At 34.5% G+C, this 72,089-nt stretch overlaps 1 pseudogene; it reads left to right on the forward strand.

The window, feature by feature from the left end:
• Positions 1-6,157: 6,157 nt before the first annotated feature.
• LOC113254965 (vesicle transport through interaction with t-SNAREs homolog 1B-like) lies at positions 6,158-48,122 on the forward strand (annotated as a pseudogene).
• Positions 48,123-72,089: the final 23,967 nt, after the last annotated feature.

The following is a 72,089-nucleotide window of genomic DNA, read 5'->3' on the forward strand; positions in this document are numbered from 1 at the left end:
GTTTGTAATGTTTCATTAATGTAATGTTTCACTGTGTAACTATATGATAGTGTATTTTACATTTTCATATTGCTTATTTACATTATTTCCAAATGTTTATTATTGTAGATTTCATCAAGCTATGAATATCTTAATTCATACAGTTTGTCTCATATTTTTATTTAATTAGAATTGGTCTTCAAAAGGGATTGACCATGAATATAGGCATTTTTGAGGCTTTGAAGCCAGTTTACTGTCTTTACAGATAGGTTCTACCAATATACACTGAAATTTACAATCTGTAAGTATACCCATATCATATACCCATATCACCATAACCTTGCCAGCATTTGATTAGCTATCATTATTTTAAATAATGATACCCTTCCTCTTCTCATCTTTCCTAATGTGTTTATCACTTTAAAAGTTTAACTTGCTCTCACTTGAGAAAATAAATAGGGAATTAAAACAGAATTTGTTAGCCAAAGCCCAAGAGATGTTTACTACACTATGTGAATCCAAAGGAGGTTTTATTTTTTTAATCTTTAAAAAAATACAACTTGGTTTAAATATATTTAATAAAGCCTTTGTGACAAATTAACAATTTCACACTTTTTAGAGGTTTGCATTATCTAAAATTTATAAATAATAACAGTTCTAGTAATAAATTCCCATGTTCCTAATGAAGAAAAATAGAAACACAAATACGGTACATATTTTTCTTTATACTCCTAGAACAGAGGGAAGCTTATTTGGGAATGACTGAAAAGTATAAACTAGGAAGGTAACCTTTGGATGTTGAATAATAGAGTGAGGCACAGTTTATGAAGTTGTATTACCCAAGCCCTTTAATAGGGAGAATTTGTCAATTCCATTTAGCTATTTGATAAGGGTTGAAGAGTTAGGGAAAACAGAGCTGAATCCACTCCTCATATACACCCCAAACAAATTACAGGATCATTTATGGAGTGGATAGTCATATAACAATCCTTATTTATCACATATAATCATAAGACCACAACCATAAGGAAACTGTCAGCTCAGAATTTTATATTCCAAATAACATTCAAGATAAAAAGTGAAATAAATAAATTCACTTTCTGGATAAAAAATATAAAATTATTCTGTGTCAGCAGAATTGCCAAAGGGAAGCCATTCAAGTTAATGAGACAAGGTACCAGTTAGAAACTCCAAGCCCTAGGGAAACCAATAAAGAAGTGGAGTATCAGAAATGGTAAATAACTGGATAAATTGCAAAAGATTATTTTTGGCCTTTTCCCTCTTAGCTTGCTATAAATCATATGGCTATTTAAAGTAAAATTTAGGGAACAGTCTTAGAATTTCTTAATGCATTTAGATTTAATACATGTAATAACTATAATATAAAAGACCGAGAATGAAAATGAACCTATGAATTTGCAAGATTTCATATATTAAAAGATTTACTATAGTTAAATTGTCAACACTACCCAAATTCTAACAAGAATTCAGCAAGCTTTATTTGCTTGAAGAAATTTACAGGTTGATTCTAATAAAACATATAGAAATGCAAAAAAAAAGACTCTAGAAAAATAAAAATACCATTTTTTAAAATAAAAGAACAGCATTGAAAGAATTAAACTACCTTAGCATTACTCCCAAACTACACTAATGAAAAGAGTGACATTGACATTAAGGGTAGAAACAGAGATCAATGGAACAGAATGGGAAGTCCAGAAATCTGCATATTGATCAATTCAATTTTAACAAGTGTGCCCAAACAATTCAAAGGGAGAAACATACATGTTTCAACTGATGACATTGAAACAGTTGCATAGCCATAGGACAAAAATGTGAACCTGACCTGTGCCTCAAACTATTTTTTAAAAATTAAGGAAAAAAAAAAGTAGTGATCTAACTGTAAGAGTCAAACTGTAAAATTACCAGAAGAAAATTAGAACGAAACATGGTTGTCCTTGGTTTAGGTAATGTTATCTTAGATAGGATATTAAAAATAAGCATGAACCATGTAAGAATTACAAAGATACTCGGATGCAATCAAGATTAAAACTTCTGCTCTTTGAAAAAAAAAAAACTGTTAGAAAAATGAAAACCCAAGCAACGGAATGGGAGAAATTATTCGCAAAACCTGTATCTAATACAGGGCTTGTATCCAAAAGTATCAAGAGTTCTTACAACTCAATAATGAGAAGCCAAAAGAATGAGTTTCAATGAGCTTAATATTTTATAGGCTCTATATTGGAAAACTTATACAAAGGTACACGTGAAAAGATATTCAAAATCATTAGCTGCTTAGGCAAATGCAAACAAAATCCACAATGAGATACAACTACACTCTCATTAGACTATCTAAAATTAGAAATACTGTGTCTACCAGTACCAAGTATTTACCAAGTGTTTAAAAGACGTGGATCAATTAGACCTGTCATATATCATTTGTATATCATTGTTATATAAATGAAATAAAAACATATGCAACACAAAAATGGTTAAGCAAATATTCTACATTATTCATAATAACCAAAACCTGGAAGTAAACCAAATGCCTATTAATCATAGAAGAATACTAAAACTGTCTTATATCACTATTATACTACTCATCAACAAAAAAGGAATAGATTAATGATACCACCGACAACATGAATGCACCTCAAAAGCATTATGCTAAGTGAAATAAGCCAGACACAAAATACCACTCTATGTATGAATCATTTTCTTAAAAGTCAAATCTATACTTCAAGTAAGTAAACCATTGGTTGCATGACATCAGGGCATGAGTAGGAAGGGATTGATTACCTAGGGGCAAGAGGGAACTCTTGGGAGGTAGAATCCTTTGTCTTGATTTTGATGTTAGCTATACAACAATAAAGATTTATCAAGACACATTGAACTCTGAACTTAAAAGCATTGAACTTTATTTAATGTAAATTATATCCTAAGTTGATTAACCAGGAAATAAATCAATATTGTAGGGATTTTCTCATCAGTAATATACATTTCACCCAAACTAATGGGTATCCCCAACCTCTTCCTCAGACCCATAAACTCTAGAAGTGAGGCTCAGGAATCAGTATGTTTAAAAACCCCATGGACTCCCACTGCTATTTAAAATATGTGACTAGTGTCTTCCATATATATTTCTTTTTTTTTCACATGTTAATAGAATGTTCATGCCAAGGAAACTTAACACCACTTTAGGTTTCTAATTTTTGTCTTTGGTGAACCAGCAAGTAGAGTAACACTCTTAGTCATAGCTCAACCATGATCTATTAGACTGTAAGCTCTCTTTTAGTGAGAATAATTCCTGTTTTGCTCACTTGTGTGTCTCCAGTGTCCACTGGAATGCTTGGCACGTGGAAGGTTCTTAATAATTTCTTTTTCTTTTTCAAATTTTTATTTTAATTCCCATTAGTTAACATATGGTATAATATTAGTTTTGTGAGTAGGATTTAGTGATTCATAACTTCATATAGCACCCCAGGCTCATCACAACCTGTGCCCTCCTTAATACCCATCACCCGTTTAACCCATTCCCCCACCCACCACCCCTTCAGCAATCCTCAGTTCGTTCTCCATAGTTAAGAGTCTGTTTTATGGCTTGCCCCTCTCTCTTCCCCACCATGTTCATCTATTTCATTTCTTAAATTCCACATATGAGTGAGATCATATGGTATTTGTCTTTCTCTGACTGACTTATTTCCCTTAGCATAATACGCTCTAGCTCCATCAAAAATCATTGCCGATCGTAAGATTTCATTCTTTTTTATCACTGAGTAGTATTCCATTGTATATATATATATATATATATATATATATATATATATATATATATATATATATATATATATATATATACACACCACATCTTCTTTCTCCATTCATCAGTTGATGGACATTTGGGTTCTTTCCATAATTTGGCTATTGCTGATAATGCTGATATAAACATCTGGGTACATGTGCTCCTTCAAATCAGTATTTTTGTATCCTTTGGTAAATACCTGGTAGTGCAGTGGCTGGATCAAAGGGTAGTTCTACTTTTAACTTTTTGAGGAACCTCCATACTATTTTCCAAAATGACTGCATAAGTCTACATTCCCACCAATGGCATAAGAGGGTTCCCCTTTCTCCACATCTTCTCCAACATCTGTTGTTTCCTGTGTTGTTAATTTTAGCCACTCTGACTGGTGTGAGGTGATAATTCATTGTAGTTTTGATTTGTATTTCCCTGATGATGAGTGATGCTGAGCATTTTTTCATGTGTCTGTTAGCAATCTGGATGTCTTCTTTGGAAAAATGTCTATTCATGTCTTCTGCCCATTTCTTAACTGGATTATTTGGTTTTTTGGGGTGTTGAGTTTGATAAATTCCTTAAAGATTTTGAATACTAACCCTTTATCAGATATGCCATTTGCAAATGTCTTCTCCCATTCTGAAGGTTGCCTTTTAGTTTTGTTGATTATTTCCTTCACTGTGCAGAAGCTTTTATCTTGCCCTCCCAGGGCTCTTGGGTGTCTCAGTTGGTCAAGTGTCTGCCTTCCATTTAGGTTGTGATCCCAGGGGTCCTGGGATCTAGTCCACATTGGGCTCCCTGCTCAGCAGAGGAGTCTGTTTCTCCCTCTCCCTCCCCTGATTGGACTCTGTCTGTCTCTCTCTGTCTCTCTCAAACAAATAAATAAAGTCTTAAAAACAAAACAAAACAAAAAACTTCTGCCCACTTCCCTCTCTTCTTCCTCTGGAGCTCCTATGATACAAATGTTATTGTGTTTTATAAGAGTCACTGAGTTCCCTGAGTCCACATTTGTGATCCAATATTTTTCTTTCTCTGGTCTTTTCAGCTTCATTATTTTCCATAATTTTATCTTCTATATCACTTCTTCATTCCTCTACTTCTTCCATCTGTGTGGTCATTACATCCAGTTGTTTTTGTATCTCAGTTATAGCATTTTTTATTTTGGCCTGACTATGTTGTAGGTCTTTTATCTCTGCAGTAAGGGACTCCCTGGTGTCTTCTATGCTCTGCTCAAGTCCAGCTAGTATCTTTATGATTGAAGTTTTCACATTCTGGATCAGTCATATGACTTATATCTGTACCTATTAGATCACTGGTTATGAATTTTTCTTATTCTTTTGGGATGAATTCTTCAGTCTTAGCATTTAGTCTCGGTCTCTGTCTTCTTCTCTGTGTTAGGAAAGCCTGCTGTTTACTCTTCCGAGGGTAATGGCTTTATTAAGAGGAGGTCATAGGGGTGCCTGGGTGGCTCAGTCAGTTAAGTGTGTGACTCTTGGTTTTGGCTCAGGTCATGATCTCAGGATCACGAGATTGAGCCCCATGTTGGGCTCTGCACTTAGTGTGGAGTCTGCTTGAGATTCTCTCCCTTTCCCTCTCCTTCCCCCTCTTCTCCTCTTCCTGCTCATGCACACGGGCACTCTCTCTCTAAAATAAATAAATACAATCCTTAAAAAGGAAAAAACAAAGATGAAAAGGTCATATACTGTCCAGGCCCGGTGCTTTAGGGAGTGTTTCTGGTGTATGCTGTTTGTACTCTGTTGCTGTGTTTTGTCTGCTCTTTCCCTCAGGTTTTTGGCAATCTTTCCTGTGGAGATTCTTCTTGCCTGAAGTGGGAATGTTTGGACCTTGTCCAGAGTGTGGCTAGTTTTAACTAAGTGTGCTCTGGTCTGCTTGTTAAAAGAGGCTTGATCTTATTTCCCCTGGAGCTGAAGCTTTGCAGCACTCTATGGTTAGTAGACTTGGTGCATGTGGGGAGTTTGTGTTGGTCTTCTGGAGTAGGGGCCTGCACTCTGACTCTCAGGAACACTTGCCCCAGTAAAGAAGCACCTGCAGAGCGCAAAGGGGGTGGGAGGCTGGTGTAAGTGGTTTAGGTTTCCACTTTTGGTGCTGTGCTACTCACTGAAGTCAGTCCATGCTGATGGGCTGGGGGAGGAAAATGGTTCCCACCCTCTCCCTCATCCCCAGAGAGGAGAGTTTACAACCACCACTATCTGGAAGCCCTCACAGAAGAGGAAATTATTTCCCCTCATATGTCTGAGGTGTCCCTCAGATCCCTGCCTTCACCCCGTCTGTGTCTGGGCCATCTGCTCACTCAGCAGTGCAGTGCACCTGTGTTTTAGCTGAGGCAGACTGACTGAGTATCAAAACCCCAAAGTTAAGGGACCTGGCATGGAGGAGATTTGTGCTGGTCCTCTGCGGGAGGATCTTACAACTCTGAGGCTGGTGCAGGTTTGTCCCAGAAGGGCAGTGGCATCAATGTGCAGGAACATGGAGTTTAGAATAAAGCACAGCAAAAAGCTGGAGTCTAGGTTAGCTGCCCTCAGCAGGTGTCTCTGCCCCTATGCTAAGGGACTGGGCAGTGGAATGGCACCCATCGACTCTTTTGTCCCTGGAAAGGCAATGTCACCTCTCCCAGCTGCACTCCAAGGCGGGAGAACCATCTCTCTCAGTGCATCCCAGGGGATCCTCAGACCCAGCACCTGCTCCCACTCCTCTGCCCTCCTTTTCCATAGGAGCTCCACAGTGCCCGCAGGGCTCAACACCAACTGTACCATGGACCTCCAAAACTACAGTCTCTGAGTTCTGCTGGTCGTAAAAACTCACGATAATCAGCCCCTCTCATTTTCTCAGTAGATGGCTTTGAGAAAGTGTTTTCCTTGTATGATCCCCTATGAACTGCACTCTCTCTCTCTCTTCTCTCTGTGATCAGGGCTCCCTTCCCTCTGCAGCATCCATGATCCTTTTCTCTCCTAAATCATGTCTCTGCACCTCCTAACTTCCACAGTGTGGGCTCTTCTCTTCCACTAGTTGTGTAGTTTGTTCTCTCAGTCCTCAGATTGATTTCTTTGGTGTTCAGAATGACGATATTTATCTAGCAGGGATGAGGCAAGCGTAGGGTCCCCCTACTACTCTGCCATCTTCACTCCCCCTCCTTCCATATATACTTCTGCTCTTTGGAAGACACTATATGGGAAACAAAAAGACAAGTTTGAGAGTTAAGGACTTGGAGAAATATTTGCAAATTATTGGTCTGATTAAGAATTTTTATTCACTTTATACATATTGTAAAAAATTCTTCAAAACTCAATTATAAGATAACAAAATACCCAAATATTTTTAAAAGCACAAAGATTTGAATAGGCACTTTACCAAAGGAGATACATAAATGGCAAATAACCATAGGAAAAGATACCTAATATCATGAGTTATTAGCAAAATACAAATTAAACCAAATTAAGAAAACAGTATACACTTACACACCAATTAGAATAACTTTAGCTAAAATATGAACTTTTAGTAGTCATGTGGAGGAACTGGAACTCTAAAACCTGGTCATGACAATGTAAAATGTTATTACTTTGGAATCCCCAGTTTCTTAAAATGTAAACAGACACCTCTCGCATGATCCTGTCATTGCATTCCTAAGCATTTATCCAAGGGAAAAGAAAGTGTGAGTCTACACAGAGATGTCTACACAATGTGCATAGCATCTTTATTTGTAATAACCAAAATTGTTTATCTACAGGTTAGTGGATAAGCAAACTGTCCTATGGCAACGTAGTGTTATACTACTCAGCAATACACAAATGCACTATTGATATATAGTACAATATTGATGAGTCTCAAACTAATTATGCTGAGTGGAAAAAGCCAGACAAAAATAAGTCTATACTGTATTGTTTTAATTATATAAAGTTCTAGAAAATGCGAACTAAACCATAGGGACAGACCACAGATCAGTGGTGTCTCAGGCAGGGGTTCCAGGAGTGGTAAAAAGGAGGCATGATAAAATGGCACAAAGAAAATTCGAAGGTGATGCATATGCTTGGTATCTTCATTATGGTGATAGTTTCATTGGTGTGTCACATGTCAAAACATCAAATTGTACACTTTAGATATGTGCAGGTCTTGCATGCCAAGCATACCTCAATTATAGAATTAAGTTAAATTTAAAAATGCAGAAAGAAAAACCTCCCTTTTCTGATTATTTGACTGATTGAGAAACCAATAACTCAGTAGTCCAATCTGCGGGATTTCACTTTTAAGAAGTAATGACTATTTCAGAATGTTTTCTTTCCTCTACATTTTTCCCAGCATGTCACTTGTATTTAATTATTTTAATAGCTATGAATTTGTCTGAAATTGCTTTGGAAAGGAAATAAATTGGTTTCAAAAGCAACCAGTGATTCATTATCAGGTGGTGACTTAGTAGCTGATAATTCTTTTAAAATGCTGGCTGAAATAGTGATGTCAAGTTATTAAAGTTTGCGCTTTTAAAATGTTAACCTTTATAATCACTATCTGAACTGCACTTTTGTTGAGTGCCATAACACCAGATATTTTTATTGTCTCAACCTATAAAACAGATAATCTGCTCTTGTGATGCCTGAAAATAGACTCTACTGGTTAACTGTTTTCTTCTCTTAAAAGATTTATTTATTTATTTATTTATTTATTTATTTATTTATTTATGAGCGAGAAAGTGGGGTGGGGGGAGCAGAGGGAGAGGGAGAGAGAGAATCTCAAGCAAACTTCTTGCTGAACACAGAGCTTGAGGTGGGGCTCCATCTCATGACCCTGAGATCATGACCTGAGCTGAAATCAAGAGATGGACACTCAACTAGGAGAGTTGAGTTGAGTTAACCTGGTGCCCCAGGTTAACTGGTTTTTGTCTGGTAGCTTTCCCCAAGGACCTGTGTTATTTTATTTTGCTCGTTTAGGGGAGGGGAATGGATTATTTCATTTGCCATCACTATTTTCTCTGTATATCTGTATCTTTGTTCATTGTCTATCTGGAACCAGATGTTGTGCTACTACTGCAGCATCAGGGAAGGGGTTGTGATGAATTGGAAGAGGTACCTGTATTCCACTTTCCAAGCAAACCACCTGCCATGCCACGCACTGACACAGCAAGTGCTGAAGCAGTTGGTGGACACTTCATAGATGTATTTCCTTGAGTTGCTATTTTGTCAAAATAAATGAGTAACTCTGTGCCCTATCCAACTTCTGTTTGAGTGATAAACATTTTAGAGAATTGGAAATACTGTGTTGAAATTGTTACAGCTAAAGCTGATGCTTCAGTGTTGGAGCAGTCTTGTTTGCAAATGTGACACAGCATCAAATGATAAGGATCCTTCCACATGTGGAGATTGATGTGATAGATCCACAATCCTATACTTTCCGTGACTTTTGCATTAATTGGAACTGTCTCTAGGTCAATCCCAATCCTCTCTAGTTAATCACCATCCTAATTAATTCCTCCTAAATAGAGGTATCAACAAATGAAAAGCTGAATTGGACTGCAGCGTTCACAATAGAAATTCTATGAACCTGTCTGAAATTATTTTGCAGTCCAAACTGAATGAATTGCTTTTCTAATTGTCAACTCTTTTCTAGGTTATCACTACATTCAAGCACTGCTCTGGTGGTAACTTTTAGTTTTTCTTTTTTAACCTGTTGGCTAAGCTGTTGGAATGGCATATGGAATGACATCTAAATTCGCCATTAAATTGGATAACTTCAATGATTTACTATACAATTCCATATCAGGGACAACAATATAAATGGAGAAAGAAGTGATATTTATTAGAGCAATAAAATTTATTTAATAGCAGTGACAGATCCCACAAGTAATAAGTTTGCCATATGTGTGAATTAAATCATATGTAACTATTCTTTTTACCCCATCTTCTATCACACTAGTTGGCAGAGTCCTTAGTATCTAAAACTAATTCCTCCTGTGATTATTTTAATATTCATCCTGCATTATTTCTCCCATGTATACACCCTACTAAACACTCTCAAATCACGACTTTTTAATCACCTTTTAATCAACCTTTTAATTTGAAAATATTTAATTGTCCTGTTGTTGTATAGTGGTTTAAGTTCCACAAAAAACAAAACAAACAAACAAACAAAAAACATAACAGTGTTGGCTTTTTGGCAGGGAATTTTCTACATATGATAGACAATTTCTTATTCTTTTTTCTTAAAAACATAAAAATTATATGTATATAAACACTATGTAATCACTGATGAATTTGACAAAGCTTAGTGATAGTTGATGTGCAGAAGTTTCAAAAAAGAATTTTGTATGAATCATTGAAATTCTTTTTGTCCATTATTCAAAAAGGCTTTTTCTGACTATCTGATCAAAAAGAAGTTTTCTCAATGTTATAACATACTTCCTTATTTATTTTATTTACGGAAATTCTCACAATCTCTTTTCTTATAATGTATCCACTTAGTTTATCTGTCTCCTCTTCTAGAAAGGGTAAACTTTATTTTTAAGGGATAAATATTTTCTCTTTTAAATTCACACTATAAACCCAGTTCAAACTCTATAACCAGAACATCTTTATTATTGAATGAATTACTAAATAATTTGATTTGGTTTATAATCTTTCTTCCTGTAAGTATTTTAGACTTTAGTGATATAGATATATCTATATCGATATCGATATAGATATAGATATATGTTGGTTGCCATTCTGTTAGACTATTATTATTTATTTCGTCATAAATGTGCCATTAAATCCATCTTCTGGGTATGAAATCCACTTATGTAGAGAAAAAAATGTCATTGAGATATTGCATATTAGTTATGGATATGTGAGTGATGATAATGGTATTGAAAATTAACATAAAATAGAGAAATACATATGAAGTTGACTATTTAAAGAAGTAATATTTTAATTGAAGTATGTATGATTAGATGATTTTCTAATTTTATAGGAGAAAAAATAAAAGGTTACCTGGTAGACCAGAACTTTCTGGCAAATGAAATATATAATTGTATTCTTAAACATCACACAACCCCTTTCTTGCCTCATTATTCATCTTTTTATTCTCCAAAAAATTATCAGGAAAATGTCCTATCATTATGTGAAGATATTATGGTAAGCAATAATGAGACAATCTATGCTTTTAGAGAGGAAATAGTAAAATACTGATTACTCATTTAATCATAACTACATTATGTTTGATAAATAATTATAATAATATGAAAGTATAAAAAGAGACCCTGACTTTTTTATAAAATCTGAAAAGTTAGTATATTTTAGGTATATTTAGCCATCCTTTTTTCACATGATCGTCTGTTTTCTCTTCTCACAGACATCACAATTTCTCAAAAATTATCATCATAATTAGTATCATTGGATAAAAGTTTTTGACAATATGTATTTTATGTATGAAAGCCCATCTTTTTTTTTTTAATGATTTTTTAATATATTATGTTAGTCACCATACAGTACATCCCCGGTTTCCGATGTAAGTGAAAGCCCATCTTCTAAGCAAAATACAGAGGACCCAGCCTTGCAAGTCGTAGGTGATAAAAAGACCTGGACAAGTATCTGATATTATAGATAATAACATATGGCCAAGCATACATTACTATAAAGAGAAACAACATTAATTAGTTCCAATTTCTCCAGCACACCACCAGTATTATCCCCACTTCCACTCAAAACATACGCTTGTTTTGAAAGGAATTGTCTTTAGAAATCCATCTTTTTAATAGAAGTAAAGAACAAAAATTGATAGATATAGAGGAGAAAGCCAAATACAAGAAAATAATAGTTCAAATTGTCCAAACAGTAGTTCAAAATAAAATATGGCATGATTTTTGCAACATGAGGGAAGACAATAGTTTTCAATCTAGAACTCATAACAGAGAAATTGTGTTGTTGGAATCAAGAGAGACAAAAGTAATCTGAGGGCATTTTTGGCTCTATAACAAAAAATAATTTACAAATTTATGAAAATATGTACCTCATTTATTGGTTTTTAACTTATAGAACTTTTAGAGGTATTGTACCTCAAAAGTATAGTACTAAATGGGATAAATATTAGAAGGGGAAAATTTGTGATAGGGTGGGAAGATGGAGGTAAATGGCAGAGCTTCTAAGATGGTCATATTACATAATGAGAAGCCAAGAGATATTGTTAGGCTAATGAAATAAGAATTAGAGATTTACATATGTAGTATATGTATATAAAGTATATAGCACAAATATACCAAATTTGAAGTTGGGGCATGAAACTTTGTGATGAAAGAATTTGTATGGGCATAAGCTCTTCTTTTGTTCACTAAAGTTAATAAATCAGTAACATTTTGCATTTATGTATTATTTAGAGTTATAGAAGCTAAAAATGAAAAATCTGAAATATAAAACAAAAGTTATTGTTTCTGGAAGTTAAATGAGAGTAAGCAGCAGACTCAGGGCAAGCAGGATGTTATTATTTATTATACAACCTTCTGTAGGAACTAATGCAACCTAAATCCACACACACATATTTTTTTTAGAGTAGTATAATTAATTTGACAATAACTGAAATGTTCAATGTTGGCATTAATATTAAATTATATATATATATATTTTAAATTTTTAACTTAAATTCAATTAATTATTATTGGTTTCAGAGGTACAGGCCTGTGATTCATCAGTCTTGTATAATACCCAGTGCTCATTATATCACATGCCCTCCTTAATGTCCATCACCGAGTTACCCCATCCCTCATCTCCTTCCCCTCCAGCAACCCTCAGTTTGTTTCCTATTATTAAGAATCTCGTATGGTTTGTCTCCCTCTAGTTTCATCTCATTTTATTTTTTCCTCTCTTCCCCTATGATCCTCTGTTTTGTGTCTTAAATTCCACATATCAGTGAGAGCATATGATAGTTGTCTTTCTCTGATTGGCTTACTTCACTTAGCATAATACCGTCTGGTTCCATCCACGTCATTGCAAATGGCAAGATTTCATTTTTTGATGGCTATGTAATATTCCATTGTATATATATATACCACATCTTCTTTATCCATTCATCTGTTGATGAACATCTGGGCTCTTTCCATAGTTTGGCTATTGTGGACGTTGCTGCTATGAACATTGGGATGCAGGTGCCCCTTCAGATCACTATATTTCTATTTTGGGGGTAAATAATCAGTAGTGCAATTGCTGGATCACAGGGTAGCTCTATTTCCAACTTTTTGAGGAACCTCTATACTGTTTTCCAGAGTGGATACACCAGCTTGCATTCCCACCAACAGTGTAGGAGGGTTCCCCCTTTTCCGCATCCTTGCCAACATCTGTGGTTTTCTTTTTCTTTTTCTTTTTTTTAAAGATTTTTATTTATTTATTTGACAGACAGACAGTGAGAAAGGGAACACAAGCAGGGGGAGTGGGAGAGGAAGAAGCAGGCTCCCAGCAGAAGAGCCTGATGCGGGGCTCGATCCCAGAATGCTGGGATCACGCCCTGAGCCGAAGGCAGACGTTTAATGACTGAGCCACCCAGGAGCCCCCAACATCTGTGGTTTTCTGACTTGTTAATTTTAGCCATTCTGACTGGTGTGAGGAGATATTTCATTGTAGTTTTGATTTGTATTTCCCTGATGATGAGTGATGTTGAGCATCTTTTCATGTGACTGTTGGCCATTTGTATGTCTTCTTTGGAGAAATGTCTGTTCATGTCTTCTGCCCATTTCTTGATTGGATTATTTGCTTATTGGGTGTTGAGTTTGATAAGTTCTTTATATATCTTAGATACTAGCCCTTTAGCTGATAAGTCATTTGCAAATATCTTCTCCCATTCTGCTGGTTGTCTTTTGGTTTTGTCAACTATTTCCTTTGCTGTGCAAAACCTTTTTGTCTTGCCTTTGGAGACATGTCTAGCAAGAAGTTACTGTGGCTGAGGTCAAATGGTTGCTGCCTGTGTTCTCCTCTAGGATTCTGATGGATTCCTGTCTCATATTTAGGTCTTTCATCCCTTTTGAGTCTATTTTTATGTATGGGGTAAGGAAATGGTCCAGTTTCATTCTTCTACATGTGGCTGTCCAATTTTTCCAACACCACTTGTTGAAAAGATTGTCTTTTCTCCATTGGCTAGTCTTACCTGCTTTGTCAAATATTTGCTGACCATAGAGTTGAGGGTCCATTTCTGGGTTCTTTGTTCTGTTCCATGAATCTATGTGTTCATTTTTGTGCCAGTACTATACTGTTTTAATGATTACAGCTTTAAAATAGAACTTGAAGTCCAGCATTGTGATGCCACCAGTTTTGATTTTCATTTTAAATTCCTTTGCCTATTCAGGGCCTTTTCTGGTTCCATACAAATTTTAGGGTTGTTTGTTCCAGCTTTGTGAAAAAAAGTTGATGGTATTTTAATAGGGATTACATTGAATTCGTAGATTACTCTAAGTAGCATAGACATTTTAACAGTATTTGTTCTTCCAATCCATGAGTATGGTACTTTTTTTTTTTTTCGCATCTCTTTATGTCTTCCTCAATTTCTTTCATGAATTTTCTATAGTTTTCTGAGTACAGATCCTTTGCCTCTTTGGTTAGGTTTATTCCTAGATATCTTATGGTTTTGGGTAAAATTGTAAATGAGATCAACTCCTTAATTCCTTTCTTTTGTCTCATTGTTAAGGTATAGGAATGCAACTGATTTCTGTGCATTGATTTTATATCCTGCCACTTTGCTGAATTCCTGTATGAGTTCTAGCAATTTTAGGGTAGAGTCTTTTGGGATTTCCATATAGAGTATCATATCATCTGCGAAGAGTGAGAGTTTGACTTCTTCTTTGCCAATTCAGATATCTTTTATTTCTTTCTGTTGTCTCATTGCTGAGGCTAGGACTTCTAGTACTATGTTGAACAGCAGTAGTGATCGTGGACATCCCTGTTGTGTTCCTGACCTTAGGGGGAAAGCTCTCAGTATTTCCCCATTGAGAATAATCTTTGCTATGGGCTTTTCATATATAGCTTTTATGATATTGAGGCATATTCCCTCTATCCCTACACTGTGAAGGGTTTTAATTAAGAAAGGATGTTGTACTTCGTCAAATGCTTTTTCTGCATCTATTGAGAGATCATATGGTTCTTGTCCATTCTGTTATTTATGTAATGCATCAATTGATTGATTTGTGGTTGTCAATCCATCCTTGCAGCCCAGGAATAAATCCCACTTGGTTGTGGTGAAAAATCCTTTTAATGTACTGTTGGATCCTATTGGCTAGTATTTTGGTAAGAATTTTGGCATCCATGTTCATCAGGGATAATGGTCTGTAATTCTCCTTTTTCTGGGGTCTTTGTCTGATTTTGGGATCAAGGTATGAGGCCATAGAATGAGTTTGGAAGTTTTCCTTTCATTTGTATTTTTTGGAACAGCTTCAGAAGAATAGGTATTATTTCTTCTTTAAAAGTTGGGTAGAATTCCCCTGGGAAGCCATTGGGCCCTGGGTTCTTGTTTTTGAGAGATTTTAAATTACTGCTTCAATTTCCTTGCTGGTTATGGGTCTGTTCAGGTTTTCTATTTCTTCCTGGTTGTTTTGGTAGTTTATATATCTCTAGGAATGCATCCATTTCTTTCAGATTGCCTTATTTGTTGGCATACTGTTGCTCACGATATGTTCTTATAATTGTTTTTCTTCAGTGTTGGTTGTAATCTCTTCTCTTTCATTCATGGTTTTATTTACTTGGTCCCTTTCTCTTGTCATTTTCCTACGTCTGGCCAGCGATTTATTGATTTTACTAATTCTTTCAAAGAACCAGCTCCTATTTTCTTTGATCTGTTCTACTGTTCTTTGGTTTCTATTTCATTGATTTCTGCTCTAATCTTTATTATTTCTCTTCTACTGCTGGGTTTAGGCTTTATTTGCTGTTCTTTCTCCACCTCCTTTAGGTGTAAAGTTAGGTTGTATATTTGAGAACTTTCTTGTTTCTTGAGAAACAAGATATACTTGCCTCTTAGGACCACCTTCACTGCATCCCAAAGATTTTGAACAGTTGTGTTTTCATTTTCATTTGTTTCCATGAATTTTTTAAAATTCTTCTTTAATTTCCTGGTTGACCCACTCATTCTTTAGTAGGATGCTCTTTAGCCTCCATGTATTTGAGTTCTTTCCAAATTTCCTCTTGTAATTGAGTTCCAGTTTCAAAGCATTGTGGTCTGAAAATTTGCAGGGAATGATCCCAATCTTTTGGTGCCAAAAAGGTTCACAAACCTGATTTGTGAACCAGTGTGTGATCTATTCTGGAGAGTGTTCCATGTGCACTAGAGAAGAATGTATATTCTCTTGCTTTAGGATGGAATGTTCCGAATATATCTGTGAAGTCCATCTGGTCCAGTGTATCATTCAAAGTCTTTATTTCCTTGTTGACCTTCTGCTTAGATGATCTGTCCTTTGCGGTGAGGGGGGTGTTAAAGTCCCCTACCATTATTGTATTATTATTGATATGTTTCTTTGATTTTGTTATTAATTGGCTTATATAATTGGCTGCTCCATGTTACGGGCATAAATATTTATAGTTGTTAGATCTTGTTATTGGATAGACCCTTTAATTATGATATAGTGTCCTTCCTCATCTCTTATTACAGCCTTTGGTTTAAAATCTAATTTTTCTGATATTAGGATTGCCACCCCAGCTTTCTTTTGATGTCCATTAGCATGACAAATGATTTTCCACCCCCTCACTTTCAATCTGGAGGTGTCTTTGGGACTGAAATGAGTCTCTTGCAGACAGTAAATTGATGGGTCTTGCTTTAATCCAATCTGATACCCTGTGTCTTTTAACTGGGGCATTTAGCCCATTTACAATCAGATTAACTATTGAAAGATATTAATTTAGTGCCATTGTATAACCTGTAAAGTGATAGTTACTTTATATAGTCTCTGTTTCTTTCTGGTCTATGTTACTTTTGGGCTCCCTCTTTGCTTAGAGGATCCCTTTTAGTATTTCTTATAGGGATAGTTTGTTGATCACAAATTCTTTCAGTTTCTGTTTGTCCTGGAAGTTTTTTTGTTTGTTTGTTTGTTTGTTTGTTTGTTTTTTATCACTCCTTCTATTTTGAACGACATCCTAGCTGGATAAAGTATTCTCAACTGCATATTTTTCTCATTTAGAACCCTGAATATATCACGCTAGTCCCTTCTGGCCTGCCAGGTCTCTGTAGATAGGTCTGCTGCCAATCTAATGTTTCTATCCTTGTAGGTTACCGACCTCTTGTCCTGAGTTGCTTTCAGGATTTTCTTTTTGTCTCTGAGATTTGTAAGTTTCACTATTAAATGTCTGGGTGTTGACCTGTTTTTATTGATTTTGAGGGGGTTTCTCAGTCCATTCTGGACAATAAGGGAAGTTAGAGGAAAAGTTGTTAAAAAAGTCATAAGGAAGAGAAAATAATTTACAGTACTGTATTGTTAAAAAAAATCTCATACAATTGAACCCATGGATTTCAAACCTGTATTGTTCACGGGTCAACTGTATGACTATTTGTCTATGGTAGATATGATCAGAGCTCATCCCCGTCTGGCTCTCTTTTTGAGCTCACAGAGAAAAGTAAATTTTCTAACTTTTTCAGTAAGATAGAGAGCACTGTAACTTACTTGTTCTTGTCACAGAGGTGTAAGCAGAGTGATATACTTTTACTTCCAGGCTAAATCATATATTTAAATAAATCTTAGGTAAACAAGTAAATCTATAAACTTTTGGTCTTCAAAGCGTAAACATCCTCTTTCAGACTTGTTAGTTCCTTCAAGGTGTAATATTTGAAAATACAAAACAATTTAAGGTATATCATATCAGTGTAAACATGGCTAAACATCTAAGAAATTAAAATGATTGCATATTCTGTTTTTATTTCCAGATACTCTATACTTTTATAGTGAGTTTATAATAAAAAAAAAAGGTTGTGGACCATAAGAAAGTGTGCTAAAATGTTTTATTAGTTGATTTACAAAGTGACTCCTTTTTAGACAATACTATTTCTGTGAAGCTATATAAGTGAGTTTATGTTGTAAAACATTCTGTAGTCCTTGAAATGAAGACTTTGCAGGGGATGTGAATTATAAAGAGATTCCTAGGCAGAAATATATAGCAATAACATAAAAATTACAAGTCAATTACCTGCAGAAATAAAAAAAAAACAATTATGTTTGACAATTTAGGAATATAAATGTAAGAAATGCACACTTGTTTTCAATTTCAACTCTCATAATAGAGGAGACCCAATTACAGTATGTTCCAAATTAGAAGGCTAATTAGATGCTCAAAACTGGCATCTTTGTGGTACAAAGTATATTTATCTCACCATTTTACTTTGAAGAGATCATGCTTAAATTTATAGTCTTATGTGGTATATATATGCCACATATATGTGTGTGTGTGTGTGTGTGTGTAAATGCAAGTGTATGTACCCATATTGTTTCCAAATAATTTTTTCACTTCTTTTATTTGGACTATATTTTATTGGGTCAGAGTCAAGCAAACAAATACTGGGTTTCAGAGGAGTATTAAATGATAAAAGGTATGAAAGCGAAAAATGCTGTCATCTGGTACCCAAAACAATTTTTCAGATTTGTAGAAACACCCTCTATTACTTCATTTACAAAATATTTATATTTGATATTTTCCCCCCAAGAGTCCTTTACACTCAGTCACAGTATTCTTTAGTGTATAACAAAAAAATTCACTGGGTAATTAAAATTATGAAATGAAAGAGAAGAATGAAGAAGAATGCGTCTACCAGTACAGGGAATAGAAGGGGAGACAATGAGCAGAAGGATATTTCAATCTGCCAAGCCTTACTAATCCTCCTTTGACCACATTGCTAACATGAGAGTTATTAGTGCTGAGAAAGTGTATCTAATAGGATATTGAAACCTAGAGACTCAGCTCATGACTGCAAGGAGTTATAAATCCAATTGGGACAGAGTTTAAATCAACATGAATATCAGCTAATAAATACCAAAGTAGTAACTGATGAAGGGCCAATGCAATCTGTAGAAAAGAAGTTTTGAGTGATGAGAATTAAAGGTGTAGTTGAATCTGCTAATTTATGATTTTTCTGATAAATTTATGATAAATATACTCTTCATAAACAAGTAATGAATTTATATGTTATATATAATCCCTTTTGAGCCAAAATATTTGATGCATATGTGTGCATAATCATATATGACAGCAAAAATAGATTCTATTTTCGTTAATATAGATTTACCTCTCATGACATAGTGTAGCATGGATCTGAAAATAAAATGATTCTTCTTTATACTTAAATACCTGCATACTCATTTGTGAGGAGATGAATTAATCATTCAACCTATATTAGATCACCTAATATATCCAAGACTGGATCAGAAAAAGTGTCAGAGATTTTTGTTACTTTTGATAGTTAAGATAGTTATTTTTTCAGACAACTGAAATCTTTACAGTTAGAAACAAAATTCAGTATGTCATTCTCAAAAACAACAACAGTAACAATACTAACATTAGAATGGGGAAGAAGAAAAACTCTGGAATTAGAAAGATCCCAGGTTATTAATGTTTTCTAATTACAGAGCCTATATATATTTATATGTTTTATAGAGATATAGATAGAGATATAGATATTTAGATACTAAAAAGTAATGTCAAAATCAGGGTCACCTGACTGGCTCAGTCAGTGGAACATGCGACTATTGATTTTGGGATTGTGAGTTTGAGCCCCACATTGGGTGTGGAAATTACATAAATAAATAAATAAACACATACATACATACATACATAAATATTTAAAAACAAATGTCAAAATCCATACTGCTAATTTTTTTCTTCATTTCCTGTCAAATCAACACAAATGACAAAGAAGTAGCCTATTTTAGAATCCTACTTTAACATGTTATTTCCAGGACATGTACTGAGATTAGTAAAGAATAAAAATTTTTCCTAATTTTTCTACTTTTAAAATAATAGCATATAATGAGAACTCTGAAATTTTGCAGTATCCTAAAGTAACTTATTAATTAATAAAGACTATGGTGTATATTCAGCACATCTTTAGTGTTCATCTTTCCCCCTTGAAAATTAATACTTCATTTGTGTAACTGTATTAAGCAAAACACTCCTAGTCACATAGCAGGAAACACAAATCTTATCAAGTTGGGAATGTTGAATTAAACATGTTTCTTTATTGTAAGAATTCCCGTGACCTTAATAGGCAAAGATTCATGATGAAATTATAAGGGGGAACAGCGTAGTGAAATATTTTCTAATGTCATTTGACTATGGATAATTTTTTAAAATAATATAGCAATTACTCTATCATTGAAATAGGATTCCATATAATTCCATTTCCAAATCACTTCCCTAAGCTATAACTAGCATTTATCAATTAATTTTTGTCCCTTGCTTACTTCTCCATCTACTATAGACCAAATTTAGTAAATTTTCCATGTTATACTTCCCCTTTATTTCATTGCCCTTCATCTGAACTATTGCCATTTGGCTTCTCACAGTATATTCCTCCATTCTCACTCTAATCTAGTCTGTTCTTCACTCTGCAATGATTGTGCACTTTCCTTAGCACGGATTGCTCATGTACCTCTGCAGCTACTTCCTGTCCTTGTGGAACTAGTTTATATGTCATATCCATGAAGTTTTCTGCAATACTCCTACTCAGAATAATTTATCTATTATTCTAATTTCTCCATGAGTCCATTACTAAAAGGATCACATATGTCTAATTTTGCAGTGTGTATATCCATTTTGACTAAAAATTTTTGAAGTTATTTTTTTTTTCTTAAAGACAAGAAGTAGACATTAGTATAGCTCACCAAGTATTTCCAGTTTTCCTTATGGCTCCATGGTGGGGTAGCTCTTCACTCATCCTTAGGTTAGGGTCATGTGACTCAGTGGATTAAACATGAATGGAAGGAGAGATAGTACTTTGGATAAAGCCTTAAGAGTCAGTGCATGACTCACCACATTCTTTCTTTTTACACTAGCAAATTGCAACGTGTCAGATAGTCAGCCTAATCCTAGAGTAGGAAAGACAGGAGCAGACTTCTAAAAGAGAGGTAGTAATGATGTAACAGGAAAAAAAAAATTATTACTTGTTGAGGTGATGGAGTTGTTTGTTACCACAGTGTAACCAAGCTTTTTCTTTGGCTACACAAAACAAAGAACAGACTGTCTTGTATGTGAAAGATGCAAAAAAAGAAAAAGTATTAGAGAAGAAGAGATCCTAAAATTATCAATGTTTATTTAAGTACTGAGGTCGAGTCATCTAAGTTTTTGTTGCTTACCAGATTTTAGGAAATGCTACCAGAATAAACATACCAAATGAATTATTTTAGTAAAAAAAAAACCTGAAAATAAAAAAGTTCTGTTATGAATTTCTATTTGAAGTTGCCTCAGCCATTGCCTGTAACTTACTGACCTGTATTCAGTGACAGTCCATGATACAATTATTTCAAACTTAAAAGGGTAAGTGTATAATTTTCCATAATTGTTTCTATACTATTTGATAGTATTTCTGTTATGATACATAAGAAAATCAATAAGCTTCCAAAGAAATAAATCTGAATTTTAAGGCAGTTAGCAAACTCTTTTTTATTAGATTTCTAAAATTTAAGATAAGCTGATCATAGCTAACCTTCTGAAAGGCATATTATCATGGAAATGTCTATAAATAGTGAAACTTGAATTAAAATAACCAATCAGGCTCCTTTCCTATCAAAGACTTTTTTCTTCTCTATGATAGAACAATATAATGAGGATCCTATGCTTTGTGAATTCTGAGGGATTTTTTTTTTTAAAGATTATATTTATTTGACAGAGAGAGAGAGTGGGAGGGTAGGGGCAGAGACAGAGGGAGAGAGAGAATCTCAAGCAGACTCCATGCTGAGTGAGGAGCATGACTCAGGGCTTGATCTCAGGACCCCGAGATCATGACCTGACCCAAAATCAAGAGTTGGATGCTTAACCCTGAGCCAACCAGGTGCCCCATGAACTCTGAGGGATTTTTGTGAGCTCTTATGATCAGCAAACAAAAATATATGTGTTTGTGACATTGTGGCATTTTGAGGGTATTAAGGACCAATATGGTTGTATCTTTAATAGTTTTCTCACTCTATCATACCACATGTGGTTAGACATTAATTAGTATAAGCCCTTTATAAATGGAATTTGTGACCTACTTGTAGGTTATCAAATCTACTTATAGTGTTATAGTTAGCATTTAAATAAATAAAATTAAATAAAATGTGCGAGTTCTGCTGTTTGAAAAATTGGTTTTGTGTATGTACATATATTCTTGCCGACTCACAGTGTAACTATCTGTTTTTGCTTGATGAGGTTGGTCATCAGATGAATTTAAACTCACTTATCTGAGCTAGCCAGTGTTAAGTAATCCTATCCTGTTGCTAGAGATTCACTTAGATAGGGACAGACTTAAATCAGTCTGTCCTTAGAAATCCCCTGGTTATATAAATCAGTACTATAGAAAATTTGCAAAGGGTCTTTCCTTTTCTCTTTTGAGAAAAGTTCTGGAAGTTATTTTTCTCTTCTCTTTTGGAAATTGAGTGTGAATATGTATGGCCTAGAATAACTGTAGTTTTTTAGATGTCAGCCTGAAGATAAAAGTCACACCAAGTGTTTCAGAGCAACACAGGTAGAGCCTTGATGTAACCAGCCAGACTGTGTATCTTCTCCTCAACCTCCCCAGTTACATGAACCTAGAAGTCTCTGATTTTTAAGCTAGGGTCACCAAGAATGACAACAGTCAAAATATTCAATGTAAAATGTATCATAGGTCATACAGATTCACTGTAATAGGAAACTTTATAGTCTCTGCCATAGCCATGAAGTAATAAGTGCAATTGCATGTAAAGAATAGCTAAATAATGATCTAAGAAATAACAAAGTGTGTTACAATTTTCAAGTAGAAATGAAGATGAGGCAGCTACTGGCATTGTTTCAGAGGCCCAAAGACATCAGATCTAAAGTCTCAGCAATGCACTTGGTCATTTCCTTATGGATGTTGGGTGGCTGCTTTATCATCAGACATCTTATTTGACTTTTGTGCAGAAAGAGGAGGAAATGTTCCAAAAATGAAGAGAGAATGGGAAATGTAGATTTTCTTTTTATGCTGGGCAAATTAGTGTTAGAACAAAGTTAGGGTTCTCATTAGGAAATAAGAAGAGAATGTATTTTGGAAAGGAGCAAACAGTCTCTGCCACATCTACTACAACATGGACAGAACAAGAAATTTCAGTGTGCACTGAGAAGCTAAATCTTTCATGTACACCAGTGAGGTAGGATGGTAAAGGGTTACCCATTTTTCCAAAGTTAAATAAAATTCTAAGTATTCTAGAAATCCAGGGAAAGGAGAAATATTTTTCCAGATGTCTCGAGGAAGAAAATAGAATAGTCATTAGGTCATATAATATCAAGTTCCTCTCTGTGTAAGACAAGGGAAAACTAATTCTCCAGGGTAGTCATTTTACCAAATGCATAAATCTGCTATATGACAGCCACAGTTCAAAACACTAGGATTCTAGCAATATCAAGAAGTAATGATCCACAGACCAAATTAAAATTGCTCATTATGCTGAGGAAATACAACTCTCAATGGTATAACAGAATGTTTCTCTTCAAATAGCCACATTATCCATCTTTAAAAAGACAATAATGAAAGAAAACTTCTCCCATGAGAGTTACCATTTGAAGAAAACTTCATGTCTTAAGATGGCACACTGGAAACATTTTATGTTGTGAAAATAATTAAGTTCATACATATTCATATGTTTTTAACTGTATATCTATACCTATAATACATATCTACATCTATAGATATATAGATATAGATTACTTATATATTATATAGTCACATATAATAGATATATAATCTTCTAGAGATATAGATTACTTATATAGTGATAGATTAGAGTTATATATTTATCTATAATATGAATAGAAATAATATATATTTATAGTATTTTATATTATATATAAAAATAGTTCAGGAGATTTTAAAACAAGGATTTGGGATCAGATAATTCTGGATCAAACATTTCCACAGAAGTGAATTGTCCACTCAATCAAACAAAAATATGATCTTTATCTTCATACAGTTTTGCTCTGCTGTTTGAGATGATCATTTTTAAAGCAAAACATGGTTTGCTCTTTGAACAGACAAAAACTACTGAAAATGTTTTGCTGATGAAATCAGAAACACTGCTCAGAAATAAGCATTTAAATTGTTAATTTTTCAATGTATAAAGGGAAGGCAGGGAGGATGAGGGTAAGTACAGGGAGAAATAGACCAGTCTCCAATTTATTTTGAAATTTAAGTATTTCTCTCTCAATAATTGTAGGACAAATGAAGTGAAAATCAATAGGATATAAAATACCTGAGCAACCCAAATAACCAGCTTTAATAAATTGACTTTTATAGAACAAGCTGCCAAACAACAGCAGAATACATTCTTTTCAAGTACACATGGAATATTTACCAAGATAGACCATAAAACAAGTGTCAACTAATTTAAAACGATTTAAATCATACAAACGTATTGTCTGACCACAACTGAATTAAATTAGAAATCAGTAAATATAAGATATGTGTAAAATTCACAAATATTTGGAAATGAAACACAGTTCTAAGTAGCGGAAAGGTCAAAAGAGAAACAAAATGAAATTGCAAAGTATTTCAAGAGAATGAGAACGAAAAGAAAATCCTAATTTGCAAGAGCCCACTGAAGCAGTACTAAAGAAATGTATAGCAATAGTGCCTTTATTAGGACAGAAAAAACTTTTGAAATCAATCATCTCAGCTTCCACCCTAGGAAATTAGCAGAGTCAATTAAATCCAAAGTAAGCAGATAAAAAAGGCATATTAAATATTAAAATGATAAACAATCTAATAGATAATGTAAAATCAATAAAGAAGACCAATGTGACCAAAAAGCAGTTTTGGGGATCATAAAATTGATAAACCTATAGATTATCAGATTAAGGGGAAAAAGATGAGAAAAGACAGAAATTACCAATGCCAAAAATGAGAGAGGTGACATTACTAGAGATTCTGCAGACTTTACAGGATAAACAGTGAATATAATTAACGAATTCATGACAGTAACTTGACTGTAGGTGAAATGAACACATTCCTTGACACAATTTACATGGAAGATTAAAAAGGTAAACAAGAGAACAAAACCCCAGGCCTCAATGACTTTGCTAATGAATTCTACGAAATACTTTAGAAAAAACTAATATGAATACTACACCACTCTTCCAGACAATTGATGAAGAGAGAATACATCCCAGTCAGACAAAGACATTGCAAGAAGAGAAAGCTGCAGAATGTAGATACAAAAATCTTGAAAATTTTATTAAATTGAGAGGTGCCTGGGTGGCTTAGTCCATTAAGCATACAACTCTTGATCTCAGATCAGGTCTCGATCTCAGGGTCATGAGTTCAAGCCCTGTGTTGGGCTCCACACTGGGTTCCACGCTGGGTATGGAGCCTAAAAAAAAAAAAAAAAAAAAAATTAAATTGAACCCAACAGCTTATCACCAGGGTTTATCTCAGGAATTCAAGGCTGGCTTAAAATATAAAACTCAACTAATATAACCTACCATATTAACACTAAAAAGGAAAAAAGAAAACATATAAACGTAGCAGTAGATGTACAAAAAATCATTTGACAAAATGAACGGTGAAATAGAAGAAAATTTCTCAATTTTATAATGGACATCTATGAAAAACCTTGTATTAACAGTATGATGGATGGGGAAACACTGAGTGCTTTCATCCTAATATCCTCACTTCTATGCAATATTATCTTGAGATTTTAGGCAGTGAAATAACCCAAAAGAGGCAATGAAAGTTATCCAGATTAGAGAAAAAGTAATAAAACTTTACTCCTAGAAGACATGATCATCTATGTAGAAAATTTTGTAAAACTTGCAAAAGAAAACCTACCTGAAGTAGTAAGTCAGTTTAATAAGTGTGCCTTGTACCAGATCAGTAGACAAAAATATGAATTGTATTTCTATGTACTAGCAATATAATCAAAAATTGAAATAAAAATACACCACATATCATAGCATCACAAAGTATGAAGTCCTTAAGAATAAATTTGGTGAAATATATGGAAGACTGATACAGTGAACACTCAAATCATTTTTGAGAAAAAATAAAGACCAGCTAAATTAATGGAGTGGTACACTCAGGTCACATGTCAGATCATTTGATATTAAGCTGTAAACTTTCTCCATACTGATCTATAGATTCTATCTAATCAAATAAAAATCCCAGAAGGGATTTTGGGGTTTTTTTGGTCTTTTTTGTAAAAATTGTCAAACTGATTCTAAATTCCATATGGAAATACAGAGAGTCTAGTATACTCAAAACGATTTTGAAAAAAAGCTGAAGATGAAAGACTAATGACTTTACAAAGCTGTACTTTTGAAACAGTGTTGTATTGGTCTAATGGAACAGAATAGATAGTCTAGAAATACACCCAAACGGAAAAGGATAACTGATTTTTTTTTTTTTGAGAGAGAGAGAGATACAGTGTGAGTAGGCTTGGGGGGAGGCCCACAGAGGGAGAGGGAGAAAGAGAATCTTAAGCAGGCTCCACACCCAGTGCAGAGCCAGATGGCGGGGCTCAATTTCATGACTCTGAGATCATGGCCTGAGCCAAGATGAAGAGTCTGACACCTAACTAACTGACTGAGTCACCCAGGTACCCCAAGGATAACTGATTTTTAATGACTGTGCAAAGGAATTTAGTGGTGCAAGGAATTCAGTGGAGTAAGAATAGCCTTTTGAACAAATGGTGATTTCAAAAGAGGGTATCTGCATGCAGAGAAAAGTGAAATTGTACCTGTATCTAAAGAACGATTAACAGAATATAGACTATAGGCCTAAATGTACAACCTAAAATGCATACGATCAGGAAAAGTATAGAAAAACTATTTATATCTCTGGATTTTAGATCTGACACCAAGATCATTTTTCATAAAGAAAAAATATTAGTAAGTTGGACTGCATCAAAAAATTTAAAATACCTGCTCTTCGAAAGGCATTCCCAAGAGAATGAAGAGAAGCCACAAACTGGGAAAACTATTTGCAAACCATAAATAACTTATATCCAGAATATATAAAGAGCTCCTAAATCTGAATGATAAGAAAAAAACCCAATATAAAGTAATCCAAAGTTTAGATCAAGCACTTCATAAAAAAAGACTAAGGATGGCAAATTAAGCACATGAAAAAAGCTGTACAATATCATTATGTACTTACAAAAACTCCTATAGGAAGGTTCTTTGCAACTTTATTTGCATTAACCAAAAACTGGAAATAACAGAATTATGTATCAACAGGTGAATGGATAAACAAATTATGGCATAATTAGTATAATAAAATACTTCTAGCAATATAAAGGAACAGACAGCTACATGCAAAAACATAAATGAACCTTGACATAATTATGCTGAGTGAAAGAAGTCAGACAAAAGAAGAACATCTGTATGGTACCATTTACATAAAATTCTAGAAAATGCAAATGTAATCTGTAGTGGTTGCCTAGGAACAGGTAAGGGATAGGAGGAAAAGTAAGGAGGAATTAGAAAGTACATGAGGAGACTTTTAGGGGTGATAGATTTAGGGGTGTCCATTATTTTATTGTGGTGCAATTTTCCACTGATGTATACTTATTGCAAAATTTATCATATTTGTACACTTTAAATATCTGTAGTTTTTTGTGTCTATTTTACCTCTTTAATTAAAGAAATTAAAAATAAAAGACTAGAAAAGGCATATGCCAGTATAACAACAAAAGTGAACTTTAAAAAAGTAATGACAGAGAAGATAATAATGAATCCTAGCTACAATTCACTGTTACATGCATTGTCTCATTTAATCCTTCAAAACAACACTATGAATTACAAACATTACACATTTGTGCTTTTCGTGTTAATGGTAATGATGATAATGTAAACGTTAGTAAGTTGTTAAAAATCCTTCTGATAGAATCTGCACTTCATGCAAAAAGGACTCTGCTCTATTTCCTCCTGTACTTCTCTTGCATAGAAACTGTGCCTACCACACTGAGGAGGCTCATTAATCATGTGTTCAAACAATGTATTGGGTAAAAAAATGAAAGTCTCATACTATCATAACTTACTTGCTGTGTTTTTAATTTTCAAAGATTGGCTCAATCCTTATAGATGAAAAGATATGTGGTAGTAGTAAGCTACGGCAAAGTTTATTGGAATACAAGTCAGGACTCCTGAATCTTTTTTCTAGGCAAAATGATTTCTGACAAAATGAATATCACATGCGTCTTCCAAGAAGCTATTTCTTTTTTGGTAAAATTGAGCAGTTAGAAATGACTGCTGGCACTGAAATTTAATTTTTGCAGCAAAATATTTTTCCCTTTATCTTTACTTCCTAGAAACACTTCTATTTTTAGGGTAACAAGCAATGTGACTTGAAGACATAAAATAAATGAACTCCAGTGTCTTTTCAGCTACAAAATTCTTACTCTTTAAAATTTAAAATAAAAAAGACCTGGGGGCGCCTGGGTAGCGCAGTCGTTAAAGCGTCTGCCTTCGGCTCAGGGCGTGATCCCGGCACGCCGGGATCGAGTCCCACATCGGGCTCCTCTGCTGTGAGCCTGCTTCTTCCTCTCCCGCTCCCCCTGCTGTGTTCCCTCTCTCGCTGGCTGTCTCTCTGTCACATAAATAAATAAAATCTTTAAAAAAAAAAAAAAAAAAAAGACCTTTCCTATTTTTTTTTCCAGTGTTACCCATTTTCCTATGCCTTGAATTTCCTCTCCATGCTCATACCAAGACGACCATCATACCCAGACTCATTAAGGTCCATCTCAGTCTCCATCTCTTCAAGTTTCCCATTCCTCCAGTCAATTTAACCTGTCTTCCTTGTACTTCCCTGGTCCATTGCTCCTATCATGTTAATAGAGTTTGCCACATTTGGTCCCAAGTGGTTATGGAAGTGTTTGTCTTCTTCACCAGAATGTACATTCTGGAGATCAGTGCCTTATTTGTCTCTGAATTCTGAATTCTTTACTCATAACCAGTTGTCAAAGTTTGGGACTTTACCATTGATTTCACATTCTTTTTTGGAAATGGTGGCAATAAATTAGATGTCTTTTTAATTTAGCTTTTTAAACTTAATTCCCTGGCCCTGGTCAATAAGTGAATCCATTATCAGGGAGAGGGGCAGCAACAGTTTTGCTGCAGATGGCACAGCAGGTGTTTTTCTACATCAAGCCCTGAATTCCCCAAGGGGGGGGGACTTATTCCTTAAGAAACGTGTATTAAAGATGAAAGTCTGTCTTCATAAAGACTTTTTTTTTATGTACTTAATTTCTGATCAACAGATAGCTTTGCACATTTCAGCATCCTTGAATTGCCTGCAATTTCTCCTTGGAAATCCACACCATAGGAAAGTGTAGCTGTCATAAATCTAGACTTGCACTAAATTTTTCTTTTGACTTAATGTTCCATTTTGCGTTAGACCAGACCCTAGAAGAAACAAGAAACAGGGTTCTGATTCAGCTGCATTACATTGTAGAGCAAGCCAACTGCCAAAATAGGACAATAAATTCAGAGTTATATCATGAAGCAAGCATGACCAACAGGTAGATGTTTGCCTTAAATACTCAGGAGGTTTTATGATGATAAACAACATAATGTGGATAGAAAAGGCTTATAGTCTCTCAAGTACTTCTAGCCCCCATTTATCCTCAGGAAATATAGTGATGTTCATGACAAATAATGAAAATGTTCATTAAGTATAATCAAGAACTTGTTGATTCATTATGTATTTATTACACAAGACTAGATGGTATTTCAACCATTCCTTTAGATTATGTTGAACATTTTAAGATGGAAAGGGAAATGGTAGTGTTTCATGGAGAGCTCACACGCCACATGTAAAACCCTAGTAACTCTTTCTGCCTGCAGAAAGGGCGCCTATCACACATATGCCCTACAGGGAGGTTTCCAGGCACTGTGACTCTGGGGGTGGAGTGGGGGCTAGGTGTGATGAAGATTGGGGCTCACTTGATAGGTGGCATCAACCAGACTTCCTACAAATGTGTCTGGCACAAGGGGTCTGGCACCTGGGCACCCAGATGTTTCTCATTGCAGGACGCCCCTACCATCCTGTAGAATTCCCACAATCCTGGGAGATGGGTTTTCCTCTGGGAAGAGTGGTCATGGCAGCAGTGCCTCCAGTCTGACTCCACTATTCTCTGAGCCTCCCTGGTGCTTAATGCATCCCAGCTCATCCTCTCCCTGCCTTCCATCAGGACCCGCACTTACTTTCCCCGCACACACAGCAAGAGCCACAGAGTGCATCTTGCAGGCTCTAACTGCATCCTATTTACCTTTTTCCCTCCTCTTATCATTCTTGATAAACCTCCATGCACCCAACCACCCTGACCATGTCCCAGCTTCTGCCAGCAAGCATCCCATATAGAAAAACTAAATTGGATTAAATTAAAAGATTTAGAAATTGAATTTGCTGATTATCATCAGTCTTCTTTTGCTGCTCTACTTTAACTATGAATTAAGTACTTTACAAAATGCTTTGCTAAATGTATTAAATTATTTAGATACTATAATAACTATGAAATCATAGAATTTACTGATCTTACCTTCTGCCAAAAGAGGATTTAAGGTATTATTCTGATTTTATAATGAGGATATTTTTGCCTTAAGTGTTTATAACATGCTGAATTGGAATCAAATAATAAATAATTTCTCTGTCTTTGCTGAGAATGTATTAGCAATATATCTGATTATTCATTATTTTCCTGTCATTTATTCTTCATGTAATGAGAGTATTCTGTATGCACAGCATTTTGTTAGACAGTGAGGATACACCAATGAGAAAGATGCAGAGGATCCCTGCCCTCCAGGAACTTAACACAAGCAAAATACTTGTTATGTATAATATAACAATTAAAGGGTGATTGATAAGTTCAACAGTTAGCATATCAAATGTTATTTTGTGCCAAGTGTTATGCCATGCAATTCATAAATATTGAGCAGTATTATTAATAAAAATACAGATTTCAAAGTTATCATTTGTGTATAGGAGAAAAGTATTCCTCAAAGAAAATATAAAAATAGAGGTTTTTTAATAAATACTTTGTATCCCTTTTATCAAAATGCTCATCTGGATGATGTGTTACTAAATTCAAAGTCTCTGTGATTGCTTAAAAACTCATAAAACAAAATTTGTTGTATTTTTACATCACATACATTTAAAATATATTTAATTATTCTCTGTAGCATCATAAATTTTAAAGAAAATATTCATATTTTTCTCGTTTGTTTTTTTTTTTGGTAAACTAACTTTAGAGAAACCTATTTCTCTTAACTTGAATTTTATGGTTTAGTGTAGAGGGAAAAGGAAATAATTTTGACATGTAACATTTTACTATATCATGGTGACCTGTGTCTTACTTTTTTTTAAAAAAAATTAGTAACTGAAATATGTGATACAGTAATGTGAATAATTGAGGAACACAAAACTGATACTCTGAATTTCAGAATACACAACTTTCTTTAGTAAACACATAGAATTAGTGTTACTGGAACACAGACTATCTTCTTAATGAAAGTTTCCTCTAATTTAAAAAGGAATCAAAAGTTACTAATTTAAAAAGGAAGTTATTAACTTTCATCACCTTCTTCGCAATTCTCTTACCTATTTCTCATGCACATTCTTATTGCTTAATGGATATTCTTGCTCATTTTCTTTCTTTCTTTTTTTAATTTAAAATTAACCCTGACTGTTTTGATTCCTTATGTGGAAGTATAGTGAGGTTTTTGTCTATGCTGTTAACATTCATTACATATGGTTTCTCTATATGCTTATTTTTTTCTGATTTTGTCCCATATTATAGTCTTTATTCAATAATTAATCACTGAGTGCAAATAATATTTGAGATCTGTTTTGAATAGCCAAAAAATGTCACCAAACAAACTTAACAAACCATGTACTCCCCAAAAAACCACTTTACACAAAGAGGTGAAAACAGTTATATAGAGGGGGAAAACACAGTGAGTTTAAAGTGGAAGATAAATTGCCTAATGATCTTTTTTTTCAGATTTAGAAGACAGTTGTTTCCTAATTTAAACAAAGAAGGATGACTAGGGAAGTGCGATATAGGTAACAAAACACTTGAAACCTCTCTTGTACACTTTTATGTTCACAACCAAGATGAAAGAACTAAACATGCAATTATTTATGTGTATAAAATTGTTTGTAGGAATGAGTCGGTTGGTCAGGCAATCCCATTTGAAGTGATTCGGTAGACAGAGAGCTTGTGCTAGAGAGGCCACATTGGAGAGAAACATATTGAGCATGTCTTCATTGATTATTAGGCTAGCAACTCTGAAAAGAAGAAAAGGCTTGAAGAAAAAGAGGAATACTATTACTGAAATAGAACATGTAATGAAAGTTTCTTGGGGTATTTTCCTAGAAACCAACAAATGATTTACAGATACTTTCTGCTGGAGTCTTTTAACTAAAGGATCATTAATCTCCTTCACACTTTCACATATTGAAAGCCAAGAAAAGATTTCTTGTAAGAACAATGACATTGTTTTGCATTTTAGCTCTCGGGTGTAGACTTTGATATGTTGTTTTTCCTTTCAACTAATTAAGTTTTCTTCTTACACCCCCAAGTTATTTTTGTCAGCATTAGTTTTAGAAAACATTGTAAAGAAAGAGGAATAAGCGTAGTAGAGTTGGAAAGCCCTCCTATCTTTGAGAGAAAGCACAGGCCTGTGATGTCAGGGTGCTTAGCAGACTGTTCAAGAAGAAAAGAATTGCCCTGAATTTTCCATTGTGAAAAGCAGTGTTGCTCTACAGGTTATTGGGCAAATGGTCCACTGTGCTTAGGGTTAGGTGTTCTGAGAGAACTAAACATAAAACACAAATTAGATGAAGCTTTAAAATGTGACATATTACATTTGTGAGTTTTGTTAAAAGCCATATGATTCTAGTACTAAATTTTTATTATTTCTGAGTTTTGAGAAGGATGAGGTACATACTTTTCCACACACTTTGCCGTTAGTCAATGGCAGAAATGTTCCTCCACCATTGTTGATTATGATTAAATTGGAAAAAGAATCTTGCGTCCTATATATATTTCTTCAAATTAGAAAAAAATGTAAATTTTAATGCCTTTTTCTTGGATAAATCAGATCACTCTAACTTAGGATTTGGGGTTTTAGTTCAGTATAATTTTCTGAGACTATTTTGTTTAACATTCTCAAGATGTTTTAGTGATATGCTTTTCTCATACTATTTCCATATTCAAATGGAACTTTTTCTGATTTCTAATAAATGAATGGATCGCATAATTTTGGATAGCAACAGATAGGAATATGAAAGACTCTATACAATACCAAGTCATCTTTCAGATCTCAGATGTTACTCTTGCCTCTCTGTCATCTTCCCTGATTCACCGTTCCTTCTAGGTTAGGTTCCACAATTTTGCAATCTCTTGTCACTCATTTGTAAAGTTTTTATACAAGAAATATTTTTCTTTTGTCCTGAGTTTTAACTGAGTTATATATACATACAATTTAAAAGGTCAAATAGTTTTATAAATGTCCTTAAGGAAAAGAAAATCCTCATGGCACAATTACTTTTCTGCAAGCACAGCATCTTTTAATTCTTTTAGCCAATTATTTTGACATTTACCCATATATCTCTGAATAATAGACTTGCTAATTCTAGATTTTTTTTACCTTGAGCCGTTATCAATTTACTTTTCACTATTGAAAAGAATGAAGAATATGTCTCTCTCTTCTGTCCCTGACCCATCCCTATACAAATATATTTTCATTTTTTTAAGATTTTATTTATTTATGAGAGAAAGTGAGCACACACGGGGGTAGGAGCAGAGGGAAAGGGACAAGGAGACTTAGCGCCTGTCTCAGGACCCTGAGATCATGACCTGAACTGAAACCAAGAGTGAGACGCTTAGCCAACTGAGCCATGCGGTGCCGCACAAACACGTGTTCTATACTTCCTCTTCCCATAGCCCTACTATAGTTATAGCAAAATTTAGATTAGAGAGATAGTGTTTACATTTTCTATTAATCAGATAGGCTACTGCTGTAACAAACAAGCCCAAATCTTTGTAGCTTACCACCACAGAGCTTACTTTATATAGTTCATCTCACGGTCAGTTTGGAAGGTAATTGGAATATGGCTTTCAGCGTGATATTTCAGGCTCCTCCCAGCTAGTCATTCTGAAAGTTGCTAGGGCCTTGGAGGAGTCCTCTGATGGATCATTTCTATCCAGCCAGCAAATGTGGGAAGAGAGTAAAGAAAGCACAATAGCTTCACAGCCAATTTAGCTCAAAAGAGATATACTTTAGTGAATACATAGTAATTTCTACATGGTGTGGATTTATTTTCTTTTTGTTGTTGTTGTTGCAGTACTGGGTTAAAAATATACATAGGAAACATTTTGTTGTTGCTCTGAAATTGTTCTTGAATATTTTTATTTCCCTAATGAGTTCACCCTTCTTGGGATCTCACTATTTAGAGGTTAACATGCCTGAATAGATCATCCAGTCCATTGGCTTTCCTTTTTATTCTCTACAGTCGTGTTTTGCTTTTTTTCTGGAAGTTTACCACTACTTAAATTCTCTTGAGTTTTTAAGTACTGACATTATGTTATTAATTTTATATAGTTTTTAAATGTTCTATATATACTTTTTATACTATCCTGTTCTTGCTAAATGTTAAAATATCTTCTTTTTCTGTTGATATTCAAAATTTATTTTTACATTTATTTTACCTTCAAATTGTTTATGTTTCCTGGAGATTGCTGTTCATTTATTTGCTTCAATCTCCTTCTTACATAACTGACATTTTTCTCTAATTTGAGAGTTCTTATTTGTCTCCTCATATTTAAGAATAATGCATTAAGACTGACCTAAAGCTAAGAGTAGTATAATGAAATTGTTGAGTGGGATCTAACCAAGTAATTTGAATTAAATAGTCTACTTATTACTTGAAAGATTTCCCAGAACACAATTTTCTGTTTTCTTACTGGGATTACAGTGACCTGGAGGAAAGACAGCTAGGTTTCCAGGCATTAAGAATACACTGACTCTTTATTCTGTACATTTTCCATATGGTTTCCTCACCTTCAACCATGCCTGGTTTCCAAGTCTTCTGTTTAATTCTCTTCAGGGACTACACCCCCCATCTTATGCTATGGTGAGGACATAATATCATAATCTGCATGGAATGGGGGGAAGAGTGAGACACTTACAGCTTCTTAAAGAAACGTCTCCAGTCTTACTAATATTAGCTTTTCCCATATCCCACAATTGCAAAGACATCTGGCACTATTAATTTGGGAACTTTTGTGGAAATTCTGATAGGTTAAAAAACTGCTTATTGGTTTTCCATACGACAGACATGGGATTAGACTCTGACATTCTAAATCTTCTACTCAGTCATTCCTTTTTAGCTTCAGAAATGTATTCTCTGCTCTGTTCTCTCTGTTTTGTACAATGTTGCTTATAACACTCTCTTTAGCCATTTTAATTGTTGTTGTTGCTTATATGATGTTTCAGGAAGAATTGACTATACTTGAAGGCATTCCGTCTTTTGTATTTAACCAGCATAAGTGTTTATTTAATGTTTAAATTTCTCTATTAGGCTGTAAATATCATAATGTCAAGAAATTGGCTTGTGTAATTCATTGGTTTATCTACAGTGCCTGAGGAATTCTGGGAGTGTGAGCCCAATAAAATTTCATGGTTAAGTGAGAAAAGACAGAATGAAAATAACTTAAAGAGATAGAGACAATAAAAAATCCTTGTCTTTCTTAAAGAGTTTTCCTCTTGACTCATTTCCGATATAATCTCTTATATAAAATTCATCCTCCATATCTACTTTTTCCTCAGGAATTCTTGCCCTGTCTTCTGAACAAGCCAAACTCAAGTAATCATATGAAAACCAACCTATGGAGGAGCCCATTTGAAAATATATTTGGGGGGTCTGCTTTCTATGAGGTCAGTGAAACCATTTTGAACTTAAATGTTATTAAAAGCATATCTTATATTTATCTCAATCTCTCATTCCCTCAGTAACTATACTTTATTTGTCTCAAAATAGCCAAATTCCTGACTTTCAACTTCCTCTTAGTACATCATTCCCCTTCTAGTCCACTCTTAAAACCTCTTATTCCAAATCCAAGGTGATGGAAAGTTATTAGAGAAGATCACAGAGCTTTACAGATTGTACTTCTTAATTTAGCTGAAATGATATTTTGTTGTTATTATACTTCATATTGATTTATTGGATACTTAATGCCAGATACCGTATACCTTCATTACCTTCACTGGATTTATATTTTAGAAGATGTAGACAGATGATTCAGGTTTAAAATGAGATCATTTCAGGTAGAAAAAACTACAACTAAAGAAGGAATATGGCATAGAGAATTATTAGTGGGGCTACTTTTGTTTGGATTATTATAGAAGGTCTCCATGAAAAGATGAGAGTTTAACAGAGATGTCAAAAGATGACATTTTAAACAAGAAAGATATAAATGAGTCAGCAATGCAACAAGCATGAAAGAGCATGCTAAGCATATGAAGCAACAAATACAAAATTCCTGTGGCTGTGTTATGATGATTTGTGGAGGGAGCTAAAGACCTCCCAGTGAGTTGGAACTTTAGCATATGATTTCAATATCTTGCCTGGGTACCATGTGTGGAATAGATTGTGACAGAAATTGGAGAATTTTTCAGTAGTTCATATGAGAACATGGACTGGGATCTCAATGTCAGTATCAATGGTCCACGAAGTTATGTGGGCATTCTACATTGAAAACTGGGATATTGTAACTCAGTAAATTCTAGTCCAAATGCTCTTTTTATGCATGGGATATTTTTTAAAATTTATGAATTAAAATTTTATTAACCTCAAGGCATAAAACCATGAGGATCCTCATGAATTGTGTAAATAGTTTAAGCACTTTGCAGAAGAGTTAATGCCACTTGACCAGCAAAACCATTCCTAAGCTATAAGATTATACTTGATTAAATCCATAGCACAAGAGAAACACATTTTCTAATTTTAAATAGGAGAATATCATGTAGATCTTAGAAGAGAGTTATATTTTAATCATTAGTAAATACAAGTTCAAGGGTAAAGGTATACTGCATTTATTTAATCTTATATATATCTAATCCAGTATATTAATATTTTAGGAGATTTGAAAATAAGGGGGAAATCATTCCACTGAGTATCTCCACAGTAACTGTGTTTTTAATGACCTACTGCAGAGCTGAACTTTTTACTTCCCCAATTCCAGAAATGAAGTATACTCCTTCCCCTCTCACCACACCCTTCCTTTACACCCAGTGTCGTTCTCAAATGTCCAAGTGGAATAAACCTGAAGGAGAGGAAATAGAGGGGTCAGACCAAGTATCCTAATTTTTCTTTTCCATTACTCTCAAAAAAGGTAGAGGTTTTTATGAAAACTTGGATTTGTAGTGAAATCCCAGTAACTTCACAGAGCAGAGCCTGAGAGAATTTGCCAGCCTATTTGCCAGTCTTCACATTCTGGAAAGCATGAGTGCTCCACTGAGTTGCCAGAACCTTAGTTTCATAGAACGGAGCTAGATGTCACCCAAAGAATGCATCCAATTTCCATATACGGCGATATCTTACAAACAGGAAAAAAAAAAAAAAAAGTAAAAGAAACAAGAGAACAGTTATGGGTTGAATTGTCCCCCTAAAATATATGTTGGAGTCATACCTTCAGTATCTCAGAATATTCTTTATTTGGAAATAGGGTCATTTCAGTCCTAATTAAATAAGATAACATCATACTTCAGGAGGGTGAGTGCTTAAGCTAATGTGCCTACAGTCCTCATAGTAAGAAGGAAATTTTGAAACAGAAGCAGAGGGGAGAATCCCCTTTGATGACACAGGCAGATATTGTGCATTTCTTCTGGAAGATGAGTGATCAAGGATCTCTAGCAGATCACCAGAAGTTAGGAAGATGTAGAAAGGAGGTTCCTTTACAGGTTTCAGTGGAAGCATGGTTCTGCTGACACCTTGATTTTTAGACTTCAATTTCCTGAACTGAGAGAATAATCTCTGTTGGTTTTGGCCACACAGTTTGTGGTATTTTGTTACATAACCCTAGAAAATTTATACAGAAATATTTAGCTAAAATCTTCTGGGAAAATATATTTCAAAAAAGACTACTTAAAATTGAAGCAGTCTAACTTTCTTTTAATGATCAAGTATATTTACACACCATCTCCAGACATCAAGAAAAACTATAGAATGATAAGAACCAGGTGTAGTAAATAATGTTAAGTAAGGAATACTACATCTTTTGAGATATAAGTATTGTAAACCATCCACAAAGTTTGGCACATCAACTGTAAGTTCAGGGCTTGCCAGACACTGTCAGTTTTAATGATTTGTTTGATGGACTCACAATATTTACAAAAAGCTATTTTGCTTACAGTTACAGTTTATTATAATAAAATGATCTGTATTAAAATCATCCAAGGAAGAGGCATATGGAAGAGGATTCAGGAAAGTTCCAAGGATGGACCTTCCAGTTGTCCTCTTCCAGTGGGTACACACACAGCTTACTTCTCTCAGCAGCTATGTGCCACTGTATGCATGGAGTACTGCCAACAAGATAATCAGAGCCTTGGTGTCTAGAGTTTTTATTGGGGCTTTGTCACATAGAAATGGTTGACTGCCCACATGACTGAGTTGGGTTTCCAGCCCCTCCAGAGGTTGAGTCCCTCCAAAGTTTCCAGCTCCTTCAAGGCCCCACCATAAACCATATTGTTAGCATAGACTATGTGTGTGGGCTTATGGCCCCAGGTGAAAAAAAAGACTCTCTTATCAGGCAGAAACTTTCAGGGGCTTTGAGATTATCTTCCAGGAGCTGACTACAAGTCAACTGTTTCTTTTGGCAAAGTTAATCCTTTTCTGCGCAATATCAATATTTTCATTCTTAGAACACATTATGCTACATAGCAGCTTGAGAGGACAGTGCTCTTTTTGCTTAATTAATTCTTACTGATCCTTCAGGTCTTTGTCACTCCCTTGGAGAAGTCTTTCCTGACTCAATTAAGTTATAAAAATTCAGAGATAGACCAGAGCTTACTCAGTGCCTCAATGTTATCACCAACCCATTCCATCTTTTCCACTGTCCTTAACACTTGGATCTCTCACTTTGTCATATGTGAGATGGCTATCACAGTTACAAACATTATTTTCTTACTCCAGCAACCCAGCAGGAAGAAAGGTATGAGCAAGGTCTTGAGAGGCCGTGATTTTTGATCTTCAAAGAACTAATGCCTCACAAAAATCTTCTTGCTCCTAACTCCACAGCTACGGGAGAAGTAAGAAAAGTATGTCTCCCCTTAAGGGGCAGGGGATTATGATCAGCCAGGGTCAATCATGAGACATTTCTTGGGGAAGCTTCCAAGGAGGTTGGTCTTCTGTTAGAAAGAGAGCGGGATAATGTCACTTGGAAATGTACTTACACTGACTGTCACATACCCCTTTCACTTAGCTCAGTACTCACTGCTAGGTGAGTCTTCAGCAAACCCTCAGTGTATAAATCAATGAATGGGCCAGATTATAAAGGAATGAGAATTAGCCTTGGCATTTTTCTATATAACAATTCTTCCTATTTTCCCTATTAATGTCAATGATTTGGGTAAAATTGTTTAGTCTGAGCCTAATTTTTCTTCATTTGTAAGATAATAGTAATATTCTTCCAGGGTATAGTGAGGGTTAAACGATCTCAGTGATATGTGAGTGTCTTTTACATACCTGGGATACAGTGGATGTTTTACATTAAGAAGAAAAATGTAAAAATTGTGTCTCAAAATTAGAACAGTTGAATAGGGAAACCATATACAAGCCAATATCCCTGGAAAGGAGACTTTATGCTCCCTATTTAGGTTTTAATTAGCTTTCTTATGTGTATGAATAGAGCAAGGGCGAGCCTACACTAAGACGGAAGCTGCCCGTGCTGGTGGGTGAGTGCAGTAGTCACCCTCTGGAACTCCCTCATTTTTTAATAGCTTTGCCTTCTTCCTTGAATTCATTTGGGTTCAGTAAATCCACCCAGACTCTTTTAATTTAAAAAAAAAAGAAAAACATAGATTCTACTAATGTTAGAAAAAAAAAAAAATAGGGCAGGGCCTGGAGCCATACTTTGTCCCACTCATACTCTTGCCGCTTCTACTTCTGTGTTCTTTTCATCCAAGAAAAATAAGGCTTGTCTATTCAGAAGAATCTTTTGTTAACTTATATGCCAGCACAGCAGATGGGCTAATTGAAGGTGATTTTCTAAGGACAACCATTAAATTCAAAATACAAAAGAACTTCGGGGAAGTGCTTTATAAAATATCAGATACAATGTGAGCATTTAGTCAGTGAGATGGGACAAGGTCACTGCTGCCTCCACAGCCCCAGGCCTGGAAATGTGTATGTGTGGTGATTCTTACGTAATGTGTAAGATCTGTGAAGTTGAAAACCTGTGGCACGGTCGTAAATCTAGTACCAGGAGTAGAGAAGTGAGGTCTCTGGAACCTATAGTTCCAGAGTAGTTTCATCGTCGTGGAAAGCAGCCATGAGAACCAGCTGTCGGGTTGAAGTACTGAGGGCAAGTTGACTCAGAGTTCCTCTGACAGCGTTCTATGCTCACACTGAAAAAGGCCCATGAAACCAGATGTTCTCAAGCGGTTAAAGAGTCACAGTAGAGTTTCCACTACTTTACTCTGTGTTGTTTATCTTTTGGCCTATTATTTTTGAATTTAGTATTTTACTTTAAATAAATAAGCATTTGCTATCATGATGAATATACATCCACATACCTGACTTTTTGCTAGCCCGTTAATTTCCTGAAAGTTATTAGGCATAATAAGAAAAACTACCTTTACAATAACCACAGAAACAAAACCCAGACTCCCAGCTCTTATATAAGTGCGGTGAAAACAAATTTTCTCTAACAATATACAATGTTTTCACTTGCACAGCATCCTTCTTCTCCCAATCCTGTTAGGTGAACCTGCCACTATTATAATCACACCCTGAGCATTTGAAGTATTCAAATGAAAAGCAATATGGAAATGCAAACACGCAATAATGAGTACCATTTTTACTTTAAAGAGAGAATGTTACTTTAATGTGACTTCCTATTATATTCCTCCTGGATCTTTCCCAGTGTTCTTATAATGCCTTTCCAGAAATCTTAGAATGACATATAAAATATGCTTTTAGGGCAAGCTGTTTTACCATTACGGTTCTCAAATCCGGAATCAGAAGAGAAATTACTTATTCTTTATTAGTCTACGTATGTTAAGCTCTAGAAAAGGCAAATTGGAGCATGGTGTGAATTTGAATACTGAGAACTATACTAGGAAAAAAAGCATGGTTTCTCGTCTTATTAAAGTTTTCCTTTAAAAAATAGGTCTTTTAGATATACTGTCATAGTTAATGGTGATGCCGGTGTAATCCTAGAAGCATCATGAGCACTCTGTAGACAACAAAACTGTGTTTCAATCTTACAAATATGAATTTCAAAGTGCATTATTAGTCTGATTCTTAGGATACTGTGTATTTTTGTGCAGTAAATGAAAACATAATTTCTTAAAGTGCATTCTGCAGAAATTTAGTTCCTAGGGATGCCCGGGAAAGAAAACAAATTTGTGGTCCCTTATGTTTGGAGATCATATACCATAACCTTCTTTGGAGATTCAATGTGTGTTAAATTATTAACATTTCGATGAGCTTTGAAAGAAACAATCTAGATAGATGATAGATAGATATAAATATATATATGTTATATTTATAAACTCTCTCTATATGTATATATAATTTAACTTCAAGTTTTCCTCTTTAATTCATCTCAGAAACTTTTTCTTCTGCCCAAACTTCTATACTATCCGCATAAATAGGGTGCCATAGAATTTGTTCCCAAAGTCCCCCATAAAGTGTGCTGTATAAATGTCTCTATTTTAACAAGAAGAAAAAAATCAAGGTCATGAGACCCTGACTAGTTGTAGAATACTATGAAAACTCCGATAAACTATTTATTGATCTTGCTTAATCCTGTCTTAGAAAGTAGTTACCAACTTATTGCTGAGTTCTCTAGCTGTTTCTATATCTAATATAATGGAGGTGTAAACTTATCCCATCTTCTCTTATATCATATATTTTATTGATTTTATTTGATATGATGCCATTTGTAATACTGCTGTCATAGCATTCATTTAATATTACCTTTTATATGGCTCAGTGTATTCTAATATTTTTAATTAACATTAACAAGCAATATAAATACCTTTAAAAGTTATTTTTATCTTTTTAAATGCTGTCTATCCCATATGATTTTCAATTAGGCAATTACTGAAATTTATATATACTACTTATATGATTCATGCAATAAATGAAAACATAATTACCTAAGATGCATTCTGCCGAAATGTGGTACAGCATGTAGAAATTTTTTTTTGTAAACATAGTTGGGAAGGTTCTGTGTGATTTACCTTTAGCACATTTTAATATTTGTCCTTTTTGAGTGTCAACTGGACTTAGACCTTTTGTAGAATCTTCTTGATAAAACTGACAGTAATTACTATTTTCTTGTTATGAATCTCAAATTGTCACTATTTGGCAAGTGGGAACTCTAATTCCCTGGCTTCTTCATTCTCACTGGTACTATTTTAGACATCTTTGAAATTATCTTTGCTTTCTGGAAATAACAAGATATCCCTGGGTTATCTTGACTTTTCTTCCCCCACACATTGATCTAGCTGAGTCTTAGGACAATATTAGATGTCTAAATTTGGGTACTAAATTCCACTGAAAATAGCTCTTTCTAAGCATGGGTGGCAAGCAGGGTGACACGAGCAGTTTCAGAAGCTCATTTGTGTCTTAGAAGGGATTTTTAAAAACGTATTCTGAGGTCATATTTGTTTTTCTAACAAAGCTGGAGGCTTCACACTTCTAGGATTCCAACTTAATTACAAAGCTATAGCAAAGGAATCCTATGACACTGGCCTAAGAACAGACACATAGAGCAATGCAACAGAATTGAGAGCCCAGAAATAAACCCACGCATATATGATCAACAAATATTTGACAAGGAAGCCAAGAATATTAAATGTAGAGAAGACAGTCTCTTGAATAAATGGCATGGTGAAAATTGCATATTCGTATGAAGAAAAATGAAGCTGCACTTTTATCTTACACCACTCAAAAAAATTAACTGTAGGAGGATTAAAGCCTTAAATGTAAGACCTGAAGCCATGAAAGTCCTAGAAGAAAACACAAAGGTAAACTCCTTCAGATTGGTCTTGGCAATAATTTTTTTGGATGTGACAACAAAAATGCAAGCAACTAAAACATAACTAAACAAATGTGATTCCTTAAAAAAAAATGTGATTGCTTGAAAGAAAATTTTTTAAAGCCAAAGAAAAAAAACAGCAAAATGAAAAGTCAGTCTATGGAATGGAAGAACATATTTGCAAACCATCTATCTGAGAAGATGCTAATATCCAAAATATATAAAGAACTTACACCTCTCAATAGCGAACAATAGTAATAATAATGTAAGTTAAAAATGGGCAGACGACCTGAGTAGATGTAGACATATTTTTCCAAAGAAGACTGACAAATAGCTGACAGGTAAATGAAAGATGCTCAGCATCACTAATCACCAGGGAAATGCTAATCAGGACCATAATGAGATATTACCTCACACCTGTTAAAAATGGCTATCATCAAAAAGACAAAAGCTAACAAACTCTGGCCAGCGTATGGAGAAAGGGAACCCTTGTGCACTGTCGGTGCAGCCACTATGAAAAACAGTATGCAGCGTCCTCAAAAATTAACAGAACTACCATAATAAGATCCTGCAATTCTGCTGGGCACCTTTGTTGTTTTCTGTATGCATGTCAACATTTATTTAAGAGAATTTTCCCTAATTTGACTTAATAGTTAATAGTCTCTTATAGTTAATTTTGTCACTGCAACTCTACATTATTACTTTCCAAAAGGATAAAGCATTTTTATTTTAAATTTAGCTATCAAAACAACAATATAGCACTATTTTTGTTAGGATATAAAAACAGGAATAGAATAGAAATCATAAAATAAGATTCATAAAATAGATATCTTAGTTATTGTATAAATTTGCATAAATTTGCTCAGCAAAGTTTTGCAACATGAATGTCTGTATCATTTGGCTTATTTTGTATTATCAACTTCATTGTCAACATAGAGTCTCATCTCTTTTGTAATGTCATTGATAATAGTCTAGTTTTTAGTACAAAAATAATTGAAACTAGTTTTATTGTTTAGTTTTTTGTCTATTTTTGTCTGATGTTTATAGATGCAGGCTTACAGTATAGTTCAATTTATTAGGTACGTAAATGACTTTTTAAATTTCCATCAGATACAAGCAATATGTGTGAAAGCCTCATTCAAATTGTACCTCTGAATTATATCATGTTCCAATTACTTTAATATATCATTATCCTCGATCCTTTCTGCAGAAAAGGCCCATATATTCTACACTAACTCCTTTTAATAGTGCTAGTGAACATTGAAATAAAGATACTTTTTAGAAATGTTTAATAAAATAAAAATACAACTGCTGCTAGTTTCTACAAAGCTTTGAATGCATGACTAAATTTAAAGCAAAAATTAAATTATTGGTCTCCTAAGAGAGTGAGAATAAACACTTAAAATACAGTATACGTAGTGCATATTAAATTATACTTCATTAGTACATTTAGTATATTTCAGAATGTGTAGTTTAAATTGTTATATTGGATATTGGAGCCCGAGGCTATATACATATATGTATATGTATAATACATGTAAATGATGCTGATACTATCTATATTTAAACTCTTGCTATTGTATTTATCATGGATTTTTCACACTGTTTTTGTTTTTGAGAGTTGCACTGAAATATTTATCTTGATACCTGATTTTTTGGAACTCCCTTAAGTTTTTTCACCGTAAACCAAGTTCTGCTGAATGTTTATTCCTATCTTAGCAGGCAGTTCAATTAAAAAGTATTTTTATTTCAGTGTTCACTAGAACCATTTAAAGGAGTTTAGTAAAGAATATATGGGCCTCTTTTAAGAAAAGATTGAGAATAACGAATAATTAAAGCAATTGCAATATGATGTAACTTAGAGGCCACAATTTGCTTGAGGTTTTATGTATGTGTATTTGAATTTCTGTAGGCTTGTGTTTAAACTCGTTAGTGTGAACTTTGGAAGGCCCAAGATATTCCATAGTTATTTTAACCAGAGGAGCTCACCCTCCGGACCCTTTGTCTCCTAGGGAATCTTCTCAGAACTTGCCTTAAGTCTTTCTTTTAAGATAATTCTAGAGTAGGTATTATGGGTTGTACAGTGTCTCCCTACAAATTCAAATATTGTAGTCTTAACCCCCAAGTACCTCAGAATGTGAACCTATTTGGAAATAGGGTTATTCCAATGTAATTAGTTGAGATGAGGTCATACTGGAGCAGGGTGGGCTTCAACCCAGTATAACTGGTGATTGTATGAAAGGGGAACTATGAACAAAGCCACACATACAGGGAAGACCCCAGTGAACATGAAGGCAAAGATACGGCACAGGGTCTATGAGACAAAGGGTGGCCGAGATTGCTGGCAAAGCACCAGGAGCTAGGAGAGAGGCATGGAACAGATTCTCCCTCATGTATCAGAAGGAAATAACTCTGCTAATACCTCGAATTCAGACATCTAGTCTCCAGAACAAATTTCTGTTGGTTAAGTCACTCATATCATTGTACTTTATTTTGGCGGTTCCAAGAAACATGGCTTTTTTGATTTCTCAGAGGATTTCCAGGGGCATTAAGGAGGTATCAAATAGGTTGAACCTTTCTGACAGAATTCTTGCGTCCTAAGGAACGCTTCTACCAGTGTACCTCATCTTCTGATATCTATTCCTCTTTAAATCTTTGATCAGCCACTTTCCGGTAAGACATAAGTGCACAAGCCAGCCCTCAGCCAAGGACTCCTCAGGGATCCCTATGCTGACTTCCGAATTCCAGTGTCTACCCAGCATCTTCCTCATCAATACCCTAGCCTGCAGGGTCCTGCCACTTCAGCTGACCAGAACTCTGATTTCTGCCTCTTCAGCACAGTGGGACTGCTGTGCTCTGCAGAATTCCGCATCTCTGTGTAGGCTGAGAAAATTGTCCCCAGTCAGATGAGTGTGATTGTTGAGTTCACATCACTGAGCTCAAGTCATTTTCTGAACTGACTTTGTGAAACCAGATGCCTCATATACTTGTCCAGTTTTATAGCTGTTCACAGCAGAAACCTAGTCCAGTTCCAGTTATCCCACAAACATAAGCCTCTATCTTTAAGAATGAGATGCGTGAAATCTAATAATATTGATATTGATAAGCTACTACCTAAATTCCTGTGGAAGTCTAACTAAAAGACTATATCACAGCTTTCCAATAACTACTATAATCTTTGGGTTGATAGTAATCTCTCTTTTTCTTCTCCTCTCTCTCGTCCCTTCCTCTCCCTTCTGCTCCTCTTCCTCCTCTTCCTCTACTTCTTTTTCCCCTCCTCCTCTTCCTTTTCCTCCTCCTCCTCCTTCTGCTTCTGCTTCTTCTTCTTCTTCTCTCTCTCTCTCTCTCTCTCTCTATATATATATATATATCCAACAGACCCTAATTTCTCCACCATGCCACCCCCTCTGTTATTCGATACATTCAGTTTTACTGTAAAGTTTTTGTGATTGTTTCATTAAGCAATTCAATTGACCAAAATATATAAATGTTGCAATGCTATGTCAACAAGGCCCCACAGAAATCACACAGAACGATTATTAATCTTCCTTCTCTAGCCTAAGTAGTTTTCTGATATCATGATGCTATATTTTGTATTAACCTAGAGTGATATATAGTAGTATCTTTGATACTGACAAATCTATTTTTGTCAATTTTTTCTTTGCCTTGTAGAAAAAAAAATAATGGCATAAATCATTTCCTTCTGGTAACAAAAATTTGTGGTTAATAATCTCAAGTGATATCTGTTACTATAATTACTACTGAAAGAAATGAGAGAGAATAGGCTTACTTTTTTTTAATCATGAAAACAGTGATTTGATTTATATGTATTCATTCTGCAAATGATCCTTAATAAAAATACCATAAGCTGCCAAAGGAGCAATGAAGATGTAGTAATCAATCTTCAGTAAAGAGAACTCTAAATATTGATACATTTAACTATCTTGAACAATGGAGGCTATGGACTATGTAGATATTAACCAGCAAAATAGAGCTAAAGAAGGTATAATGCAACAAACAGAACTAATCAAAATACAAAATAGTTTATAAATGTGATTATTCTAAAATACCTGTTATAGCAGGCAGGTGATTTTGAACCCCAGAAGTTTCCAAAAGGATGTTACTATATGGTTCTATATCTCAAGTCATATTCTTTTTTGCATAATATCATTTAATCTATGTTCCAAAGAAAAATACTAAGCTTTTCTGCAATTATCTTGATAAAGCAAGTTATCCAAAAAGCAGTCTTTTAACATAAAATTAAACAAGAGAACACTTTTAGGGAGCATGGCCTATGCCATGGTCACTTCTGACACCTTCTTTGTAGAATTTTAAGAAACTTCATGAGATCTTCCACAGCCTCCATGAACACCTTCAAGGGGTGCCAGAGTGGCTCCTGGGGATGGCAGGGGCGGAAGAGAAGAAGAAGCTGATCAGAGATTTTGAGGAAAAGCAACCTTCCTGTTGCAAATGAAACTCTGGCAGAGGTGGAAGAGGAACTACATTATGCACCTCTATCTTTCCCTAACCTTATGATGTCTAACCTTCAAACCTACCAGAAGGACCTTGCCAAACCTCCATTAGGAAGTAAGAAGCACACCTTTGACAGCCCCACCTGGAGGGCGAGGAGACGTGCATATGAATGGGCTGCAGTCTCAAAGGGAGTTGCTTCTGCAAGGTACTGACAGCTTGACCTGGGCCACCCAGAATACTGAGTGTTCTCATCGATCGCCACAGAGACTAAACAGATTGGCCCAGAAATCACAGAAGAGTTGGGGGAGAAGCATGACTACTTGGAATGTACCAAGAGAAGGTTGGTAAACAAATACAAGTGAAAATTTGAGTGAAAGTGGAAAGATTCTCTGTCCAGTGTTCAGAAAAGTGACAACCAACAAGCTGCTACTGTCCTTTCTTATCTCACTGGAGCTGGCCATCCTAGGGTCTTGAATTATTAAAAATTCTTTCACAAGCAGTGAACTTCCTGCAGTGAAATGTTTGTGCTCCAGATCTTTGACCTGTGAATGAATGGTGTTAGAGAAGGGGAATAAGCATAGTGCTGCTGTGAGCTAATGGTTCAAGGGTGTACTGTGTAGTAGCCAGACTGGGAGTAGGGGAGAGGCAGAAAATCATTTAATTGTGAAGGAATAGTAACAAGACCAGTATGATAGACCAAGGTAATAAATGCTGCTTATGACTTCTTTAAAAAATATTTTATATGGATATTACCAAGTTTTCAGGTAATATGTGAAACATCTCAGGAAAATGCCTAATTGCTTCAATGCATAGATATGAAGAACCAGTGAAAGGTGAGGATAGACTGAAAATAAGTTTCCAAGGGCCTTCAATGAAATTCTAAGTGATAAGCATTTTAGATCAATGCAAATAAAGAAAATGATCAAATTGGATTTTAGGAAGGAGCTCTCTGGCTTCAGGGGCCAGCAACACAGGCACTTGGATAATTCTTATCTACTGTGCATTAGAATGACAATAGGTTAAATTTTCGAAACAGTTCTAAATATTATATTCCTAAAGCTAATGGGTTTTAAAGTTCTCTTTTTTTATTTTAATTTTTTTATTATATTATGTTAGTCACCATACAGTACATCCCTGGTTTCTGATGTAAAGTTTGATGATTCATTAGTGCACCATGCAATACGTGCCCTCCTTATTACCCATCACCAGTCTATCCCATTACCCCAACACCCTCCCCTCTGAAGCCCTCAGTTTGTTTCTCAGAGTCCATAGTCTTTCATGCTTCATTCCCTCTTCTGATTACCCCCCCTTTCATTATCCCTTTCTTCCCCTACCGATCTTCTTAAAGAGCATTTGTAAGTTTCAGGTATTCAGGTGATTCAAGAAAAAAGCCCAAATTGTTTATATAAAGTTTTAAGTTTAGAATTTTGATTTACCTCAAATGTATTATTATACTTAAAAACCTTTTTTTCACATTTCACTTTGAAAAAGGCTAACAATCTTATTGAATGTAAAGGAACTTTTGGGAACAAAACTATATATCAAAACAGAAGTGCACATTTTTTGTGGTAATGGAAGATAAGGAAGGAAGATGAAGGAAGGGAGGAAGGGTGGAAGGGAGGAAGGGAGGAAGGGAGGAAGGAAGGAAGGAAGGGGAGGGGAGGGGAGGGGAAGGGAAGGAAGGGAGGAAGGGAAGGAAGGGAGGAAGGGAGGAAGGAAGGAAGGGGAAGGGAGGGGGAGGGAAGGAAGAGAGGAAGGAGGAAAGGGAGGGAAGGAGGGAAGGAAGGAAGGAAGGAAGGAAGGAAGGAAGGAAGGAAGGACGGAAGGAAGGACGGAAGGAAGGAAGAAAATGAAATAAAGAGAAAGAAAGAAGAAAAGAATGGAAAGACAAAGATAGGAAGACAGGGAGGGGGAAGGGGGGAGGAAGAGAGGAAGAAAGAGAAAGAAAGAAATCCACCACAAAGACAGCAATGTAAACATTTGGTGCACTCTCACTGGCATAATAGTTTATTGAAATATATGTGAGATCTTAGTTTTGTTAGTCACCCCTGAAATAAAAAGAATTGATATATTTTAGAAAATGTCACTAAATATGTAAACATTATTGAATGTTTAAAAGGAGCTCTTTACCTTTTCATACATTGAAAATACATTTGGAAATATGTTCATTGGAAGTACAGAAAACAGGCAGATATAGGGTCTCTCTGGTACTTTTCAAACATAAAGAAACTGGACATAAAATACGGTAATTTCTTAGCTGATAAAATTTTAACATGCTACAGACTAACGGGGAGGATTGGAGAAGTGACATTTAGATGCATCAAAATGGATTAAAACTGTCTTGGATCAACATGTCAGCTTCATTAGCTGGTAAGGATAGTCCTAAAATTAAGTGTATTAGACTATGAGCACCAGCTGTCGTGCATGTCTTGGTGAAATTAGGTTGAGAAAATTTTTTTAATGAAAAAAAAATATTTTGATAAATGTAAACCCCCTTGATTGAAATTATTTTGTGCCAAACATTAAATAGTTCATTTAATGGCCAAGGAAACAATGCAAATATATTCTTCAAAGGTGTTAAAATAAACTATTGTCCTTCAGTGCACTAGCCAAGTTCAATCACCATAAATTCATTTCTCCTGAAAATTTAAATGAAATCAACTTTTTTCCTGATAAATTTATTTCAATCAATTACTTTTCTGTTCCAGAAATTTGTGCTATGATAATTTCCCCATCCCAATTGCCAATTTTGATTTAGGGATTTTCTGTGTAATAGTATCTCTATAGACAATTTTGTATTTCTGTCAAAATAATGTATAGATTTTGGAACACAGTCTAATATTGATTCCATAGAAGTGTTTACAACCTGATATGAAACACCATTAACTAGCAGTTAAATGTCAGTTGTAATATATGCAACAATTAATTTCTTACTAATGAATGATCATAGCTGGAAATGACTGAACAAATCTACTAATCTTAGTAGTTGAGAAACACAAACATATAGTTCTCTTTCAGGCTATGTATCCATTATGGTTGACTGGTGGCTATGCTTTTAAATTTTTGTCATCATGAATCTTTGAGGATGATGGTTCAGGCAGGCTAGGACACTGTTGACTACTTCAGCAACCCTTAAATCCTCAAAACTAGCACTAACATTTCATTGTCATAATCAAGTCAGACAGCTGATTCTGATATCAAGGTGGTAGGGAAGTATTATGTTGACTCTGGCAAAAGAATTTTATGTTGTTCAGCAGAAATACAATATATTTACCACAGTTAGTAAGTGAAATACTTGGAGATTGCAAGGAAAGCACCGTCGTTTGATCTAAAACTCAACTGTTAAGTTCTATGCCAGTGGTACAGTAACTTTAATAAGAAACAACTAGAGCGTTCTTTTAAAAAATCAGAATGTTCAGTGTATAACTCAAAAGACAACAATTCAGTAGGCTAAGCTTGGGATATAGGTGAGAGATTAGCGGGCTGACTTTTTTTGGTATTATTTTATTAAATTGTTAGTGTTGTCATTTACCAAAAATTCAATAAAAAGAGATCGGCAAAGGACAAAGAAAAGGATATTAAAAATGTTACAATCAATATTCTCCATATTCTTGTGGATATAAAGAAATGCATAACATGAAAGAAACACAAAATAGGAAAAGGTACAAACAAAACTTTGAGAGAGAAAAATATAATATCCGAAATGAAGCACATACTGGATAGGATCGCAAGCAAACTGATTAGAAGAGATAGACTATCTGATTAGCACCAAATATTTCCAAATACGTATGCTTATATTAATCTTCTCTGAAAAACAATACTAAACAGATGGTGTCACTAGTAAATCCTATTAGATATTTCAAAACGAAAAATTGCCAAATTTACTTAATTTTCTCATAAAATGGAGAGGAATAAATCACTGTTCTGTTTGACAGTACCTAACTTCCATTCAGGATAAAAATGATCAGCAAGCTTGAAATATTAAGGAACTGGAGCTGATAAAGGGTAGGTACTAAAAAACCAATACCCCAAATCATACTAATGGTGAAATGCTGAATATTTTCTCCTTAAGTCGGAACAATACTAGGATACATGTTTTCATCAGTGTATTTGACATTTTATTAGAGGACCTAGCCATTCTAATAAGGTAAGGAAAATAAACGTGTAAGATTAAAAAGGAAGAAGTAAAAATCTCCTGTTTGTAGATGTTATGGTTATTTATGCAGAAAAATCTTAGGAAATTTACAATAGTTGTAACTAAGAAGCCAAATTATTGAATGTATCAAGTTAGCAGATTCAAGTTTAGTATAAAATTAATTGTATTTGAATATGTAGCAGCAAAAGATTGGAAAACTGAAATTTTTAAAAAATTCCATTTATGGTAGCAAAACATACCCACGACTGTATCCAAAATGTTATGCACAAGTATTCTACATTAAGAAGTAAAAATATTGCTGAGAGAAATATTTTTTAAGATTTTATATATTTATTTGTCAGAGAGAGAGCACAAGCAGGGGAGCTGCAGGCAGAGGGAGAAGCAGGCTCCCTGCTGAGCAAGGATCCTGATGCAGGACTTGATCCCGGGACCCTGGCACTGAGCTGAAGGCAGACACTTGACTGACCAACCCACCCAGGTGTCCCTTGCTGAGAGAAATTAAATAAATGGGAAAAAAGGTGATGCCCAAGGATTAGAGTATCAGCAGTGCTATAAGAGCAGTTCTCCCCATATGGATGTCTAGATTCTGTATATTCCTGATGAAACTCCCAGCAAGTTTTATCTCTAGAAATTGACAAGGTAATTCAAAGATTTATAAAAGAATTCAAAGGACCTATAATGTCTGAAGCAATATTTATTTATTTATTTATTTATTTATTTATTTATTTATTTATTTATATTTAAAAGATTTCATTTATTTATTTGACAGAGACAACCAGCGAGAGAGGGAACACAGGCAGGTGGAGTGGGAGAGGAAGAAGCAGGCTCCTAGCGGAGGAGCCTGATGTGGGGCTCCATCCTAGAACGCTGTGATCACGCCCTGAGCCGAAGGCAGACATAAAGCAGTATTTAAAAAGAAAAATAATGTTGCAAGAGTTATCTTAAACTTATTTCAAGATTTATAATAAAACTATAGTAATCAAGATAGCTAGGTATTCAGAAAAAGAAATACACAGCTCAGTGAAAAACAGTGGAGAGTCCAGGAGTATAGTCAATTGATTTTTGTCAAAAGGGCCATGGCAATTCATTGGAGAAAGGAAAATGACACAGTTTAAACCAGATGTGTTTACGAAAAATAAGTAAATATTATGGCTTATCTGAAAAGGTGTTTTTTGCTCTTTGCCATGCATCATTGAAGGAATGAAAAGCAAGTCACAGGCTGGGAGGAAATATTCGTAAAATATCCTATCAGACAAAGGACTTATAACTATATTATATAATGGACTCTTACTGGTTAATAACAAGACAACAGATAAAATAAATGAAAGTGAATGAAAAGACAACCCAGTCATCGAAATTAAAATTACTTATGCTTCTATAGAAACCATCAGGAAAGTAAAAATTACCAAATCCTATGGATCTGATAAGAGACTTATACCTAAGATGTATAACCATCTCTTACAGCAGAATAATAAGGGAAATTACCCAATTAAATAGTGAGTAATGGATATGAATAGATATTTCTCCAAAGAAGATACACAGTGGGGGTGCCCGGGTGGAATAGTCAGTTGAGATCCCAACTTGGTTTTGGCTCAGGTCACCGTCTCATGAGCCCCACGTGAGATCAATCCTCACATCTGACTTTGTGCTCAGCATGGAGTCTGCTTTAGATTCACTCTCCCTCTCTCTCTACCCTCCCGCTCATGCTCGCTCTCTCTCTCTCAAATAAATAAATAAATCTTTAAAAAAAGAGAAGATGGGGCACCTGGGTGGCACAGCGGTTAAGCGTCTGCCTTCAGCTCAGGGCGTGATCCCGGCGTTATGGGATCGAGCCCCACGTCAGGCTCCTCCGCTGGGAGCCTGCTTCTTCCTCTCCCACTCCCCCTGCTTGTGTTCCCACTCTCGCTGGCTGTCTCTATCTCTGTCGAATAAATGAATAAAATCTTAAAAAAAATAATAAAATAAAAAAAGAGAAGATATACAATGGCCAAGAAATGTATGAAAAGTTGCTCATTATCCAAGTGCAAACACAAATCAAGGCCACAACGAGGAATCTTCATACCCAATATGATGGTTATTATAAAAAAGATAGATAATAACAAGTGTTAACAAAGATGTAGAGAAATTAAAACACTCATAGGTCCTGGTGGGAATGTAAAATTGTTGCAGCTACTGTGGAAAACAGTCTGAGAGTTCCCCAAATGATTAAATATAGAGTTATCCAATGATCTAGCAATTCTACTCCTACATAAATACCTGAGAGAAATGAAAACACAAAAACTTTTATATTAATGTTTGCAGCAGCATATTCATAATAACTAAAATTTAGGAACAACCAAATGTCTATCAACTACAGAATAGATAAGCAAAATGCAGTATATCTGTACAGTGGAATGTTACTTAGCTATAGAAAGGAATGACGTAATGACACGTGCTAAAACATACTACGTACCACAACATAAATGAACTTTGAAAACTATGCTAATTGAAAAAAATCAGTAACTGAAGACCACATATTATATGATACAATTTATATGAAATATTCAGACTAGGAAAATCTATAGAGAACAAAAGTAGAATAATTGCTGCCCAAGGCTGGAGATGGAGATGAGTAGGTGGAGTGAGGTGCCTGCTAATGGGTATAGGATTTCTTATTGGAGTGATAAAAATGTTCTAAAATTTATTGTTGTGTTGGTTTCATAACTCTGAATATGCTTAAACTATTGGATTGTATACTTTAAATGGATAAATTTATGGTATATGAATTATATCTCAATAAAGCTGTCAAAAAAGACAAATGATAAACCAAACGAAAGCACTAGATAACTTTTTATGGTGATGGAAATATTTTATATTTTGTTTGTGGTGATAGTTATATGACTATCCATTTGAATAAACTCATCTATCTGTACATTTGAAATAAATATATGTCAGTATAAAGGTTCAAAGATAATTTATGTAAAGAATAATTAGCAAGTCAGCAGATCACAACAAATTAATTAAAGAGTATACAAAGGCAAAAACGTATAAAGACATTATAAAAAGTATTATCACATTAGAAGTAGCAAATATTCAAAACTATAAACTCAGGAAGATATATTGTAGGCAGGCTAGAGGAAATTAAAATAAAAGTTTAAAAGGAAAATATGAATATGATGGTAGATTTAGTAATTGGCTTTTTGAAGAAGAGAACAGAACAGAAAAATGGAAGGTACTCCAGGTATAAGAAAGTATTCCCAAAGGAAAGACTTGAATCTGCAGGTGATAATGATATACTGTGACTCAAGAAAAAAATGGATATAGTACAATTACAATATTCTGTGTGATTCCAACTTCTCTCCCATACCCTTCCAATTTGTAACTAATAGTCTATCACCTATCTACACTTGACCTTGCTTTACATCCTCCTACCTTATCATGTAAGTTGAAGACTGGTTGTCCTCAAGGAAGCTTCTTTCTTGCAGCCTTCTTAAGGGGTGACTAGTTACTCCCTCATTCTACTAACACCCGAGACTCCTTTTGCTTCTCATTACCACTTACAAGCTACTGTCCCTACCTTCATCCTAAACCAAACAACCCATGCCATTGAGTAATAACACTTACTCTCCATCCTTGTTTCAATGAACTCCAGAAGCCTCAGTTACTATCCTCATTCCTTGAAGATTTTGGCAATTTATTAATTTATATGCTTTTCTTTTTTTTTAATTTAATGATTTTTAATTATATGTTAGTCACCGTACAGTACATCCCCGGTTTCTGATGTAAAGTTCGATGATTCATTAGTTGTGTATAACACCCAGTGCACCATGCAATACGTGCCCTCCTTACTACCCATCACCAGCCTATCCCATTCCCCCACCCCCCGCCCCTCTGAGGCCCTCAGTTTGTTTCTCATAGTCCATAGTCTCTCATGTTTCATTCCCCCTTCTGATTACCCCCCTTTCTTTATCCCTTTCTTCCCCTACCGCTCATCCTAGTTCCCATGTTCCATAGATGAGAGAAATCATATGATAGTTGTCTTTCTCTGCTTGACTTATTTCACTTAGCATTATCTCCTCCAGTGCCATCCATGTTGCAGCAAATGTTGAGAACTCGTTCTTTCTGATAGCTGAGTAATATTCCATTGTATATATGGACCACAACTTCTTAATCCAGTCATCCGTTGAAGAGCATCTCGGCTCCTTCCATGATTTAGCTATTGTGGACATTGCTGCTATGAACATTGGTGTGCATATGGCCCTTCTCTTCACTACGTCTGTATCTTTGGGGTAAACACCCAGTAGTGCAATGGCTGGATCATAGGGTAGCTCAATTTTTAACTTTTTAAGGGACTGCCACACTGTTTTCCAGAGTGGCTGTACCAACTTGCATTCCCACCAACAATGTAGGAGGGATCCCCTTTCTCCACATCCTCTCCAACAATTGTTGTTTCTTGCCTTGTCTATTTTTGCCATTCTAACTGGCGTAAGGTGGTATCTCAGTGTGGTTTTGATTAAAATTTCCCTGATGGCTAATGATTTTGAACATTTTTTCATGTGTCTGTTAGCCATTTGTATGTCTTCATTGGAAAAGTAAATTATATGCTTTTCATTAACACTCTGAGTAACAATAAGTTGATATGTTAGCTTACCCTAATATTACTGAATTTCTCTCAATTTTCCTTATGTTCCTTTTTTTATTATTATGTTATGTTAGTTATCATACAGTATTCCTAATAGGTGCATCTGTCTATCCATTCATCCATATACAGATATAGATAAAGATATACATATAGATACAGATGTAAGTGTAGATATAGATAAAATTTACAAGGTGACAAAAATATACTAGTTATATTTTCTTTGTGAATTTTATTATTTATTATAGTATCACTCTTTTATGAATTTGTCTTGTGTTTTTATTTATATTACAAAGAGATTTATTAGCATAAATTTAAGACCATATCATTACCCATGGTTCTGTACTATTATAAAATCTGAAACCTAATCTGAAACCTCACATAACATGTACATGATTTAATTTGATGTGGCTACCTTTATATTAATTTGCTATTAACATCACAATTTATATTTTGGTAGCCTGTATTGACTACTAAGAATTAAAGAACGTTCTTATTGATTTGTTATAATCATTCTGAAGCTAGGTTTTTTTGACCAGTGTGCATATGCATATATTACAAAACTGTTTATTCATTAAATTATTTGTAGAGATAAACTTATTGAATGCCATAAAATGCTCTTATTATAATTATTTGGTCACGTTAATTAAACACCTAAATAAATCTTTGATAATAATTAGTGAATTTCTGAGCATATTTCCTTCAATCAGTAACTTTGTCTTTTTTTGTGTGGAAGACACTGTATAAGTTATAAATGAGGAATAAAAAGACTATCTATCAAAGATGACATTATAATTACATCAAATATATTATTAGAAAGTCAAAATTAATTCCTCTGCACAGGGTCTATTTTCTTCTTAGTGTCATTTGTCAGCCTGGCAACTATCAAAGACTTCCATGATTTTCTAGTATTATCTTCCATTAAAAAGAGGAGAAAGTGAACACTTAACTTTTTCTAGTAATAAACTTAGAAAATACATCCCAACCAATAAATGGAAAATGCAGAAAACTTCAGGAAAATAACGTGCATTGAAATTCATTTTAATAGTTTGACTTATCCAGAAGTCAAAGTTTTCAGCCAGCCTTAGCTGGTAATAGGAAGAATGTGTTATCAAATCTGTTTGCACTTGAAGTTTGCTGTTCACAGTTTTAGGTGAAAAATATAACTTGCCAGAAAAAATATATTGAAATTTCTCACCTACTCTTTCTGAGATTCCTGAGTTTTTCAGAAGCAGTCCTTCTGACATGGTAATTGCATTCCCCTGGCATGTGTAAATGTTTAATTGGGCCAAACATTCTCAAGTATAACACTTGGTTAGGTAACAGTGAGGTGAATCATACATACTAAATATATGTAGCTCTATTCCTCAGGGAGAAGTTTTCTAAATATGCACAAGTCTTAGTAAAGCCCAATAGACAAATTATGTAACATTGATTGAAATGATAAATGCACTTAGCTACTTAAATACCAAAATTAATTTATTCACTCTATAGGACTATGATCATCAACTAATCAAGAAAGTATGTTATTGTTTATTGTCCAGATAAAACAAAAGATCATTGGAACTGAAGAGAGAGTCATAAAAAAGAACTATAAACACATGGAAAGTTACTTTTTTCAAAGATGCAAAGGCAATTCAGTGGAGAAATGAAATCTTTTAAACAAATGGATTAGATCAATGGGATAGTCACATAAACAAAATAATAATTTTGGTCCATATTTTGCACCATGCATAAAATTAACTAAGATGTATCATACATAAGTGGAAGAGCTAGTATTATAAAACTTCTAAAAGAAAAAATCAGAAAAAATATTTGTGACCTCACTTAGGCGAAGATGTCTTAGCTATGACTCTGAAAGCACAAGCTTTAGAAAAAGGTAATGCGAAAAAATAATAACAATAATAATAAAGTGCAAATACTCTACTCAAAAAAAAGAAAAAAGGAAAAGGTAATGCAGACTTCATAAAAATTGAAAGGCTGAGTTAAGATAATGAAAGATTTGTTACACACTGGGATAAAATATATGAAAATCGTATACCTGATAAAGGACTTATATACAAAATATGTTAAAAGCATTTAAAACTTAATAACAAGAAGGTAAACACTCTAATAAATTAATAGATAATGGGCCAAATTTTTGAAAAGAAACTTCTTCAAAGAGTATATATGAATGGCAAATGAGTGAAATAAATCATGGAAGGAGTAATACACATTATACTATTTACATTAAACTCTGTACAGTGCAAATTAATCTATAGTGTCAGAAAGCAGATCAATGATTTCCAGGACAGAAAGAAAGATGTGGGGGAAAAGAGGGAGAGATTAGAAAGGGTGTGAGGCAACTTCTTAGAGGGGTGAATTTATTCAAATTCTTATTTATGTTGAAGGTTTCATGATGGTAGAATTATTGTTGATTCATAAATTAATACAAAAATTAATGGTATGTTTGACCATTCATCTATTAAAAGGCATCTGTGCTTTTCCCAGTTTGTGATAAAGCAATAATGAACATTAGTGTACGTGTTGTATGAGCATAATTTTTCGTTTCTCAGGGTGAAATGCCCTCGTGTACAACTGCTGTGCCATATGGTAATTCCATGTTTAGGTTTACAGGAAATTTCTAAAGGATTTACCAGACTATAACATTTTATATTCCTGCCACCAATGTGTTTTCTCACCAGTATTGGTGTTACCGCTATTTTTTGTTAGTCATTCCGGTGGGTGTGTAGTGATGTCTCATGATAATTTTTAGTAGTGTTTCCTTCATGGCTAATGATGTCAATCTTCACTTACTCTTTTTGTCATCTATACATCCTTTTTGATGAAATATCTTTCATGTCTTTTGCTCAATTTCTAATTAGATTGTTTTGTGGGGTTTTTTGTTTTTGTTTTTTCATTGTTTGTTTTTTTTTTTTTTTTCTGTTGAGCTTTAGGATGTGAACAGAGGTGAGGGAGGTAGGAACATTTATAAAGGGGTAACAGTAATCCTTGTGGTGATTTTGTATCCTGACTGTGGTGCTGGTCTCATAAACTTATACATGTGATAAAATTATGTAGAACTAAATACACACACACATGCACATAAACAAATGAATGCATGTAATACTGAGGAAATCTCTAAATAAGATCATGGGTACTATGAATGTCAATACCCTGGTTGTGATATTGTACTATAGTTTTAAAAGATTTTCTTATGGAAGGAAATGGGGTAAAGAGTACACAGGATATTACTATATTATTTCTTTTCTCTTAAAGATTTTATTTATTTATTGCCAGAAAGAGAGAGAGAGAGAGAGCACACAAGCAGGGGGCATGGCAAGCAGAGGGTGAAGCAGGCTCCCAGGTGAGCAAGGAGCCCATACAGTTCTCGATCCCAGGACCCTGGGATCATGATCTGAGCTGAAGGCAGACACTTAATCAACTATATTAAGTATCCCTACTATATTTTTTTATAACTGCATTTGAATTTACAATTATCTTTAAAATACTTTCAAGTAAAAAAATGAATGTGTCCAAAGCTATACTCTTTGCAGGGAGTCTGCTTGTCCCTTTCCCTCTGTTCTTATCCCTGCTTTCTCTCTCTCTCAAATAATTAAAAATAAAATCTTTTAAAAAAAAGAGAAATGAACTCAAGCCATGAAAAGACATGGAGGACTCTTAACTACATATTACTAAGTGAATATAGTCGATCCGAAAAGGCTACCTATTGTATGATTGCAACTATATGACTTTCTGAAAAAGGTGAATCTATGGTGACAATAAAAAGATCAGTGGTTGTCTGGAGTTGTGGGGTGGAGGGATGCATAGATGGAGCACGGAGGATTTCCAGGCAGTGAAAATACTTTGTATAATCCTGTAATGATGGTCACATGTCATTATATATTTGTCCAAACCCATAGAATATACAACACCAAGAGTGAATCCTAATATGAACTATGGACTTTGGGTGACTATGATGTGCTTATGTAGGTTCATCAACTGTAACAAATGTGCCACTCTGGTAATGGATGTTAATAAATGAGAAGCTATGCATGTGTGGCGGTTGGAGATATATGAGAAATCTCTGTACCCCCCTCTTAATTTTTCTAAGAACTTTAAGTTGCTCAAAAAATAAGGTCTTTTTTAAAAAATATTTTATTTATTTATTTCAGAGAGAGAGGGAGCAAGTGCACGAGTGTGGGGTGAGGGGAGAGGGACAGAGGGAGGGGGAGAAGTAGGCTCCCCACTGAATGGGAAGCCCGACGGGGGACTCCATCCCAGGACCCTGAGATCATGACCTGAGCCAGAGGCAGATGCTTAACTGACTGAGACACCCAGGCGCCCCTAAAATAAGGTCTTTAAAAAATAGTTGGTGAGGTTTCAGGTTATTTGTCATATTGTTATGATGTGAGTCATTTTCATTTTTAATTTGTATAATAAAATTAATAAACTTTAAAATAAATACTGCAATTTTAAATGCATAATAAGAATTATAAATGTCATGAGATAGTTTGCTTACCATAATTTGAGGATATTGAATCTTTTACGTCAATTTTTTCCTAAATTAATTGAGGGTTGCTGTTCCTAGAGAGAACAGATCATGAATCCACCATTCCTAAACAGTGTTTTCTCTTCCTATTCTCCATAAGGCCAAATCACAATATCTTCTTCATTGTTTTTGTGGCTGGAGTTTAATTGTCAACTTCTTACAAAAACTTGTGGATTTTTGTATATTTTATAAGTAATTCATGGGGCACCTGGGTGGCTCAGTTGGTTAAGCATCTAACTCTTGATTTCAGCTCAGGTTATGATCCCAGGGCCCTGGAATCAAGCCCCATAATGGACTCCATGCTCAACAGAGAGTCTGCTTGAGATTCTCTCTCCCTCTTCCTTTGCCCACCCCCTGTGTGCATGCATGCACTCTCTCTCTCTCTCTCTCTCAACTAAATAAATCTCTTTTTAAAAAAGTAACTCAAAAAAGTCTCTAAAAATTTAATTCATATCTGAAATTGACTTTTAAAATGCTTACTTATATACAGGTTTCTGTTTGTTTTGTTTTGTTTCATTTCTAAACTGGTCTAGGGGAAATTCTATGTCTTATTTGAATCTCTACCAGTTATCACCATTCCTGGCATATACAAGCTCTTAAATGAATATTAATGGAGTGAATGAATGAGTGGGTGAATGAGTGAAGGAAGTAATCATGTTAACATCATATGACAGTCCTTTATTTTTTCTATTAAATGCGATCAATAAGAATTTTTTATTTTGTCTTTATGACTTATAATTTTATGGAAAAAACAATTTCAATTATATGGTGATATATGCTTCAAAAGCTCCACATTGAAATAACTTGTAGCTTCAAGTCATAAAAACTAAACGTTTTAGGTATGAGAAGGAGGCTTCTATGTAATTATAACCAGGGATGAAATACCTCTTCCAAGAAAGTATTATGTATGACCCCACAATTAATTTATTCCAAGCTTCCAGTTACTACTGTCTGCTCTGCTTCCTCCTCTAGACACACTACCCACACATAGGAGTGTTTTCTTCCCCCACCTCAGGCATCTAAAAATCCAAGTGCTTTCTTATCCCCATTTTCTGTATCAAAACAATTAATCTGTTATGTCACTTTTGTGAAATCAGTTTCAACATGTAAAGCAAAATTTTCATTTATAGCTACCAATTTTAATCAATGACTCTGATACTCAACATTCAGCATTTGTTAAATTACTTTCAAGTAACAGCAAGTAAGTATAGAGTTGTGGAACCTCAACCAGACTTGATTTGACCACCCATACCTACAAATTCCTGGATACATTTCAATCTCACAACAAAAGAACAAATGCTGCTATCCATATCTGGGAAGAAGTGAGGATAAAATGAGTAGGTTCTGTGACCACTGGCTTTGTCAGGAGCATTAAAAAAAATAATGACAACAACAATAGCAAAAGACCTGTACTGAACACTTTACATTTCATAACTCATGTAATTCTCTTAACCATCTTATGAGAAAAGTAGTATAATTCTCATTTTTTAATGAGGAAATGAAGGTTCAGAGATTGTAACCTGTTCAAGATCAAACAGATACACAGCAGACTCCAGGTCTTATCTTAGGAACTGGACTCTTTCTGGTTCAGCACAGATATTCAATACCACTCCAACCCTTTGTATCGAGTGTAAACCTTTCATCCACTGCCAAAGTGTAATCCAGTCTGCTTCGGCTCAACGTCCCAACACTCCCAGTTACACAGTTTATTCTTGAGATAACGTTTTTATCATTTTTATTCAGACTGATGTATATTTCCCTGCCATAAAATCTTTCTCTTAAAGTTCTAGAATGTATCATTAGGCCTCTCTATCATTTCAAATTCTGGGGATGAACTTCCTAGAAAGTTTTAGATAGATAAAAGAGATTCTCTTAACTAATATAAGGGTAGTTTCAGTACTGAAATTGTGGATCAGAAATTAATCGTAGATTTATATGGCCTCCATCTACTTAAATAAGTTTTAAATCATGTTGCTTACATCCTTGGTTACTGGCCATCTATAATCCAATACTAAGCCATTAATTTAAAATACTAGTATATTTTGCATGTGGATAAAGTATATGTGAACACTACTCCTTATTTTGATGTATATATTTAATATATATGTAAAATATATATAATAAATGTACATGTCATACATACAATAAAATTTGGTATATATATATATCACTGTACTGCATCTAAATATATTCCTACAAATTAGTTTGCATAAATATCCAGCCTTTTTTAACTGAATTTTCCCTTATTATTCATTCTTTCAGTAAATATTTCTTGAATTACATTGAATTAGAAATAACTTATTTGCTATTTTTACTGAAAAATGATATTCTTAGACAAGTTATACTACTTAGTAACATACACCATCAGATATTTCACACACTGAACAATCACTGAAGAAAAGCTAGTGTTATTGCTTGAGTGTTTCAGACCATTGCCAATTACTCAGAAATTTCACCACTGCCATCACATATTTAGCTAACAATATGGATCCATTTATCCTGATATTCTCCATTATTTTAAAAAGTCCGATTATGGGGTGGCTGGGTGGCTCATTCAGTTAAGTGTATGACTCTTGGTTTCAGCTCAGGTCATGATCTCAGGGTCATGGGATTGCCCACATGGGGCTCTGCACTCAGCAGGGAGTCTGCTTGAGATTCTCTCTCTGCCACTCCCCCACTCATGCTCACTCTCTCTCAATCTTTTTTTTAAGTTATTATATCATCTTTATACCAGGAAAAGGAAATGTATTATGATTTAAGTTATAGCAATAAGTTAACAATGTATTTTTTTCAAGTGCATTCACTGGATTTTGTGATAGAAATTTTGTTGTGGACTAAATTTTAGCTTAATCTTCCTATGAAGGTATCTATGTACTGAAGTACTGGATTCTAGCCTAGAAATTAATAGTTACCATATGTAGGCCAAACTAATTATATATGTATCTGGAATAATAAACAAAAGCATAAGCTAAGTATTAGTGTTTCTGTAAACATTTTTATTTCCACTGCACTTACTCAAATGTTTACCTTATATAGAGGGAAATACTTTTTATAATATATTTATTGCTATGTTTTGACTCAGCAATTCTACTGGCTTACCTATAGTTTAGATAACAGTAGGATAAAGATAACTGTCAGCCTCAGCAATATGGGCCTCTAAAGAAGTTTCTCTCCTTCAACTTTTGTGTTTCATGTATAAGATCAATGCATCAGGCTGACATCAAAAACCATGACATGCGGCCATCTATTTTGTTTTCTTCTGCTGCCGTATTTAATCAAAATAGATGATCTAGAACTTCTTTTGCTGGGTATATGCCCATCCACTTTTGCAGTCAGTAATTTTTTCCAAGATAACACAGAGCTTAAAGAAAAACAAGTGTATTTTAATAGTTATAAACTCCCATATCATACATTCAATTTTGATTCTATTGAATGTTATTTTACTTTTATCATATATTTTCTTCTAAGTTTGAAGAAACGTCCCTTTTATCTTATTCATACCATGAAATTTGATTTTTTTATCCAATGTAGCACCTCAGAATTAATTCCATTATTTCACTATTTGGCATAAAGCTAATAATTTTATAGGAGCTTTATTGAAGATGTAATTCATATTCCACGTAATTCACCAGCATTGTGTAATACATAGATGCTAATTAAGTATCATGCTTCAGGATACAGATGTTTGACATTATTTCATTCTGGTTGCATATAAGTTCATCAGAAAAAAAATATTATGAAGAGTATCTTAATATAAAAATATATAGTTCAGCTCTCTGGTCTTTATGCAGATAGTACCAACATACATCTTGCATTATATGTAGAAATTTTGGCTTGAAAATTAACTTTTAATTCAATTGAGAGTATCTACAACTACATGAAAATGTCTTCAATGTCCATCCTGTGACATAGCCCTGGAGATTAAACAAGGTAGGAGTGATGAAGTATAATATCGTTGCAAAATTTATGTTTGTTTCCAAAATATTTTACATCAATTTTAGCTGAATCAAGAAAATCATAATATTTTACATTAATATAGTAGTTTATATTTGTTTTCAGAATATGTTCACATTATTGCCTTATTGTAGCCTTGTGAGATAAGTTGGAAAGCAGATATCATCGTGTGTATTTTATCACTGGGTAAACTTATGGCTAGATATTAGCCATAATATGTGTTAAATGCATACTCTTTTCAGAGATCTTAGACACAAAAAGGTAGCAATTATAAGACTGTTACATAAAGGAATATTTCAAAATGAGTATCTATCTTACAAAGACAATATTACCTGAGCATAAAAATAATTGCATTTATATTTGAACGCGTTTGAACGCCCCCCCCCGCCCCCCGCCTTGGGCTCTGCACTCAGTGGGTAGTCTGCTTCTCTCCTTCTGTTCCCCACACACACACACTCTCATGCTCTCTCTCTCTTTCTGCCTCAAATAAAGAGAAAAAAAATTTTTAAAGAGGATTTGTTCAGAGGTGGGAATCATTGAATATCTGGTAACCTCACTTGAAGGAGCATCTAGCTACAGGTTTCTATTTTCTTTGGAAATAAAAGCAAGAAAAGTAATGAGGATGAGGAGGTATGAGACAGTGGTGGAATGGGTTGGAAATATGAGGAAAATGGAAATAGTCTTGTTGAAAAAAAGGTGAAAGAACCCAGAAAAACCTTTCATTCTCCATGTCATCTTTTTGGAATTACCTAATAATAGTTCTTTGATGGATCTTAGGTACAAACTGGTCCTTGTTATCTTTGCTTTTTTCACATGTGCTTTTTTTTTTTTTAAAGATTTTATTTATTTATTTGACAGAGAGAGAGACAGCCAGCGAGAGAGGGAACACAAGCAGGGGGAGTGGGAGAGGAAGAAGCAGGCTCATAGCGGAGGAGCCTGATGTGGGGCTCGATCCCATAACGCCGGGATCACGCCCTGAGCCGAAGGCAAACGCTTAACCGCTGTGCCACCCAGGCGCCCCTCACATGTGCTTTTTAATTTTTATTTCATTTACACAACTAATTTGATTTTTCAGGCAGGAGAGAAAAATTGAAATACTCCTTGATAGACACACATTGTTATTTTAGATATATCATAATTGACCCTTTTCCGTTTAATTTATATACAAATGGACACTTAAAGAGAAATATAGTTTGTCTTTATTAGAAATGTGTTCATTTGCTTGCAGATAAGAGAAAGACTAACAGTGACAAACATGCAAGACTTTATTTTTCTCATACAAAAGGATTGTGGGAAAACAGGAGGAAATAACTAAGCAGAATGCTAGTATTTTTTAAAATCTAGGTCTTACACAGTTCTGACATTCATTCTAATATGTTGTTAGAAATAAATTCTTTAAAATTAATTTTAGAAGGGTAGAACTAAATTTTTGCATTTTAAATAAAAAATACAATCCATCGAGAAAATATAAATTTTTAAGCATGAAATTGTTAAATATTTATTAACATTCTAATATAAATTATTAGCTGCTATATTAGTTCTAATGCTTCCATAGATGCCTGCCCTGCTGTCAAAGAAACTCTCATGACTGTCACCTCTAATGTAGTTTTTCTGCTGAGATTTAAGTATTTTCTTTTTATCTTTAACTCTTTTGAGGGAGCACTTACAAAGCCACCATCTTCAGAAGCTCTTCAGATCTTTGCAATGATACTGAGTTGCAGTACCTTTCCCCAGTACATCATCCCTTTCCCTAGTGAGAGCTTATCCCTCTTTGTGGGTTTCCCCTGAGTCCATGATGACCCTTTATAGGGGAGTAGAAATGGAAGGAGGTAGAGGAGGTGAAGAAGGTCAGGGGTAAAGAAAATTATGGAGGCCTATGGTGAGATATCAGAGATAAGTGGAAAGAGAGGGAATTAAAGAAGGGGAGGGAAAGGAAAAATTAAGGAAAAACCAAAAAAGTGCATAAAATTGTTGACCAGTGTCTGAAATAGCAGTGCACCGACAAAATACAAGTGTTTTGATATAAAGATAATGAATTCACAATACCAATAAAAACAACAAAAATTCTTGCATCCTTCCTGCAGAGGAGCAGTGCTGTAATTACCCACACAGTCTTGAGGTCAACTGTCACCCTGTTGCTGAGGCTGAGCTCTGCCACAGCCTGCCCTTAATGTAGGAAGATGATCTGGAGCTTCGACCATAACTTCTGCATTCGTGGCAGGAAGAAAGACATAAAGGAAGCTTTCAGGTGCATTATGCAGAAATAAAGCTGGAAGTAGTTAAGTCAATCACTGCAGAATGACATTTGGCCTAACCATCATCAGCCGCCAAGGTAGAAAGCAGTGTACTTTTTTTTTCTTTTGGCAAATTTTGGTTGGTACACTACAACTCAGTTCAATCTAAGATTCTTAGACTTGCAATAAATTGAGTATTTTCCAGTTAGCATTTCTTAAAAATTCAAAGCAAGAAATAAAATACTGTATTCACCTACATTGTTTCCATTTCCATTTCTCTTACTTCCATCAGGTGGATTCATGTCACCTTCTGATGTGGATTTCCTTATGCTTGAAGGACTTTTTTCCTTTAACATTCTCTATCTTTCTTTGTTTTCCCTTTCTGGCACTCATAATATACAGGTATTTGTACTTCTATCTATATTCTCCAAATCACTTTGAATTATTAAATTTTTCTCTATTTTTTTCTTGATGCCTTTTGAGGTAATTCTGTGACCTAGTATTTGAACTCATTAATTTGTAGTTTACCAGTATCAGTTCTGTTATAAATCTCATTCATGGAGTTCTTTATTTAAACTGTTTTTATGTTTAATATTTCCAACTAGTCCTTCTGTTAACAATTGTTAACAAAACAGTTGTTTCTGTTTGTCCTTGCTCCATATTATTGAAATTTATCTCATATCTTTGAGAGTGTTATAAATCTTACTTTGGCTTGCTTATTAATACTGCTTCTTCTAGTACAGTTTTTCAGTTTGTTATATTTTATTTAGACCAATGGTTTATTCAAAATCTCATAGATTTTCCGGGGAGTAATTTTTCCTCAGATTAATCAGCTAGCTTAGGTAATGTTATTCCAAGGTGTGTGGTAGAAGACCTGGACTTTCTTCAAGTTAGGGAGTTGGGTGATATAGGAACCACTACAAAGATGACCTAGATTTGTTCTAAATTTGTTCTGGCTTTCCCTTTGACCACATCTACCACCATTGCATGAAAGCAATATTTTGACAACATCACCTTGCCTTTTGGGTATGAGGGTGAAGAATAGGAATTTTTAGTTCTGCCTGTACCTGTTTTTTATCTATTCATCACATTTTTTCCCTCCCAGTCTTGCTGCTATTGTCATACCTTTTATTTCCATATCCTAGAAGTCCCAAAATACATTGTATTGCTCTTGTTTAAAAAGAGTTGATTCTCTTTTAATGAGTTACAGCTAATTAGCCTTCACATGAAATTAAGTGGAATCACTTCAACAAAGAAGATACGCTGACTGCAAATAAGCACACAAAAACTGGGCTAATATCATTAGACATTAGATGCTACTACATAATTATTAGAATATCTGAAATTTAGAAGTCTGACCATACTGAGTGTTGGTAAGGATTTGGAACAACTGGATATCTCATACACTACCAATGGAAATGTAAAATAATAAAATCACTTTGGAAAGTTGTGTGGCAATTTCTTAAAAAGTTAAACATACACCTGTCATACACCCCAGTCATTTTACTTCTCTTTATTTGCCCAAGAGAAATAAAGCCATATGTGTGTTCCAAGAGTTATATGTGAATATCTGTAGTTTTTTAATTATAATAGTAAACAACTGAGAATAATTCAGATGTCAATAAGATGAGTAAATGAATGAATGAATGAATGAATGAATGAATGAATGAATTGTACCGGAGCTATAGAATGGGGTACTACTGAGCAGTTAGAAGGAATTACATATTAATACCTGGAATAACATGGATGCATCTCAGAACAATTATGCTCAATGAAAAAAGGCAGACATAAAATAGTATGTAGTTTATGATTTCATTTATATAAATTTCTAGAAAATGCCACAAATATATAAAGACAGAAGGGAGGTATATGGTTGTCAAGGGATGGGGTAGGCAGGACTAGTCAGACAGGAGAGTTTATAAAAGAGAATGATGAAATTTTCAGGGATGATGAATATAAGCATTATGTTGATTGTGGTGAGATATATATAGTTACATATCCCACCTTGCCTGTACTCTCTTAGGGTGAGGGAGGTGGCGAAGTGAATGAAATAGGTGCAGATAGTCCAAATAAGAAAAAGCAAAAGCTTACCATAGTCAGCCATTGCCATTTGGGCCTGATTACTGTAGGAATTGTTTGGCTTGCTGGACAGAAAGAGAGAGAAACTTTCAGAGAAAAAGAGAACAAACTACAGAGTGAGAGATAGCCAAGTAGCTCATTTTATTTTTCTAGTCTGGTATTATACTTCAAAACTTTCTTTTTATCATATATAATCCTACTCAAAATATTCTTTTTTAGACTAGAAAGTTCATTAAAGTACCTATTTTCTAACATTCTTCATGTGAATTCTTTAAACTTCAGGCTCTTTTAACTTCTAACTTTAAAATGGTATTTGAATTTCTGACAGTGGCTCTGAACACATCAGTTTGCCCTAATTTTTTTTCTTTTTGTTAAAAACACTATGCTTTTAAAATTCTATTTGCTTTTTATTTCATTCCTGTGGGATGTTGAAAGATATCTAAGGAAGTTAATGCCTATTTTTACGGGACTTTATAAAAATTTATAGTGTCTAAATTTAAATAAAATAAAAATAGGCAGTCACCAAAAAACTGTGTTTTTGAGACAAAGATTAGAGGAAGTAGAGGTGAGAGTTTGATAAAAGCAGTGGTCCCAGAGTATCTGCATTAGGCAGTTCAGGATAGGGTAGGAGCTGTGTGGGGGAGAGACTGGATATTCAAAGAGTATTTCAAAGAATTTCTCAGCTTTCAAGGTCACCATTAACATTCAGAGAAGAGAAACACATATGCAGGATTTAAGTAATAGAATAAGATAAGGCAAAACTCAGCGGTTCTGGGAGGCTGAACCTTTATTTTTGAAAAAAGACACTTGTTTTCTGATTTCTGTACATCTGATGGGGGAAAAAAAGAGGTATATAATACAGAAAATCATACCCACCTAAACAACGAATAAAGAGTAGTTAAAAACTCCTGATTTTCAAATATTTAGGAATTTTAACACATGAGCTTTCTTCAATGATTTAAAAATATATATTCTTCAATTATTTATTACATAAACAAGTGAAATATTAAAACAGTATGTCCCCTGAATTAGCAAAGGCCTTTAATTTTGAGTGAGGGAATGAGAAGTATTGATTGACTAGAATAATATTTTCAAGAACCATTTTTTATTTCACATTTGAATAAATGGTAATTCTACGATGCTTTCTGAAAATCTGTATTTGGACTTTCAGTGGCGAACCGTTCAGTAGCAGTGAGGGAGACTAGAGAATAAATAACTGTAGCTTTAAAATCGAGTACACCCATGTTCAGATCCCAGCTCCACAATCCGTTACCTGTGTGCTCATGAAAGCCTTCTTTAAACTAGGGCTTATTGTATTCGTCCACAAAATGTGGTAAGAAGAGCAATCATATTATTTCAATCGGGGCATTTATAAAGGGCTTACGAGGGTTAGGCCTCTTAAGTATTTCATAACAATTATGGCATTTTATTCTTACAGCAGCCCTATGAGTTATGTACTACATATTATCATCATTTCAATTTTATGGACAAGGATATGAAGTCACAGAGAGGTGAAGTGATTTACCCAGGAGTCCCACAGCTGGTGAGTAGTTTGCTTCCCTCATCTGTGCTTGTCTTGCTTTTAAGAGGATTGCAGGAGATAATGCTTGTGTTATGCTTGCCATAATTTACCAAATATGCACTTGGGGGAAAAAAAGTAATATTGGTTATTATGGAAATAAAATCTTCTATATCGGATGAGCCTCTATAAGATATATAATGAGCCCTGAATTTTGGACTGGGAAATTTTGGAGATATAGATATATATTTCCATATATATCTAGATTTCCTTTGTGACAAAATTTTTTTTAGCTTTAAACAATTAAAATTTTAGCTCTGGGCCCTTTATTTGCTAGTTTAATTGTTTTGGACTACCTGCCTAGTAAAACCACAAATCAAACACATTCAGAAAGCCAGTTATCATTTAACCTGGCCAAACCTACAAGATCAAATAAACTGGGTAATTGCCCCATGTGTACTTTGCATGTATCAGTATTGTTGCTAATTTGAGGAACTGCTAATGAACAGGTATGCTGAAGGACTCAATAAGGATTTACAAGTAAACTGTGCCATCACGTATGCCCTATTTCTACCTCCTTTCTTCTTTGGAAATTCTAAAGAATACGTTTTGCTCTTTGGAAAATGTTTAAATAAGTCCTATTAGGATTAAATCATGTTGACAATTCAGTGAAAACTGTTAGTTCCCATAGAAAAATATTAGTTACATAATAACAAGGGAGCAGACTTTGATAAAATGATAAGATTATAAGGCAGAATTGGAAAACTTTTAAACTCATTTTCGTCACTGTACCTTCCAATTTTAATAATGAGCACCTTTAGAAAATAGAACCCATCAGATGAGAACAAGACCCAACTGGAGACCTATGAATAAATTAGTACTAGAAGCAAAGATGCATTTTAAAGTAATTGAAAACTCAGTAATAGTGGAATGTGACACCAGCTTCTTAAACATCCTTTCTGGTACTGGTGAGACAAAGAGTTTTATTTTTATTTTTTTAAGAGTTTTACTTTATAAACTCCATACGGACTAGAAAATCCACAAAAAATTCAAAAGACATAGAGCAATAGCTTCTCTCTACTCCTTGGTCTTCCCTCGACCTCCTCTGATCATGTTTGCTAAGACCAGGTAAAAAGAACATTTGAAGATAAAATGAGAGAGTGGACATGGGAACACAGTTGACAACTTATTTTCTGGGATTTAAGAAGAACAATACATTTTGTCAATTATACCTCAATTAAAAAAACAAGAAAAATAATCTGTGACTCAGAGAAGCACGCATCTTTATTCACTCTTTTGCGTAAAGACAGAAAGTAATAGATATATAACTGAAAGATAATAGTAGGTGTA

Source organism: Ursus arctos, unplaced genomic scaffold (genome assembly GCF_023065955.2).
Source record: "Ursus arctos isolate Adak ecotype North America unplaced genomic scaffold, UrsArc2.0 scaffold_5, whole genome shotgun sequence".
NCBI lineage: Eukaryota > Metazoa > Chordata > Mammalia > Carnivora > Ursidae > Ursus > Ursus arctos.